Here is a 72,089-nt window from a genome sequence, read left to right on the forward strand (position 1 = left end):
TACGGACCCACGAAATGTGGACCTGAGTTGTACCAAAGGTGACCTAAGGCTGCCTTCGCGTGGTATGCCTGGGTTTTTGTTAGGAATAAATTCCCAGCTGGTTGAAATCGATTCGAATCACCGTCTCTCCCAGATAGTGAGAAACTTGGCTAGTCCCAACATCATAGTAACTGTGTTATGGAACATGATGGTTCGAATGAATATGGAAGTACAATACCTGCTATGGTTACTATTGTTTGCTTTTAAATGATATACCACATGTTTGGCATAGGATAGTTGCTAATCTAGAAATGGATAGTTATAATTAACTTGTTGAAGGAATCCAAATTGTACAACTAAGTTAATTGCCTTTATGCAAAATGTTGTTAAGCTATCTCCACTTATACAGCCTTGCATGATCCTTGGAGTCATTTATTTCTGGTTTATGATGGGTAAGTCTAGCTGAGTACCTTCTCATACTCAAGGTTTTATTTCCCATTGTTGCAGATGGCACTGTGTATCATGGTTATTGCAAGAGTTGCTTCTATCCCGCCGTGGATGAGGAGTAAGCCTTGGGCAGGCTTCTTTATTAATCCCTATCTTTGCTTTTGTGGACCGTGATCCTACTTGGCACTGTATCAAACTATGTTGGAAACTTTATTTTCGAACTTATTTGCTTCTGCTTTATCTATCAAACTCGGTTTGTAATAACTTTTATTCGTACTCTGATGACAAATTGTATCTATGAACTTTATGTAATATGTGGCATGTATGTTGAATCATGTACGATCTTGGTTGTTGTAAATCGTTTATCGAGGCCCGTCGTGGTACTCGACGGACTACCGGGTTTATATGGGTTCAAGTTTGACAGTGCGACCGCTTGCGGGCTGCCATCGTACTTGTACTCTTATAAATCGGTCGGTTCTGCGACACAAACCACGCACCTATCTTGCGTCAAGATTAGCACTATCTCCAAACTGACTAAAACGAGCTTTCACTTGAGCCTCATCACCTAGGAGTACCATCGGGTGTGACCAAAATGATTTCTGAGCCGATGGTACGTTTGGTGCAAACCGTGCACCTATCTTGCACAGACACTAACACTGTCTCCAAACGGAAAGAAGTGAGATTCCACATGACCCACATCACCTAGGAGTTCCATTGGGTGCTTCCAAAACAATTTATATGCCAATGTTTGGTTCAACGCAAATCATGCACCTATCTTGCGTCAAGATTTGCATTATCTCCAAACCGGCCGAAATGAGCTTCCACTTGATCCTCGTCACCTAGTGGTACCATCGGGTGCGTCCAAAATGATTTCTGAGCCTATGGTACATGTAGCACAAACCTTGCACCAATCTTGCACCGACGCTAACACTGTCTCCAAATGGAAAGAAGTGAGATTCCACATGACCCTTGTCACCTAGGAGTTCCATTGGGCGCGTCCAAAATGATTTCCAACCCTATGGTACGTTCAATGCAAACCGCGCACCTATCTTGCGTCAAGATTAGCACTATCTCCAAACTGACTAAAACGAGCTTTCACTTGAGCCTCATCACCGAGGAGTAGTATCGGGTGTGTCCAAAATGATTTTTGAGCCGATGGTATGTTTGGCGCAAACCGTGCACCTATCTTGCACCGACACTAACACTATCTCCAAAAAGAAAAAAGTGAGATTACACACGACCCTTGTCACCTAGGAGTTCCATTGGGTGCATCCAAAGCGATGTCCAAGCCTATGGTATGTTCGACGCAAACAGCGCACCTATCTTGCGTCAAGACTAGCACTATCTCTAAACGGACTGAAACGAGCTTTCACTTGAGCCTCATCACCTAGGACTACCAAAGGGTGCGTCCAAAATGATTTCTGAGCCAATGGTACGTTTGACGCAAACCATGCACCTATCTCGCACCAACACTAACACTATCTCCAAAGAGAAAGAAGTGAGATTCCACATGACCCACATCAACTAGGAGTTCCTTCGGGTGCGTCTAAAACAATTTCTGAGCCTATAGTACACTCGACGCAAATCGTGCACCTATCTTGCGTCAAGATGAGCACTATGTTCAAAAGGACCAAAATGAGCTTCCTATTGAGCCTCGTCACCTAGTGGAAGTATTGAGTGCGTCCAAAATGATTTCTGAGCTAAATGTATGTCTAGCGAAAACCATGCGTGTATCTTGCACCGACACTAACACTGTCTCCAAAGGGAAGGACGCAAGATTCCAAATGACCCAGATCACATAGGAGTTCCATTGGGTGTGTCAAAAATGATTTTTGAGCCTATGGTACGTTAGACGCAAATCGTGCACCTATCCCGCGTCATGTTTAACACTACCTCCAAATGGACTGAAACAAGCTTTCACTTGAGCCTCGTCACCTAGGAGTACCATCGGGTGCGACCAAAACGATTTCTGAGCCGGTGGTACGTTTGGCGCAAACCGTGCACCTATCTTGCACCGACACTAACACTGTCTGCAAATGGAAAGAAGTGAGATTCCACATGACCCACATCACCTAGGAGTTCCATTGGGTGCATCCAAAATGATTTCTAAGCCAATGTTTTGTTCAACGCAAATCGTGCACCTATCTTGTGTCAAGATTAGCATTATCTCCAAACCGACCGAAACGAGCTTCCACCTGATCCTCGTCACCAAGTCGTACCATCGGGTGCATCCCAAATGATTTCTAAGCCTATGGTACATCTAGCGCAAACCTTGCACCTATCTTGCACCGACGCTAACACTGTCTCCAAATGGAAAGAAGTGAGATTCCACATGACCCTTGTCACCTAGGAGTTCCATTGGGCGCGTCCAAAATGATTTCCAACCCTATGGTACATTCGATGCAAACCGCGCACCTATCTTGCGTCAAGATTAGCACTATCTACAAACTGACTAAAACGAGCTTTCAGTTGAGCCTCATCACCTAGGAGTACCATCGGGTGCGACCAAAACGATTTCTGAGCCGATGGTACGTTTGGCGCAAACTGTGCACCTATCTTGCACTGACACTAACACTGTCTCCAAACGGAAACAAGTGAGATTCCACATGACCCACATCACCTAGGAGTTCCATTGGGTGCATCCAAAATGATTTCGAAGCCAATGTTTTGTTCAATGCAAATCGTGCACCTATCTTGCGTCAAGATTAGCATTATCTCCAAACCGACTGAAACGAGCTTCCACTTGATCCTCGTCACCTAGTGGTACCATCAGGTGTGTCCAAAATGATTTCTGAGCCTATGGTACATATAGCGCAAACCTTGCACCTATCTTGCACCGACACTAACACTGTCTCCAAATGGAAAGAAGTGAGATTCCGCATGACCCTTGTCACCTAGGAGTTCCATTGGGCGCGCCCAAAATGATTTCCAACCCTATGGTACGTTCCATGCAAACTGCGCACCTATCTTGCGTCAAGATTAGCACTATCTTTAAGCTGACTAAAACGAGCTTTCACTTTAGCCTCATCACCTAGGAGTACCATCGGATGCGTCCAAAATGATTTTTGAGCCGATGGTACGTTTGGCGCAAACCGTGCACCTATCTTACACCGACACTAACACTGTCTCCAAACAGAAAAAAGTGAGATTACACATGACCCTTGTCACCTAGGAGTTCCATTGGGTGCGTCCAAAGCAATGTCCAAGCCTATGGTATGTTCGACGCAAACAGCGCACCTATCTTGCGTCAAGACTAGCACTATCTCTAAACGGACCGAAATGAGCTTTCACTTGAGCCTCGTCACCTAGGACTACCAAAGGGTGCGTCCAAAATGATTTCTGAGCCGATGGTATGTTTGGCACAAACCGTGCACCTATCTTGCACCGACACTATCACTATCTGCAAAGAGAAAGAAGTGAGATTCCACATGACCCACATCACCTAGGAGTTCCTTCGGGTGCGTCTAAAACAATTTTTGATCCTATCGTACACTCGACGCAAATCGTGCACCTATCTTGCATCAAGATTAGCACTATGTTCAAAAGGACCGAAATGAGCTTCCTGTTGAGCCTCGTCACCTAGTGGTACCATCGAGTGCGTCCAAAATGATTTCTGAGCTAATTGTATGTCTAGCGAAAACCATGCGCCTATCTTGCACCGACACTAACACTATCTCCAAAGGGAAGGACGCAAGATTCCAAATGACCCACATCACCTAGGAGTTCCATCAGGTGCGTCAAAAACGATTTCTGAGCCTATGGTACGTTGACGCAAACTGTGCACCTCTCTTGCACCAAGGTTAGCACAATCTCCAAACAAACTAAAACGAGCTTTCACTTGACCCTCGTCACCTAGGAGTACCATCGGGTGCGACCAAAACGATTTCTGAGCCAATGGTACGTTTGGCGCAAACCGTGCACCTATCTTGCACCGACACTAACACTGTCTCCAAATGGAAAGAAGCGAGATTCCACATGACCCACATCACCTAGGAGTTCCATTGGGTGCGTCCAAAATGATTTCTGAGCCAATGTTTTGTTCAACGCAAACCGTGTACCTATCTCTCGTCAAGATTAGCATTATCTCCAAACCGACCGAAACGAGCTTCCACTTGATCCTCGTCACCTAGTGGTATCATTGGGTGCGTCCAAATTGATTTCTGAGCCTATGGTACATCTAGCGCAAACCTTGCACCAATCTTGCATCGACGCTAACACTATCTCCAAATGGAAAGAAGTGAGATTCCACATGACCCTTGTCACCTAGGAGTTCCATTGGGCGCGTCCAAAATGATTTCCAACCCTATGGTATGTTTGATGCAAACTGCACACCTATATTGCGTCAAGATTAGCACTATCTCCAAACTGACTAAAACGAGCTTTCACTTGAGCCTAATCACCTAGGAGTACCATCGGGTGCGTCCAAAATGATTTTTGAGCTGATGGTACGTTTGGCGCAAACCGTGCACCTATATTGCACCGACACTAACACTGTCTCCAAACAGAAAAAGTGAGATTACACATGACCCTTGTCACCTAGGAGTTCCATTGGGTGCGTCCAAAGTGATGTCCAAGCCTATGGTATGTTCGATCAAACAGCGCACCTATCTTGCGTCAAGACTTGCACTCTCTAAACGGACCGAAACGAGCTTTCACTTGAGCCTCGTCACCTAGGACTACCAAAGGGTGCGTCTAAAATGATTTTCTGAGCCGATGGTACGTTTGGCGCAAACCGTGCATCTATCTCGCACCGACACTAACACTATCTCCAAATAGAAAGAAGTGAGATTCCACATGACCCACATCACCTAGGAGTTCCTTTGGGTGCGTCTAAAACAATTTCTGAGCCACTGGTACACTCGACACAAATCGTGCACCTATCTTGCATCAAGATTAGCACTATGTTCAAAAGGACCGAAATGAGCTTCCTGTTGAGCCTCGTCACCTAGAGGAACCATCGAGTGCGTCCAAAATGATTTATGAGCTAATTGTATGTCTAGGAAAAACCATGCGCCTCTCTTGCACCGACACTAACACTGTCTCCAAAGGGAAGGACGCACGATTCCAAATGACCCATATCACCTAGGAGTTCCATCGGGTGCGTCCAAAACAATTTCCGAGCCTATGGTACGTTCGATGCAAACTGTGCACCTATCTTGCACCAAGGTTAGCACAATCTCCAAACGAACTAAAATGAGCTTTCACTTAAGCCTCGTCACCTAGGAGTACCATCGGGTGCGACCAAAACGATTTCTGAGCCGATGGTACATTTGACGCAAACCGTGCACCTATCTTGCACCTACACTAACACTGTCTCCAAACAGAAAGAAGTGAGATTCCACATGACCCACATCACCTAGGAGTTCCATTGGGTGCATCCAAAATGATTTCTAAGCCAATGTTTTGTTCAACGCAAATCGTGCACCTATCTTGCATCAAGATTAGCATTATCTCCAAACCAACCGAAACGAGCTTCCACTTGATCCTCGTCACCTAGTGGTACCATCAGGTGCGTCCAAAATGATTTCTGAGCCTATGGTACATCTAGCACAAACCTTGCACCTATCTTGCACCGACGCTAACACTGTCTCCAAATGGAAAGAAGTGAGATTCCACATGACCCTTGTCACCTAGGAGTACCATTGGGCGCGTGCAAAATGATTTCCAACCCTATGGTACGTTCGATACAAACCACGCATCTATCTTGTGTCAAGATTAGCACTATCTCCAAACTGACTAAAACGACCTTTCACTTGAGCCTCATCACCTAGGAGTACCATCGGGTGCGACCAAAATGATTTCTGAGCCGATGGTACGTTTGGCGCAAACCGTGCACCTATCTTTCACTAACGCGAACACTGTCTCCAAACGGAAAGAAGTGAGATTCCACATGACCCACATCACCTAGGAGTTCCATTGGGTGCATCCAAAATGATTTCTAAGCCAATGTTTTGTTCAATGCAAATCGTGCACCTATCTTGCGTCAAGATTAGCATTATCTCCAAACCGACTGAAACGAGCTTCCACTTGATCCTCGTCACCTAGTGGTACCATCAGGTGTGTCCAAAATGATTTCTGAGCCTATGGTACATATAGCGCAAACCTTGCACCTATCTTGCACCGACACTAACACTGTCTCCAAATGGAAAGAAGTGAGATTCCGCATGACCCTTGTCACCTAGGAGTTCCATTGGGCGCGCCCAAAATGATTTCCAACCCTATGGTACGTTCCATGCAAACTGCGCACCTATCTTGCGTCAAGATTAGCACTATCTTTAAGCTGACTAAAACGAGCTTTCACTTTAGCCTCATCACCTAGGAGTACCATCGGATGCGTCCAAAATGATTTTTGAGCCGATGGTACGTTTGGCGCAAACCGTGCACCTATCTTACACCGACACTAACACTGTCTCCAAACAGAAAAAAGTGAGATTACACATGACCCTTGTCACCTAGGAGTTCCATTGGGTGCGTCCAAAGCAATGTCCAAGCCTATGGTATGTTCGACGCAAACAGCGCACCTATCTTGCGTCAAGACTAGCACTATCTCTAAACGGACCGAAATGAGCTTTCACTTGAGCCTCGTCACCTAGGACTACCAAAGGGTGCGTCCAAAATGATTTCTGAGCCGATGGTATGTTTGGCACAAACCGTGCACCTATCTTGCACCGACACTATCACTATCTGCAAAGAGAAAGAAGTGAGATTCCACATGACCCACATCACCTAGGAGTTCCTTCGGGTGCGTCTAAAACAATTTTTGATCCTATCGTACACTCGACGCAAATCGTGCACCTATCTTGCATCAAGATTAGCACTATGTTCAAAAGGACCGAAATGAGCTTCCTGTTGAGCCTCGTCACCTAGTGGTACCATCGAGTGCGTCCAAAATGATTTCTGAGCTAATTGTATGTCTAGCGAAAACCATGCGCCTATCTTGCACCGACACTAACACTATCTCCAAAGGGAAGGACGCAAGATTCCAAATGACCCACATCACCTAGGAGTTCCATCAGGTGCGTCAAAAACGATTTCTGAGCCTATGGTACGTTGACGCAAACTGTGCACCTCTCTTGCACCAAGGTTAGCACAATCTCCAAACAAACTAAAACGAGCTTTCACTTGACCCTCGTCACCTAGGAGTACCATCGGGTGCGACCAAAACGATTTCTGAGCCAATGGTACGTTTGGCGCAAACCGTGCACCTATCTTGCACCGACACTAACACTGTCTCCAAATGGAAAGAAGCGAGATTCCACATGACCCACATCACCTAGGAGTTCCATTGGGTGCGTCCAAAATGATTTCTGAGCCAATGTTTTGTTCAACGCAAACCGTGTACCTATCTCTCGTCAAGATTAGCATTATCTCCAAACCGACCGAAACGAGCTTCCACTTGATCCTCGTCACCTAGTGGTATCATTGGGTGCGTCCAAATTGATTTCTGAGCCTATGGTACATCTAGCGCAAACCTTGCACCAATCTTGCATCGACGCTAACACTATCTCCAAATGGAAAGAAGTGAGATTCCACATGACCCTTGTCACCTAGGAGTTCCATTGGGCGCGTCCAAAATGATTTCCAACCCTATGGTATGTTTGATGCAAACTGCACACCTATATTGCGTCAAGATTAGCACTATCTCCAAACTGACTAAAACGAGCTTTCACTTGAGCCTAATCACCTAGGAGTACCATCGGGTGCGTCCAAAATGATTTTTGAGCTGATGGTACGTTTGGCGCAAACCGTGCACCTATATTGCACCGACACTAACACTGTCTCCAAACAGAAAAAGTGAGATTACACATGACCCTTGTCACCTAGGAGTTCCATTGGGTGCGTCCAAAGTGATGTCCAAGCCTATGGTATGTTCGATCAAACAGCGCACCTATCTTGCGTCAAGACTTGCACTCTCTAAACGGACCGAAACGAGCTTTCACTTGAGCCTCGTCACCTAGGACTACCAAAGGGTGCGTCTAAAATGATTTTCTGAGCCGATGGTACGTTTGGCGCAAACCGTGCATCTATCTCGCACCGACACTAACACTATCTCCAAATAGAAAGAAGTGAGATTCCACATGACCCACATCACCTAGGAGTTCCTTTGGGTGCGTCTAAAACAATTTCTGAGCCACTGGTACACTCGACACAAATCGTGCACCTATCTTGCATCAAGATTAGCACTATGTTCAAAAGGACCGAAATGAGCTTCCTGTTGAGCCTCGTCACCTAGAGGAACCATCGAGTGCGTCCAAAATGATTTATGAGCTAATTGTATGTCTAGGAAAAACCATGCGCCTCTCTTGCACCGACACTAACACTGTCTCCAAAGGGAAGGACGCACGATTCCAAATGACCCATATCACCTAGGAGTTCCATCGGGTGCGTCCAAAACAATTTCCGAGCCTATGGTACGTTCGATGCAAACTGTGCACCTATCTTGCACCAAGGTTAGCACAATCTCCAAACGAACTAAAATGAGCTTTCACTTAAGCCTCGTCACCTAGGAGTACCATCGGGTGCGACCAAAACGATTTCTGAGCCGATGGTACATTTGACGCAAACCGTGCACCTATCTTGCACCTACACTAACACTGTCTCCAAACAGAAAGAAGTGAGATTCCACATGACCCACATCACCTAGGAGTTCCATTGGGTGCATCCAAAATGATTTCTAAGCCAATGTTTTGTTCAACGCAAATCGTGCACCTATCTTGCATCAAGATTAGCATTATCTCCAAACCAACCGAAACGAGCTTCCACTTGATCCTCGTCACCTAGTGGTACCATCAGGTGCGTCCAAAATGATTTCTGAGCCTATGGTACATCTAGCACAAACCTTGCACCTATCTTGCACCGACGCTAACACTGTCTCCAAATGGAAAGAAGTGAGATTCCACATGACCCTTGTCACCTAGGAGTACCATTGGGCGCGTGCAAAATGATTTCCAACCCTATGGTACGTTCGATACAAACCACGCATCTATCTTGTGTCAAGATTAGCACTATCTCCAAACTGACTAAAACGACCTTTCACTTGAGCCTCATCACCTAGGAGTACCATCGGGTGCGACCAAAATGATTTCTGAGCCGATGGTACGTTTGGCGCAAACCGTGCACCTATCTTTCACTAACGCGAACACTGTCTCCAAACGGAAAGAAGTGAGATTCCACATGACCCACATCACCTAGGAGTTCCATTGGGTGCATCCAAAATGATTTCTAAGCCAATGTTTTGTTCAACGTAAATCATGCACCTATCTTGCGTCAAGATTAGCATTATCTCCAAACCGACCGAAATGAGCTTCCACTTGATCCTCATCACCTAGTGGTACCATCAGGTGCGTCCAAAATGATTTCTGAGCCTCTGGTACATCTAGCGCAAACCTTGCACCTATCTTGCACCGACGCTAACATTGTCTCCAAATGGAAAGAAGTGAGATTCCACATGACCCTTGTCACCTAGGAGTTCCATTGGGCGCGTCCAAAATGATTTCCAACCCTATGGTACGTTCGATGCAAACTGCGCACCTATCTTGCGTCAAGATTAGCACTATCTCCAAACTGACTAAAACGAGCTTTCACTTGAGCCTCATCACCTAGGAGTACCATCAGGTGCGTCGAAAATGATTTCTGAGCCGATGGTACGTTTGGCGCAAACCGTGCACCTATCTTGCACCGACACTAACATGGTCTCTAAACAGAAAAAGTGAGATTACACACGACCCTTGTCACCTAGGAGTTCCATTGGGTGTGTCCAAAGCGATGTCCAAGCCTATGGTATGTTCGACGCAAACAGCGCACCTATCTTGCGTCAAGACTAGCACTATCTCTAAACGGACCGAAATGAGCTTTCACTTGAGCCTCGTCACCTAGGACTACCAAAGGGTGCGTCTGAAATGCTTTTCTGAGCCGATGGTACGTTTGGCGCAAACCATGCACCTATCTCACACCGACACTAACACTATCTCCAAATAGAAAGAAGTGAGATTCCACATGACCCTCATCACCTAGGAGTTCCTTCAGGTGCGTCTAAAACAAGTTCTGAGCCACTGGTACACTCGACGCAAATCGTGCACCTATCTTGCGTCAAGATTAGCACTATGTTCAAAAGGACCGAAATGAGCTTCCTGTTGAGCCTCGTCACCTAGAGGAACCATCGAGTGCGTCCAAAATGATTTATGAGCAAATTGTATGTCTAGCAAAAACCATGCGCCTATCTTGCACCGACACTAACACTGTCTCCAAAGGGAAGGACGTACGATTCCAAATGACCCACATCACCTAGGAGTTCCATCAGGTGCGTCCAAAACGATTTCCGAGCCTATGGTATGTTCGATGCAAACTGTGCACCTATCTTGCACCAAGGTTAGCATAGTCTCCAAACGAACTAAAATGAGCTTTCACTTGAGCCTCGTCACCTAGGAGTACCATCGGGTGCGACCAAAATGATTTCTGAGCTGATCGTACATTTGGCGCAAACCGTGCACCTATCTTGCACCGACACTAACACTGTCTCCAAACAGAAAGAAGTGAGATTCCACATGACCCACATCACCTAGGAGTTCCATTGGGTGCATCCAAAATGATTTCTAAGCCAATGTTTTGTTCAACACAAATCGTGCACCTATCTTGCGTCAAGATTAGCATTATCTCCAAACCAATCAAAACGAGCTTCCACTTGATCCTCGTCACCTAGTGGTACCATTAGGTGTGTCCAAAATAATTTCTGAGCCTATGGTACATCTAGCACAAACCTTGCACCTATCTTGCACCGACGCTAATAGTCTCCAAATGGAAAGAAGTCAGATTCCACATGACCCTTGTCACCTAGGAGTACCATTGGGCACGTCCAAAATGATTTCCAACCCTATGGTACGTTCGATACAAACCATGCATCTATCTTGTGTCAAGATTAGCACTATCTCCAAACTGACTAAAATGAGTTTTCACTTGAGCCTCATCACCTAGGAGTACCATCGGGTGCGACCAAAAGGATTTCTGAGCCGATGGTACGTTTGGCGCAAACCGTGCACCTATCTTGCACCGACACAAACACTGTCTCCAAACGGAAAGAGTGAGATTCCACATGACCCACATCACCTAGGAGTTCCATTGGGTGCATCCAAAATGATTTCTAAGCCAATGTTTTGTTCAACGCAAATCATGCACCTATCTTGCGTCAAGATTAGCATTATCTCCAAACCGACCAAAACGAGCTTCCACTAGATCCTCGTCACCTAGTGGTACCATCGGGTGCGTCCAAAATGATTTCTGAGCCTCTGGTACATCTAGTGCAAACCTTGCACCTATCTTGCACCGACGCTAACACTGTCTCCAAATGGAAAGAAGTGAGATTCCACATGACCCTTGTCACCTAGGAGTTCCATTGGGCGCGTCCAAAATGATTTCCGACCCTATGGTACGTTCGATGCAAACTACGCACCTATCTTGCGTCAAGATTAGCACTATCTCCAAACTGACTAAAACGAGCTTTCGCTTGAGCCTCATCACCTAGGAGTACCATCGGGTGCGTCCAAAATGATTTCTGAGCCGATGGTACGTTTGGCGCAAACCATGCATCTATCTTGCACCGACACTAACACGGTCTCCAAATAGAAAAAAGTGAGATTACACACGACCCTTGTCACCTAGGAGTTCCATTGGGTGCGTCCAAAGCGATGTCCAAGCCTATGGTATGTTCGACGCAAACAGCGCACATATCTTGCGTTAAGACTAGCACTATCTCTAAATGGACCGAAACGAGCTTTCACTTGAGCCTCGTCACCTAGGACTACCAAAGGGTGCGTCCAAAATGATTTCTGAGCCGATGGTACATTTGGCGCAAACCGTGCACCTATCTCGCACCGATGCTAACACTATCTCCAAAGAGAAAGAAGTGAGATTCCACATGACCCACGTCACCTAGGAGTTGCTTCGGGTGCATCTAAAACAATTTATGAGCCTATGGTACACTCGACGCATACTGTGCACCTATCTTGCATCAAGATTAGCACTATGTTCAAAAGGACCAAAACGAGCTTCCACTTGAGCCTCATCACCTAGTGGTACCATTGAGTGCGTCCAAAATGATTTCTGAGCCTATTGTATGTTTAGCACAAACCATGCACCTATTCTTGCACCGACACTAACACTGTCTCCAAAGGGAAGGAGGCAAGATTCCAAATGACCCACATCACCTAGGAGTTCCATCGGGTGCGTCGAAAACAATTTCCGAGCCTATGGTACGTTCGACGCAAATCGTGCACCTATCTTGCGTCAAGGTTAGCACTATCTGATGGGGACATCTCCTGCCCGGATACAACCACATTAGCAACTTTTGATTCACAGGTGAAACAATCCTTTACCATGATTATCATTTTTGGAAATACATACATGTGTCAAAAAGAGTGTTAAAGACACATGGAAGGCATGGAGGACCAAAGAAGTTGACTGGGGGCCAAGTACAAGTATTCCCAACATCCTCCACCAGGACACCACGTCACTTTTTGTCCAAGGAAAGAAAGAGATCAAATCCAACATGTTTTGGGGCTGGATTCGGACTCCAGGACAGCTCCAACTTGTGATGTACACCACGGTTGTATACGGACTCCATTTTGGGCGTTCAAGTACGCCATGGAATCCTTATGAAGTCTACTTTCATATGGATTTGGACTCAGGTCTATATCTTGTCTGAGGCGGCCGCAATGATCAAATTACTACCGAGAGGTTTTCTGTTAAAGGTGCTGCATTGCCTTATTTTGGCCCAATGGGCCGTGTATTAAGTCGGGTCCATTAGGGACATGTCCTAGGGTTGGAGCACGACCCCAATACCCTGGTGGTCATCCTTCCACCTTCATATACCCCTTAGCTGCCACCAAGAACAGTGGGGTTTTGTTTTGTTGAAAGTTTAGCCAATGCTACTTCTTTGTAGACGTGTGTGTTGACTAGACCATCCGTTCTACTTGATTTAGAACCCCAACTTTGTGAGTTCAGATTGGTTTTTCATCTCCATATTTGCAATTGAGTTGCTTGTTCTACTTGTTCTTGCTTGTTCCTTGATTGCTAGCAGGAATTACCCTAGTGGTTTGATTGATCGTGCTCCACAAGATCGCGACAGCCATTGGAGGTGGTGTATCGGTTGCTAAGGTGCAACAGCCTTGGATGGTTGTAGTCGGTCTATGAACGCCATCTCCATCCCCAAATCAAGTTATCCACCTTCTCTCATCGAAAGATTGGGACTCACCATAGCGGGTTCATATTAGTTGGTAATCAGAGCATGGTTTATCGGTGAGAGACTTTGAATCCTTCGCTGTTTTTAATTTTTCCTATAGTCCAGAAAAGCCAAAAAATAGTAGATTAGTTTACCCACAATCCTATAAACCTTTTGAGCTTAATACTATTATGCTTAGTTAGGGCTTATTGAATGAACGGTTGCATCGTCGTGTCGAGTTGCTGGTCTTAGCGTCTAGTCGTTTAGAGTTTCGAGTTCTAGTCACGTTTGTGTCACCTTCGTAGATTTGAGTTTATTTGTTTCTCTCCACGAATCAGAGTGGATTTCCAAATTCCTTTGTTTTGTTTACCACCGTTACCCTAGCCACATCCTTGGAGGTTTCATCCACGTCCATACTTCCATCTCCAAAAAGGAAATCCAACAAGTTCAAAATAGAATTTGATTCGGAGTCCTGTTTTATCCTGAAAAGAAAAGCACCATATTTCCTTTGTCAGGAGTCCGAATAAGGAGTTTAAATATAATCTAGAAACCATAATGTGTGCTCTTTCCAACGGATCTGACCTTGGTTCCAAATTCATTTTGAGTGCTTCATAATCGCCTTGGAGATTTGCGCATCTCCTGGTTTTGCAAAACAACCACTTGTTTGACTTTGCTACTGAAACACCCTTCCTAATGAAACATTTAATTGCTGTAAGTAGCTTGTTATCTCATGTTGCAAAATTTCAGCTTTGTGCTACTTGAAAGAAAAAGAAAGAAAAGAAAGATAGAAAGAAAGAAAAGAAAGAAAGAAAAGAAAGACTGGAAGAAAGAAAGAAAGAAAGAAAGAAAGAAAGAGAAAGAAGAAGAGAAGGATTTTTCTTTTGTTGTTATTCCTCTCCTTGGGATCCTTCTTTGTTGCAGCTCAGTGACTTCGCTTGTGTCTAGGCTCGCGTCTTTAGCACGTACTAGCCTAGGACTAGCACAATAACGTCGTTGAGCGTTTGTTCAATTTGCTTGCAACTAACATGGTTCTAGTACTTCCTTGCTTTAGCCCACCTACAGCTCCACATATTCGACTACAGCTTGACAATTTATTTTGTTGCTACGGCACCGATACACTTCACTCCACGGTTGTAGACTTGTTGGTTGCCGTCACCTCCTGTTTGGCTTGGTAAGAACTTGTAAGGGCTTGTTTTAACAAGTTGAGTTTGAGAGAATTACAACCGACACATCCTAGTAGTTGATAGGAGGATACATATTATTTTTGTGTTTCTTGTTTTCTACTAATCATGGCAAGTGATATGGAGATTTTTGAGCTGTTGAAACTAGACCCTCATATTCAGGATGTCATTCAACACTTGCCGTTATATGATGGTAAGTTTGATCCTCAAGCTTACATTGATTGGGAGTTAAAAGTAGACAATGAATTTGATGAGCATGACCTGTCCGAGAAACAAAAGATTTGTATTGCCTCTAATATTTTGATTGAATATGCTTTGCTAGAATGGAAACACATTTGTAGGCACAACAAAGTTCCAGAATCTTGGGAAGACTTCAAATTTCTTTTTAGAGATGCATTCGTTCCTGCATATTATGCTGATTATTTGCTTGCAAAATTAGACAACTTGAAGCAAGATAGTAGGACTGTAAAAGCATACTACCATGATTTTAAGATTTGCATCATGTTTGGTGGATTAGATGAATGCATGGAAGATGTTATGAGTAGGTTCATGAGAGGGCTCAATTCTGAAATTCAAACCGTGTTAATTAGCAATTCTTATAGCCATATTGGTCAATTGTTTTGTCTTGCTCTCAATTCTGAAAAGGAGATTCTATTATCTATGAATACTTGCAAGAATGATGTGACCGATAATATCCAAAATTTGTCTACTCTGCATGCTAATGAAGAGCAACAAATAGTGGAACCCACTGCTGATTTTCTTTTGTCACAAAATGAATTACTTGATGTTCCTTGTGATAAAGAGGACTTGTGTGCTGATGATCCTTTTACTCCTATGCCACAAGTAGGGAATAAGTGTGATAATTTTGGCTTCGAACCATACAAATGTGCTAAAGAAAAGATTTTTCATCCTATTACTTGTGCATAAGATGAACTGAATTTGTTGTCCTCTTTAAATACTTTGGGTTATATTGAATTTGATATTCTATGTAATCTAAATTGTCTAAAAGAGAAACTTAAATTTGATTCTAGTTTGCCAAGTTTTAATCATTGTTCGCTTCATGCAATTGGCAAATACGACAACAAAGGAGAATATTTGGTGCATAAAGTTTATATTTGCTCTAATCTGAAATATCCTTATGGCTACAATACCATGAACGAATAGGGGGCTGCACTAACACTAATAATGTCTTGCAAAGTTTTCCTAGTTTTTCCCATATGCAATAGGGTAATCCTAAAAAAAGGGAGCATTGCTGGTTGTGGCCGTGCATCATAGCCATCGCTCTGTGTTCCAACATCAAAGCAAGCACTTTTGCATGCCATTGGAGCAAGTCGAGGACGACTTGCAGCCAAGAAGGGGAGAATGATGAGGACATCTCCTGCCCAGATACAACCACATTAGCAACTTTTGATTCATAGGTGAAACAATCCTTTACCATGATTGTATTTGATACATTTGATGAATTGATGCAGCACCATGATGTGTGTTCATTGTCATTTTCAGAAATACATACATGGATCAAAAAGAGTGTTAAAGACACATGGAAGACATGGAGGACCAAAGAAGTTGATTGGGGGCCAAGTACAAGTATTCCCAATGTCCTCCACCAGGACACCACATCACTTTTGGTCCAAGGAAAGAAAGAGATCAAATCCAACACGTTTTGGGGCTGGATTCAGACTCCAGGACAGCTCCAACTTGTGATGTTCACCACGGTCGTATACGGACTCCGTTTTGGGCGTTCAAGTACTCCATGGAATACTTATGAAGTCTACTTTCATATGGATTTGGACTTAGGTCTATATCTTGTCTGAGGCGGCCGCAATGATCAAATTACTACCGAGAGGTTTTCTGTCAAAGGTGTTGCATCGCCTTATTTTGGCCCGATGGGCCGTGTATCAAGTCGGGTCCATTAGGGATGTGTCCTAGGGTTGGAGCACGACCCCAACACCCTAGTGGTCGTCCTTCCACCTTCATATACCCCTTAGCCGCCACCAAGAACAGTGGGGTTTTGTTTTGTTGAAAGTTTAGCCATTGCTACTTCTTTGTAGACGCGTGTGTTGACTAAACCATCCATTCTACTTGATTCAGAACCCCAACTATGTGAGTTCAGATTGGTTTTTCATCTCCATATTTGTAATTGAGTTGCTTGTTCTACTTGTTCTTGCTTGTTCCTCGATTGCTAGCAGGAATTACCCTAGTGGTTTGGTTGATCGTGCTCCACAAGATCGTAGCGGCCATTGGTGGTGGTGTATCGGTTGCTAAGGCGCAACATCCTTGGATGGTTGTAGTCGGACCATGAACGTCATCTCTATCCCCAAATCGAGTTATCCACCTTCTCTCATCGAAAGATCAGGATTCACCATAGCGGGTTCATATCCAAACAGACTGAAAAAAGCTTTCACTTGAGCCTCGTCACCTAGGAGTACCATCGGGTGCGACCAAAACGATTTCTGAGCCTATTGTATATCTAGCGCAAACCATGCACCTATCTTGCACCGACACAAACACTGTCTCCAAATGGAAGGATGCAAGATTCCAAATGACCCACATCACCTTGGAGTTCCATCCGGTGCATTGAAAATGATTTCCGAGCCTATGGTACGTTCGACACAAACCGTGCACCTATCTTGCGTCAAGATTAGCACTATCTCCAAAATGGACTAAAACGAGCTTTCTCTTGAGCCTCGTCACCTAGGAGTACCATTGGGTGCGACCAAAATGATTTCTGAGCCGATGGTACATTTGGCCCAAACTATGCACCTATCTTGCACCGACACTAATACTATCGCCAAACAGAAAGAAGTGAGATTCCACATGACCCACGTCGCCTAGGAGTTCCATTGGGTGTGTCCAAAATGATTTGCAATCCTATGTTATGTTCGACGCAAACCATTCACCTATCTTGCGTCAAGATTAGGATTATCTCCAAACCAACTAAAACGAGTTTCCACTTGATCCTCGTCACCTAGTGGTACCATCGGGTGCGTCCAAAATGATTTATGAGCCTATGGTACATCTAGCTCAAACCTTGCACCTATCTTGCACCGATGCTAACACTGTCTCCAAATGGAAAGAAGTAGATTCCACATGACCCATGTCACTTAGGAGTTCCATTGGGTGTGTCCAAAATGATTTCCAACCCTATGGTACGTTCGATGCAAACCGCGCACCTATCTTACGTCAAGATTAGCACTATCTCCAAATGGACTGAAATGAGCTTTCACTTGAGCCTCATCACCTAGGAGTACCATCAGGTGCGTCCAAAATGATTTCTGAGCCGATGGTACATTTGGCGCAAACCGTGCACCTATCTAGCACCGACACTAACACTGTCTCCAAACAGAAAAAAGTGAGATTACACACGACCCTTGTCACCTAGGAGTTCCATTGGGTGTGTTCAAAATGATGCCCGAGCCTATGGTATGTTCGACGCAAACAGCGCACCTATCTTGTGTCAAGACTAGCACAATGTCCAAACAAACCGAAACGAGCTTTCACTTGAGCCTCGTCACCTAGGACTACCAAAGGGTGCGTCCAAAATGATTTCTAAGCCGATGGTATGTTTGGCGCAAACCGCGCACCTATCTTGCGTCAAGATTAGCACTATCTTCAAACTGACTAAAATGAGCTTTCACTTTAGCCTCATCACCTAGGAGTACCATCGGGTCCGTCCAAAATGATTTTTGAGCCGATGGTACGTTTTGCGCAAACCGTGCACCTATCTTGCACCGACACTAACACTGTCTCCAAACAGAAAAAAGTGAGATTACACATGACCCTTGTCACCTAGGAGTTCCATTGGGTGCGTCCAAAGCGATGTCCAAGCCTATGGTATGTTCGACGTAAACAGTGCACCTATCTTGCGTCAAGACTAGCACTATCTCTAAACGGACCGAAATGAGCTTTCACTTGAGCCTCGTCACCTAGGACTACCAAAGGGTGCGTCCAAAATGATTTCTGAGCCAATGGTATGTTTGGCGCAAACCGTGCACCTATCTTGCACCGACACTAACACTATCTCCAAAGAGAAAGAAGTGAGATTCCACATGACCCACATCACCTAGGAGTTCCTTCGGGGGCGTCTAAAACAATTTCTGAGCCTATGGTACAGTCGATGCAAACCGTGCACCTATCTTGCGTCAATATTAGCACTATGTTCACAAGGACCAAAATGAGCTTCCACTTGAGCCTCATCACCTAGTGGTGCCATTGAGTGCGTCCAGAATGATTTCTGAGCCTATTGTATGTCTAGCACAAACCATGCACCTATGTTGCACTGACACTAACACCGTCTGCAAACGGAAGGAAGCAAGATTCCAAATGACCCACATCACCTAGGAGTTCCATCGGATGCGTCGAAAACGATTTACGAGCTTATGGTACATTCGACGCAAACTGTGCACCTATCTTGCGTCATGATTAGCACTATCTCCAAATGGACTGAAACAAGCTTTCACTTGAGCCTCGTCACCTAGGAGTACCATCGGGTGCGACCAAAACGATTTCTAAGCCGATGGTACGTTTGGCGCAAACCATGCACCTATCTTGCACGAAAACTAACATTGTATCCAAACAGAAAGAAGTGAGATTCCACATGACCCACGTCACCTAGGAGTTCCAATGGGTGCATCCAAAATGATTTCTGATCCTATGTTATGTTTGACACAAACCGTGCACCTATCTTGTGTCTAGATTAGCATTATCTCCAAACCGACCGAAACGAGCTTCCACTTGATCCTCGTCACCTAGTGGTACCATCGGGTGCGTCCAAAATGATTTCTGATCCTATGGCACATCTAGCGCAAACCTTGCACCTATCTTGCACCAACGCTAACACTGTCTCCTAATGGAAGGAAGTGAGATTCCACATGACCCACGTCACCTAGGGGTTCCATTGGGTGCGTCCAAAATGATTACCCAACCCTATGATATGTTCGCCGCAAACCGTGCACCTATCTTGCATCAAGATTAGCACTATCTCCAAACGGAAAGAAACAAGCTTTCACTTGAGCCTCATCACCTAGTGGTACCATCGAATGCATCCAAAATGATTTTTGAGCCGATGGTACGTTTGGCGCAAACCATGCACCTATCTTGCACCGACACTAACACTGTCTCCAAACAAAAAAAGTGAGATTACACACGACCCTTGTCACCTAGGAGTTCCATTGGGTGCGTCCAAAATGATGTCCGAACCTATGGTACGTTTGATGCAAACAGCGCACCTATCTTGCATCAAGACTAGCACTATCTCCAAATGGACCGAAATGAGCTTTCACTTGAGCCTCGTCACCGTGGAGTACCAAAGGGTGCGTCCAAAATGATTTCTTAGCTGATGGTACGTTTGGCGCAAACCATGCACCTGTCTCGCACCGACACTAACACTATCTCCAAATAGAAAGAAGTGAGATTCCACATGACCCTCATCACCTAGGAGTTCCTTCAGGTGCGTCTAAAACAAGTTCTGAGCCACTGGTACACTCGACACAAATCGTGCACCTATCTTGCATCAAGATTAGCACTATGTTCAAAAGGACCGAAATGAGCTTCCTGTTAAGCCTCGTCACCTAGAGGAACCATCGAGTGCGTCCAAAATGATTTATGAGCAAATTGTATGTCTAGCACAAACCATGCACCTATCTTGCACCGACACTAACACTGTCTCCAAAGGGAAGGAAGCAAGATTCCAAATGACCCACATCACCTAGGAGTTCCTTCAGGTGCGTCGAAAATTATTTCTGAGCCGATGGTATGTTAGACGCAAATCGTGCACCTATCCTGCGTCATGTTTAACACTACCTCCAAATGGACTGAAACAAGCTTTCACTTGAGCCTCGTCACCTAGGAGTACCATCGAGTGTGACCAAAATGATTTCTAAGCCGATGGTACATTTGGCGCAAACCGTGCACCTATCTTGCACCGACACTAACACTATCTCCCAATGGAAAGAAGTGAGATTCCACATGACCCACATCACCTAGGAGTTCCAATGGGTGCGTCCAAAATGAATTCTAATCCAATGTTATGTTCGACGCAAACCGTGCACCTATCTTGTGTCAAGATTAGCATTATCTCCAAACCGACCGAAACGAGCTTCCACTTGATCCTCGTCGCCTAGTGGTACCATCGGGTGCGTCCAAAATGATTTCTGAGCCTATGGCACATCTAGCGCAAACCTTGCACCTATCATGCACCAACGCTAACACTATCTCCAATTGGAAGGAAGTGAGATTCCACATGACCCACGTCACCTAGGGGTTCCATTGGGTGCGTCCAAAATGATTACCCAACCCTATGGTATGTTCGACGCAAACCATGCACCTATCTTGCATCAAGATTAGCACTATCTCCAAATGGACTGAAACGAGCTTTCACCTGAGCCTCGTCACCTAGTGGTACCATCGAATGCATCCAAAATGATATCTGAGCCGATGGTACGTTTGGCGCAAACCATGCACCTATCTTGCACCGACACTAACACTGTCTCCAAACAAAAAAAACGAGCTTCCACTTGATCCTCGTCACCCAGTGGTACCATCGGGTGTGTCCAAAATGATTTCTAAGACTATGGTACATCTAGCGCAAACCTTGCACCTATCTTGCACCGACGCTAACACTGTCTCCAAATGCAAAGAAGTAGATTCCACATGACCCATGTCACCTAGGAGGTCCATTGGGTGCATCCAAAATGATTTCCAACCCTATGGTACGTTCGACGCAAACCGCGCACCTATCTTGCGTCAAGATTAGCACTATCTCCAAACGGACTGAAACAAGCTTTCACTTGAGCCTCATCACCTAGGAGTACCATCGGGTATGTCCAAACTGATTTCTGGCCGATGGTATGTTTGGCGCAAACCGTGCACCTATCTTGCACCGACACTAACACAGTGTCCAAACAGAAAAAGTGAGAGTACACATGACCCTTGTCACCTAGGAGTTCCATTGGGTGCGTCCAAAATGATGTCCTAGCCTATGCTATGTTCGACGCAAACAGCGCACCTATCTTGTGTCAAGACTAGCACTATCTCCAAACAGACCGAAACGAGCTTTCACTTGAGCCTCGTAACCTAGGACTACCAAAGGGTGCGTCCAAAATGATTTCTGAGTCGATGGTACGTTTGGCGCAAACCGTGCACCTATCTCGCACCGACACTAACACTATCTCCAAAGAGAAAGAAGGGAGATTCCACATGACCCACGTCACCTAGGAGTTCCTTCGGGTGCATCTAAAACAATTTCTAAGCCTATGGTACACTCGACGCAAACTGTGCACCTATCTTGTGTCAAGATTAGCACTATGTTCAAAATGACCAAAACAAGCTTCCACTTGAGCCTCGTCACCTAGTGGTACCATTAAGTGCATCCAAAATGATTTCTAAGCCTATTGTATGTCTTGCGCAAACCATGCACCAATCTTACACCGACACTAACACTGTCTCCAAAGGGAAGGAAGCAAGATTCCAAATGACCCACATCACCTAGGAGTTTTATCGGGTGCGTCGAAAACGATTACCCAACCCTATGGTATGTTCGACGCAAACCATGCACCTATCTTGCATCAAGATTAGCACTATCTTCAAATGGACTGAAACGAGCTTTCACTTGAGCCTCATCACCTAGTGGTACCATCGAATGCATCCAAAATGATTTTTGAGCCGATGGTACGTTTGGCGCAAACCGTGCACCTATCTTGCACCGACACTAACACTGTCTCCAAACAAAAAAAGTGAGATTACACACGACCCTTGTCACCTAGGAGTTCCATTGGGTGCGTCCAAAATGATGTCCGAACCTATGGTACGTTTGACGCAAACAGCGCAACTATCTTGCGTCAAGACTAGCACTATCTCCAAATGGACCAAAATGAGCTTTCACTTGAGCCTCGTCACCATGGAGTACCAAAGGGTGCGTCCAAAATGATTTCTTAGCCAATGGTACATTTGGCGCAAACCATGCACTTATCTTCACCGACACTAACACCATCTCCAAACAGAAAGAAGTGAAATTCCACATGACCCACGTCACCTAAGAGTTCCGTCGGGTGCATCTAATACAATTTCTGAGCCTATGGTACACTCGACGCAAACTGTGCACTTATCTTGCGTCAAGATTAGCACTATGTTCAAAAGGACTGAAATGAGCTTCCACTTGAGCCTCGTCACCAAGTGGTACCATTGAGTGTGTCCAAAATGATTTCTGAGCCTATTGTATGTCTAGCGCAAACCATGCACCTATCTTGCACCGACACTAACACTGTCTCCAAAGGGAAGGAAGCAAGATTCCAAACGACCCACATCACCCAGGAGTTCCATCAGGTGCGTTGAAAATGATTTCCGAGTCGATGGTACGTTAGACGCAAATCGGGCACCTATCCCACGTCACGATTAACATTATCTCCAAATGGACTAAAACGAGCTTTCACTTGAGCCTCGTCACCTAGGAGTACCATCGGGTGTGACCAAAACGATTTCTAAGCCGATGGTACGTTTGGCGCAAACCGTGCACCTATCTTGCACAGACACTAACACTATCTCCCAATAGAAAGAACTGAGATTCCACATGACCCACGTCACCTAGGAGTTCCATTGGGTGCGTCCAAAATGATTTCTGAGCCTATGTTATGTTCAACGCAAACCGTGCACCTATCTTGCGTCAAGATTAGCATTATCTTCAAACTGACCGAAACGAGCTTCCACTTGATCCTCGTCACCCAGTGGTACCATCGGGTGTGTCCAAAATGATTTCTAAGACTATGGTACATCTAGCGCAAACCTTGCACCTATCTTGCACCGACGCTAACACTGTCTCCAAATGCAAAGAAGTAGATTCCACATGACCCATGTCACCTAGGAGGTCCATTGGGTGCATCCAAAATGATTTCCAACCCTATGGTACGTTCGACGCAAACCGCGCACCTATCTTGCGTCAAGATTAGCACTATCTCCAAACGGACTGAAACAAGCTTTCACTTGAGCCTCATCACCTAGGAGTACCATCGAGTACGTCCAAAATGATTTCTGAGTCGATGGTATGTTTGGCGCAAACCGTGCACCTATCTTGCACCGACACTAACACAGTGTCGAAACAGAAAAAGTGAGAGTACACATGACCCTTGTCACCTAGGAGTTCCATTGGGTGCGTCCAAAATGATTTTCTAGCCTATGCTATGTTCGATGCAAACAGCGCACCTATCTTGCATCAAGACTAGCACTATCTCCAAACAGACCAAAACGAGCTTTCACTTGAGCCTCGTAACCTATGACTACCAAAGGGTGCATCCAAAATGATTTCTGAGCCGATGGTACGTTTGGCGCAAACCGTGCACCTATCTCGCACCGACACTAACACTATCTCCAAAGAGAAAGAAGGGAGATTCCACATGACCCACGTCACCTAGGAGTTCCTTCGGGTGCATCTAAAACAATTTCTAAGCCTATGGTACACTCGACGCAAACTGTGCACCTATCTTGTGTCCAGATTAGCACTATGTTCAAAATGACCAAAACAAGCTTCCACTTGAGCCTCGTCACCTAGTGGTACCATTGAGTGCATCCAAAATGATTTCTAAGCCTATTGTATGTCTTGTGCAAACCATGCACCAATCTTACACCGACACTAACACTGTCTCCAAAGGGAAGGAAGCAAGATTCCAAATGATCCACATCACCTAGGAGTTTTATCGGGTGCGTCGAAAACGATTACCCAACCCTATGGTATGTTCGACGCAAACCATGCACCTATCTTGCATCAAGATTAGCACTATCTTCAAATGGACTGAAACGAGCTTTCACTTGAGCCTCATCAACTAGTGGTACCATCGAATGCATCCAAAATGATTTTTGAGCCGTTGGTACGTTTGGCGCAAACCGTGCACCTATCTTGCACCGACACTAACACTGTCTCCAAACAAAAAAAGTGAGATTACACACGACCCTTGTCACCTAGGAGTTCCATTGGGTGCGTCCAAAATGATGTTCAAACCTATGGTACGTTTGACGCAAACAGCGCACCTATCTTGCGTCAAGACTAGCACTGTCTCCAAAAGGACCGAAACGAGCTTTCACTTGAGCCTCGTCATCGTGGACTACCAAAGGGTGCGTCCAAAATGATTTCTTAGCCGATGGTACATTTGGCGCAAACCATGCACCTATCTTCACCGATGCTAACACCATCGCCAAACAGAAAGAAGTGAGATTCCACATGACCCATGTCACCTAAGAGTTCCGTCGGGTGCATTTAAAACAATTTATGAGCCTATGGTACACTCGACACAAACTGTGCACCTATCTTGCATCAAGATTAGCACTATGTTCAAAAGGACTGAAATGAGCTTCCACTTGAGCCTCGTCACCTAGTGGTACCATTGACTGCGTCCAAAATGATTTCTGAGCCTATTGTATGTCTAGCGCAAACCATGCACCTATCTTGCACCGACACTAACACTGTCTCCAAAGGGAAGGAAGCAAGATTCCAAACGACCCACATCACCTAGGAGTTCCATCAGGTGCGTCGAAAATGATTTCCGAGTCAATGGTACGTTAGATGCAAATCATGCACCTATCCCGCGTCACGATTAACACTATCTCCAAACAGACTGAAACAAGCTTGCACTTGAGCCTCATGACCTAGGAGTACCATCGGGTGTGACCAAAACGATTTCTAAGCCGATGGTATGTTTGGCGCAAACCGTGCACCTATCTTGCACCGACACTAACACTGTCTCCCAATGGAAAGAACTGAGATTCCACATGACCCACGTCACCTAGGAGTTCCATTGGGTGCGTCCAAAATGATTTCTGAGCCTATGTTATGTTCGACGTAAACCGTACACCTATCTTGCGTCAAGATTAGCATTATCTTCAAACCGACCGAAATGAGCTTCCACTTGATCCTCGTCACCCAGTGGTACCATCGGGTGTGTCCAAAATGATTTCTAAGCCTATGATACATCTAGCACAAACCTTGCACCTATCTTGCACCGACGCTAACACTGTCTCCAAATGCAAAGAAGTAGATTCCACATGACCCATGTCACCTAGGAGGTCCATTGGGTGCGTCCAAAATGATTTCCAACCCTATGGTATGTTCGACGCAAACCGCGCACCTATCTTGTGTCAAGATTAGCACTATCTCCAAATGGACTGAAACAAGCTTTCACTTGAGCCTCATCACCTAGGAGTACCATCGGGTGCGTCCAAAATGATTTCTGAGCCGATGGTACATTTGGCGCAAACCGTGCACCTATCTTGCACCGACACTAACACAGTGTCCAAACAGAAAAAAGTGAGAGTACACACGACCCTTGTCAACTAGGAGTTCCATTGGGTGCGTCCAAAATGATGTCCTAGCCTATGCTATGTTCGACACAAACAGCGCACCTATCTTGCGTCAAGACTAGCACTATCTCCAAATAGACTGAAACGAGCTTTCACTTGAGCCTCGTAACCTAGGACTACCAAAGGGTGCGTCCAAAATGATTTCTGAGCCGATGGTACATTTGGCGCAAACCGTGCACCTATCTTGTACCAACACTAACACTATCTCCAAAGAGAAAGAAGTGAGATTCCACATGACCCACATCACCTAGGAGTTCCTTCGGGTGCATCTAAAACAATTTCTAAGCCTATGGTACACTTGACGCAAACTGTGCACCTATCTTGCATCAAGATTAGCACTATGTTCAAAAGGACTGAAATGAGCTTCCACTTGAGCCTCATCACCTAGTGGTACCATTGACTGCGTCCAAAATGATTTCTGAGCCTATTGTATGTCTAGCGCAAACCATGCACCTATCTTGCACCGACACTAACACTGTCTCCAAAGGGAAGGAAGCAAGATTCCAAACGACCCACATAACCTAGGAGTTCCATCAGGTGCGTCGAAAATGATTTCCGAGTCGATGGTACGTTAGATGCAAATCATGCACCTATCCCGCATCACGATTAACACTATCTCCAAACGGACTGAAACAAGCTTTCACTTGAGCCTCATGACCTAGGAGTACCATCGGGTGTGACCAAAACGATTTCTAAGCCGATGGTATGTTTGGCGCAAACCGTGCACCTATCTTGCATCGACACTAACACTGTCTCCCAATGGAAAGAACTGAGATTCCACATGACCCATGTCACCTAGGAGTTCCATTGGGTGCGTCCAAAATGATTTCTGAGCCTATGTTATGTTCGACGTAAACCGTACACCTATCTTGCGTCAAGATTAGCATTATCTTCAAACCGACCGAAATGAGCTTCCACTTGATCCTCGTCACCCAGTGGTACCATTGGGTGTGTCCAAAATGATTTCTAAGACTATGGTACATCTAGCGCAAACCTTGCACCTATCTTGCACCGACGCTAACACTATCTCCAAATGCAAAGAAGTAGATTCCACATGACCCATGTCACCTAGGAGGTCCATTGGGTGCATCCAAAATGATTTCCAACCCTATGGTACGTTCGACGCAAACCGCGCACCTATCTTGCGTCAAGATTAGCACTATCTCCAAACGGACTGAAACAAGCTTTCACTTGAGCCTCATCACCTAGGAGTACCATCGAGTACGTCCAAAATGATTTCTGAGTCGATGGTATGTTTGGCGCAAACCGTGCACCTATCTTGCACCGACACTAACACAGTGTCGAAACAGAAAAAGTGAGAGTACACATGACCCTTGTCACCTAGGAGTTCCATTGGGTGCGTCCAAAATGATTTTCTAGCCTATGCTATGTTCGACGCAAACAGCGCACCTATCTTGCGTCAAGACTAGCACTATCTCCAAACAGACCGAAACGAGCTTTCACTTGAGCCTCGTAACCTATGACTACCAAAGGGTGCGTCCAAAATGATTTCTGAGCCGATGGTACGTTTTGCGCAAACCATGCACCTATCTCGCACCGACACTAACACTATCTCCAAAGAGAAAGAAGGGAGATTCCACATGACCCACGTCACCTAGGAGTTCCTTCGGGTGCATCTAAAACAATTTCTAAGCCTATGGTACACTCGACGCAAACTGTGCACCTATCTTGTGTCAAGATTAGCACTATGTTCAAAATGACCAAAACAAGCTTCCACTTGAGCCTCGTCACCTAGTGGTACCATTGAGTGCATCCAAAATGATTTCTAAGCCTATTGTATGTCTTGTGCAAACCATGCACCAATCTTACACCGACACTAACACTGTCTCCAAAGGGAAGGAAGCAAGATTCCAAATGATCCACATCACCTAGGAGTTTTATCGGGTGCGTCGAAAACGATTACCCAACCCTATGGTATGTTCGACGCAAACCATGCACCTATCTTGCATCAAGATTACCACTATCTTCAAATGGACTGAAACGAGCTTTCACTTGAGCCTCATCACCTAGTGGTACCATCGAATGCATCCAAAATGATTTTTGAGCCGATGGTACGTTTGGCGCAAACCGTGCACCTATCTTGCACCGACACTAACACTGTCTCCAAACAAAAAAAGTGAGATTACACACAACCCTTGTCACCTAGGAGTTCCATTGGGTGCGTCCAAAATGATGTTCAAACCTATGGTACGTTTGACGCAAATAGCGCACCTATCTTGCGTCAAGACTAGCACTGTCTCCAAATGGACCGAAACGAGCTTTCACTTGAGCCTCGTCACCGTGGACTACCAAAGGGTGTGTCCAAAATGATTTCTTAGCCGATGGTACATTTGGCGCAAACCATGCACCTATCTTCACCGATGCTAACACCATCGCCAAACAGAAAGAAGTGAGATTCCACATGACCCATGTCACCTAAGAGTTCCGTTGGGTGCATTTAAAACAATTTATGAGCCTATGGTACACTCGACACAAACTATGCACCTATCTTGCATCAAGATTAGCACTATGTTCAAAAGGACTGAAATGAGCTTCCACTTGAGCCTCGTCACCTAGTGGTACCATTGACTGCGTCCAAAATGATTTCTGAGCCTATTGTATGTCTAGCGCAAACCATGCACCTATCTTGCACCGACACTAACACTGTCTCCAAAGGGAAGGAAGCAAGATTCCAAACGACCCACATCACCTAGGAGTTCCATCAGGTGCGTCGAAAATGATTTCCGAGTCGATGGTACGTTAGATGCAAATCATGCACCTATCCCGCGTCACGATTAACACTATCTCCAAACAGACTGAAACAAGCTTTCACTTGAGCCTCATGACCTAGGAGTACCATCGGGTGTGACCAAAACGATTTCTAAGCCGATGGTATGTTTGGCGCAAACCGTGCACCTATCTTGCACCGACACTAACACTGTCTCCCAATGGAAAGAACTGAGATTCCACATGACCCACGTCACCTAGGAGTTCCATTGGGTGCGTCCAAAATGATTTCTGAGCCTATGTTATGTTCGACGTAAACCGTACACCTATCTTGCGTCAAGATTAGCATTATCTTCAAACCGACCGAAATGAGCTTCCACTTGATCCTCGTCACCCAGTGGTACCATCGGGTGTGTCCAAAATGATTTCTAAGCCTATGATACATCTAGCGCAAACCTTGCACCTATCTTGCACCGACGCTAACACTGTCTCCAAATGCAAAGAAGTAGATTCCACATGACCCATGTCACCTAGGAGGTCCATTGGGTGCGTCCAAAATGATTTCCAACCCTATGGTACGTTCGACGCAAACCGCGCACCTATCTTGTGTCAAGATTAGCACTATCTCCAAATGGACTGAAACAAGCTTTCACTTGAGCCTCATCACCTAGGAGTACCATCGGGTGCGTCCAAAATGATTTCTGAGCCGATGGTACATTTGGCGCAAACCGTGCACCTATCTTGCACCGACACTAACACAGTGTCCAAACAGAAAAAAGTGAGAGTACACACGACCCTTGTCAACTAGGAGTTCCATTGGGTGCGTCCAAAATGATGTCCTAGCCTATGCTATGTTCGACACAAACAGTGCACCTATCTTGCGTCAAGACTAGCACTATCTCCAAATAGACTAAAACGAGCTTTCACTTGAGCCTCGTAACCTAGGACTACCAAAGGGTGCGTCCAAAATGATTTCTGAGCCGATGGTACATTTGGCGCAAACCGTGCACCTATCTTGTACCAACACTAACACTATCTCCAAAGAGAAAGAAGTGAGATTCCACATGACCCACATCACCTAGGAGTTCCTTCGGGTGCATCTAAAACAATTTCTAAGCCTATGGTACACTCGACGCAAACTGTGCACCTATCTTGCGTCAAGATTAGCACTATGTTCAAAAGGACTGAAATGAGCTTCCACTTGAGCCTCGTCACCTAGTGGTACCATTGACTGCGTCCAAAATGATTTCTGAGCCTATTGTATGTCTAGCGCAAACCATGCACCTATCTTGCACCGACACTAACACTGTCTCCAAAGGGAAGGAAGCAAGATTCCAAATGACCCACATAACCTAGGAGTTCCATCAGGTGCGTCGAAAATGATTTCCGAGTCGATGGTACGTTAGATGCAAATCATGCACCTATCCCGCGTCACGATTAACACTATCTCCAAACGGACTGAAACAAGCTTTCACTTGAGCCTCATGACCTAGGAGTACCATCGGGTGTGACCAAAATGATTTCTAAGCCGATGGTATGTTTGGCGCAAACCGTGCACCTATCTTGCATCGACACTAACACTGTCTCCCAATGGAAAGAACTGAGATTCCACATGACCCATGTCACCTAGGAGTTCCATTGGGTGCGTCCAAAATGATTTCTGAGCCTATGTTATGTTCGACGTAAACCGTACACCTATCTTGCGTCAAGATTAGCATTATCTTCAAACCGACCGAAATGAGCTTCTACTTGATCCTCGTCACCCAGTGGTACCATCGGGTGTGTCCAAAATGATTTCTAAGCCTATGGTACATCTAGCGCAAACCTTGCACCTATCTTGCACCGACGCTAACACTATCTCCAAATGCAAAGAAGTAGATTCCACATGACCCATGTCACCTAGGAGGTCCATTGGGTGCGTCCAAAATGATTTCCAACCCTATGGTACGTTCGACGCAAACCGCGCACCTATCTTGCGTCAAGATTAGCACTATCTCCAAACGGACTGAAACAAGCTTTCACTTGAGCCTCATCACCTAGGAGTACCATCGGGTGCGTCCAAAATGATTTCTGAGCCGATGGTACGTTTGGCGCAAACCGTGCACCTATCTTGCACCGACACTAACATAGTGTCCAAACAGAAAAAAGTGAGAGTACACACGACCCTTGTCAACTAGGAGTTCCATTAGGTGCGTCCAAAATGATGTCCTAGCCTATGGTATGTTCGACACAAACAGCGCACCTATCTTGCGTCAAGACTAGCACTATCTCCAAATGGACCGAAACGAGCTTTCACTTGAGCCTCGTAACCTAGGACTACCAAAGGGTGCGTCCAAAATGATTTCTGAGCTGATGGTACATTTGGCGCAAACCATGCACCTATCTTGTACCAACACTAACACTATCTCCAAAGAGAAAGAAGTGAGATTCCACATGATCCACATCACCTAGGAGTTCCTTCGGGTGCATCTAAAACAATTTCTAAGCCTATGGTACACTCGACGCAAATTGTGCACCTATCTTGCGTCAAGATTAGCACTATGTTCAAAAGGACTGAAATGAGCTTCCACTTGAGCCTCGTCACCTAGTGGTACCATTGACTGCGTCCAAAATGATTTCTAAGCCTATTGTATGTCTAGCGCAAACCATGCACCTATCTTGCACCGACACTAACACTGTCTCCAAAGGGAAGGAAGCAAGATTCCAAACGAACCACATCACCTAGGAGTTCCATCAGGTGCGTCAAAAATGATTTCCGAGTCGATGGTACGTTAGATGCAAATCATGCACCTATCCTGCGTCACGATTAACACTATCTCCAAACAGACTGAAACAAGCTTTCACTTGAGCCTCATGACCTAGGAGTACCATCGGGTGTGACCAAAACGATTTCTAAGCCGATGGTATGTTTGGCGCAAACCATGCACCTATCTTGCACCGACACTAACACTGTCTCCCAATGGAAAGAACTGAGATTCCACATGACCCACGTCACCTAGGAGTTCCATTGGGTGCGTCCAAAATGATTTCTGAGCCTAGGTTATGTTCGATGTAAACCGTACACCTATCTTGCGTCAAGATTAGCATTATCTTCAAACCGACCGAAATGAGCTTCCACTTAATCCTCGTCACCTAGTGGTACCATCGAGTGTGTCCAAAATGATTTCTAAGCCTATGGTACATCTAGCGCAAACCTTGCACCTATCTTGCACCGACGCTAACACTGTCTCCAAATGCAAAGAAGTAGATTCCACATGACCCATGTCACCTAGGAGGTCCATTGGGTGCGTCCAAAATGATTTCCAACCCTATGGTATGTTCGACGCAAATCGCGCACCTATCTTGCGTCAAGATTAGCACTATCTCCAAACGGACTGAAACAAGCTTTCACTTGAGCCTCATCACCTTGGAGTACCATCGGGTGCGTCCAAAATGATTTCTGAGCCGATGGTACGTTTGGCGCAAACCGTGCACCTATCTTGCACCGACACTAACACAGTGTCCAAACAGAAAAAAGTGAGAGTACACACGACCCTTGTCAACTAGGAGTTCCATTGGGTGCGTTCAAAATGATGTCCTAGCCTATGCTATGTTCGACACAAACAGCGCACCTATCTTGCATCAAGACTAGCACTATCTGCAAACGGACCGAAACGAGCTTTCACTTGTGCCTCGTAACCTAGGACTACCAAAGGGTGTGTCCAAAATGATTTCTGAGCCGATGGTACATTTGGCGCAAACTATGCACCTATCTTGTACCAACACTACCACTATCTCCAAAGAGAAAGAAGTGAGATTCCACATGACCCACATCACCTAGGAGTTCCTTCGGGTGCATCTAAAACAATTTCTAAGCCTATGGTACACTCGACGCAAAGTATGCACCTATCTTGTGTCAAGATTAGCACTATGTTCAAAATGACCGAAACAAGCTTCCACTTGAGCCTCGTCACCTAGTGGTACCATTGAGTGCATCCAAAATGATTTCTAAGCCTATTGTATGTCTTGCGCAAACCATGCACCTATCTTACACCGACACTAACACTATCTCCAAAGGGAAGGAAGCAAGATTCCAAATGACCCACATCACCTAGGAGTTCTATCGGGTGCGTCGAAAATGATTTCTGAGCCTATGGTACGTTTGACACAAACCATGCACCTATCTTGCGTCAAGATTAGCACTATCTCCAAACGGACAAAAACAAGCTTTCACTTGAGCCTCGTCACCTAGGAGTACCATCGGGTGCGACCAAAACGATTTCTGAGCCGATGGTACGTTTGGCGCAAACCGTGCACCTATCTTGCACGGAAACTAACACTATCTCCAAATGGAAAGAAGTGAGATTCCACATGACCCACATCACCTAGGAGTTCCAATGTGTGTGTCCAAAATGATTTTTGATCCTATGTTATGTTTGACGCAAACCGTGCACCTATCTTGTGTCAAGATTAGCATTATCTCCAAACCGACCGAAATGAGCTTCCACTTGATCCTCGTCACCTAGTGGTACCATCAGGTGCGTCCAAAATGATTTCTGAGCCTATAGCACATCTAGCGCAAACCTTGCACCTATCTTGCACCAACGCTAACACTGTCTCCAAATGGAAGGAAGTGAGATTCCACATGACCCACGTCACCTAAGGGTTCCATTGGGTGCGTCCAAAACGATTACCCAACCCTATGGTATGTTCGACGCAAACCGTGCACCTATCTTGCATCAAGATTAGCACTATCTCCAAACGGACTGAAATGAGCTTTCACTTGAGCCTTGTCACTTAGTGGTACCATCGAATGCATCCAAAATAATTTCTGAGCCGATGGTACGTTTGGCGCAAACCGTGCACCTATCTTGCATCGACACTAACACTATCTCCAAACAAAAAAAAGTGAGATTACACTCGACCCTTGTCACCTAGGAGTTCCATTGGGTGCGTCCAAAATGATGTCCAAACCTATGGTACGTTTGACGCAAACAGCGCACCTATCTTGCGTCAAGACTAGCACTATCTCCAAACAGACCGAAACAAGCTTTCACTTTAGCCTCGTCACCTAGGAGTACCATCGGGTTCGACCAAAATGATTTCAGAGCCAATGGTACGTTTGGCGCAAACTGTGCACCTATCTTGCACCGACACTAACACTGTCTCCAAACAAAAAAAAGTGAGATTACACACGACCCTTGTCACCTAGGAGTTCCATTGGGTGCGTCCAAAATGATGTCCGAACCTATGGTACGTTTGACGCAAACAGCGCACCTATCCCACGTCACGATTAACACTATCTCCAAACGGACTGAAACAAGCTTTCACTTTAGCCTCGTCGCCTAGGAGTACCATCGGGTATGACCAAAACGATTTCAGAGCCGATGGTACGTTTGGCGCAAACCGTGCACCTATCTTGCACCGACACTAACACTGTCTCCAAACGGAAAGAAGTGAAATTCCACATGACCCATGTCACCTAGGAGTTCCATTGGGTGCGTCCAAAAAGATTTCCGAGCCTATGTTATGTTTGACACAATCCGTTCACCTATATTGCGTCAAGATCAGCATTATCACCAAACCGACCGAAACGAGCTTCCACTTGATCCTCATCACCTAGTGGTACCATCAATTGCGTCCAAAATGATTTCTGAGCCTAGGTACATCTAGCGCAAACCTTGCACCTATCTTGCACCGACGCTAACACTGTCTACAAATGGAAAGAAGTAGATTCCACATGACCCATGTCACCTAGGAGTTCCATTGGGTGCGTCCAAAATGAATTCCAACCCTATGGTACGTTCAACGCAAACCGCGTATGTATCTTGCATGAGGATTAGCACTATCTCCAAATAGACTGAAACAAGCTTTCACTTGAGCCTCGTCACCTAGTGGTACCATCGAATGCATCCAAAATGATTTCTGAGCTGATGGTACGTTTGGCGCAAACCATGCACCTATCTTGCACTGACACTAACACTATCTCCAAACATAAAAAAGTGAGATTACACATGACCCTTATCACCTTGGAGTTCCATTGGGTGCGTCCAAAACGATGTCCGAGCCTATGATACGTTCGACACAAACAACACACACATCTTGCATCAAGACTAGCAGTATCACCAAACCGACCGAAACGAGCTTTCACTTGAGCCTCGTCCCCTAGGAGTACCAAATGGTGCATCCAAAATGATTTCTGAGCTAATGGTACGTTTGGCGCAAACCGTGCACCTATCTTGCACCAACACTAACACTATCTTCAAAGAGAAAGAAGTGAGATTCCACATGACCCATGTAACCTAGGAGTCCTTTGGGTGCATCTAAAACAATTTTTGGGCCTATGGTACACTCGACGCAAACCGTGCACCTATCTTGCGTCAAGATTAGCACTATGTTCAAAAGGACCAAAACGAGCTTCCACTTGAGCCCCGTCACCTAGTGGTACCACTGAGTGCATCCAAAATGATTTCTAAGCCTATTGTATGTCTAGCAAAAACCATGCACCTATCTTGCACCGACACTAACACTGTCTCCAATGGGAAGGAAGCAAGATTCCAAATGACCCACATCACCTAGGAGTTCCATCGGGTGCGTCAAAAATGATATCCGAGCCTATAGTACATTGGACGCAAACCATGCACCTATCTTGCGTCAAGATTAGCACTATCTCCAAACAGACTGAAATAAGCTTTCACTTGAGCCTCGTCACCTAGGAGTACCATCGGGTGCGACCAAAACAATTTCTGAGCCGATGGTACGTTTGGCGCAAACCATACACCTATCTTGCACTGACACTAACACTGTCTCCAAACAGAAAGAAGTGAGATTCCACGTGACCCACGTCACCTAGGAGTTCCATTGGGTGCGTCCAAAATGATTTCTGAGCCTATGTTATGTTCGACGCAAACCGTACACCTATCTTGCGTCAAGATTAGCATTATCTCCAAACCGACCAAAACAATCTTCCACTTGATCCTTGTCACCTCGTGGTACCATTAGGTGTGCCCAAAATGATTTCTAAGCCTATGGTACATCTAGCGCAAACCTTGCACCTATCTTGCATCGACCCTAACACTGTCTCCAAATGAAAAGAAGTGAGATTCCACCTGACCCACATCACCTAGAAGTTCCATTGGGTGCGTCCAAAATGATTTCCAACCCTATGGTACGTTCGATGCAAACAGCGTACCCATCTTGCGTCCAAATTAGCACTATCTCCAAATGGATCAAAACGAGCTTCTACTTGAGCCTCGTCACCTAGGTACCATTGAATGCGTCCAAAACGATTTCTGAGCCTATGGTACGTCTAGCGCAAACCATGCACCAATCTTGCATCGACGCTAACACTGTCTCCAAATGGAAAGAAGTGAGATTCCACATGACCCACTTCACCTAGGAGTTCCATCGGGTGCGTCCAAAATGATTTCCAACCCTACGGTATGTTCGAAGCAAACCGCGCACCTATCTTGCGTCAAGATTAACACTATCTCCAAATGGACCAAAATAAGCTTTCATTTGAGCCTCGTCACTGTAACACCCTAGGTGTTAGCCTTGCATAACTTGACTTGCATAGCATGAGCATGATCATAAAGCATTCATATATAAGCTTTGACACTTGAAACATTTGATTGAAACATATGCAACATTCTTATTATTTCATGTTTCCATATGTATATGCATATGATCATGAATGTAAACATGTAGATGATTGTGTGACCTTGCAAATAGCTTAAACATGTTTAGAATATCATCATGAACAACTTTGGTATTTATGGCTAGGGCTAAGTAGGTCATTATGTCATAGTTCAAGTATGTACCATCTTTTAAATGTAGCATGTTTGACCAAGTTTGAACCATGTGCTAGAGACTATGCATGTATGTGATCACTAAACCAAAGTTGTAGTATTTGTCATGGGGAACAACTTTTATCTTTGGGTCATGAACTAATAATGTGCATAGCTTATTCTTTTGGAGCTCACAAAAATAATCAAGTCAACAATTTTCAACACTTAGCCAATTCTGCTAAGTCTTGTACCCTAACCGTGCTGACAGCCGATCTTTGGGAAGACCTAACTTGAGATTGGTTAAGAGTTTGGGCGTGAGTTCTAAACAAGAATTGGAGATGGTACTTAGGGCTACAATTTTCGTTTAAGAGTCATTCACTGAATCACGTTGTATCGATGGCTATTTCAACTCAAAGTCACGTCGTCAGGCTCGGTTTGCGTCATTAACGAAATGAACGGGAGCTTCAGTGGCCGACCGCCATCAGGCGCTGGCCGCCGCGTGGTGCGGGAATTGGCCGCGCGTCGCTGGCGTTCTGCCCTGTGCGGTAGAGATGAGCCAGAGCCGGCCATTATCACGCCCAGCGCCCTCCCGATCCATCCCGCGCCTCATTCCCAAATTTCTACTCCTCCTTCGCTGTCCGCAGCACCCGCAAGCATAGCCGCTGAGCTCCCGCAGTGCCGCCGTCGCCTCGCGTGCGCTACGTCGCACCACCACCGCCTCCATCTCGCCCATAGCTACACCACACCTCCCTCTACCCCCTCGTCTTGATTGTAGCGGCTATCACGCTTCGGTGAGGGCGTATTCGCCGTTTTCTTTCTCGCCGAAGTTCTCGGTCGCCATGGCCGCCTCCACGGCAAGCTTGCCATTGCTCGGCTCATCTGCGATTTTCTTCCGATTGATGGTGTTAGAGCTTGGTTAGGACGAGTATTAGCCGGTGCTATGATGTTACCTCCGTGAGTGGTCCCACCGGCGTGGAACGCGACAACCCGCGCCGCCACGCTCTAACCTCCGCACCACCGCGCCGTGGCCATGCGTCGTCGGAGCTTTACGTGAAGCTTGTACTGTTTAAATAGAGTCACTAGGTCACCGTGGTACTATTGCGTGCCTCGCCTAGCATTCCCATGGCCGGAGATGGCTGGCACCGCGTTGAGCAGCACCGCCGTGCCACCATGGCTGGCGACGAGCATGCTACGCCGCACCTGCACGGTCACCACCTAGACCATCCGACGCGTCTTGAGTAGTAGGTCACGATGTTGCCCGTGGTTTCGCCGGAGAACTCACCGGCGATGAGCTCTGGCCACACCAGCGATGTGCAGCACCGCTGCCCTGTTTCGAGTCACTGACGCGTGGGGTCCCCTGACCAGTGGGTCCCACCGGTCAGTGACTCTGTAGTTGAAAGCTAGGTCATTTGATTCCAGTTTTTGAATTGTTTTGTTATTTTTATATCTTCAGTTTGGTAGCTTCAAAAATTACGCAATAAATTGTGTAGTGTTCCTTAGGAAGTGTAGTATTTAGGAAAAATATATTCCTAACATTTACAGTAGAAATTTTGGGAGATTTAAATAGAGATTTGAAATGTGTTTTTGAATGCATGCAAATTTGTTTATTTTATATCTAGAGTTCCTTTGCTCCAAAAATTATGAAATTTTTGTGGTAAGCTAGTCTTAACATATATGAACTCTGGTAAAAATCTGAGGATCAGTGCATGTGTAGATTTGTAGTTATAGATTTTTCTTTTATAAATAGTAAATCCTTGTATGAATTTTTATAAATTAGTTATGAATCCAAAATTCATGAAATTTGTTGGGGGTAATCCTAGTACCATAAGGATGCTAAGAAAAATAGGAAATCTGTTGCTTGACATTTTCACTAGGGCTTTCTATTTATGCTACTTTAAGCCTTTCTGTCTTGTCATTTTTGTATACAGTGTTTTATTGAATGAAATGGCATGAAACTTTTACAGTAGTCCTTTGATAGCATTAGTAAGACACTGTAAATTTTTAAGAATTTTTGATACATATTTGATATATTTTTATTATTTAACCTAAATATCTAAATAAAATAATAAAGGCATTTAAATAAATAGTTTGGTCTTCACCATTATATTGTCTTGAATGTATTTGGCATGCTTAAATTGTTGGTAGGCTTTATGTTGTCAAATTTTGAGTGATTACATGAAGTAGAAGTATTGTTGCTTTAAAATGCAAATTTAAAAGGATTCCGGACAGATTCTGTAGTTTGACAAGTTGCATGATAGGGATGATGTTTGCTGCAAAAATGGTTAATAACAATGTTGTAGAGAATTTGATAAGCTTTCCAGAAAGTTTAGGATCACTGCATTTAGATTAGTAGAACTCTAGTTATGAGTGAAACAAGTAGCTGTTGTTTTGTGATATAGTAGATGCATTGTGGAAGTAGTTAATTAAATAATCGAGAAGAGATATGCACCTACTCAATAAACATGACGCACTTGTTAACATATATGCATTCGTAATACTTATGCCATATTCATGCATCTAGGATCGGAGGAAGAAATAACGTTGCTGGAATTCGAAGAAGCAGAGGAAGGGGACCAGCAGGAGAATCCTCAAACCGTAGCTCCCGAAGGCGTGGTGCAGAATCCTGAAGAGCTTTCGGAGTGTCCTGACCACCACCCCACTTCCTTTCTGCAAGGCAAGCCCTGGAGCATTCTAACTCTCCCAGTATTTTACAAATGTTTACTTAAGTACTTATGATTGATGCATTAAGTTATAAGAGTTGAATGGAACCACTTGGTGCATATACATTCCTTGTCCAGATATTACACCTTTAATCGGTATAGGTCCAGGATCGAATATATGCTTAGCCATGCTTAGACCGGTAGAAGTTGGGTGATGTCCTGTCACCTGCGAGATATAGGTGGATGCCGGAGCACAGTTGGCTATATTTGCTATCATGGAACAGAACCATGGGGTAAAAGAAAATCGAGACCGGGCGGGATGTCGATAGAGAAGCAACAAGACATGGAGGTCTTGGGTGTGGATCTATCCTCATCTGTGTCAGTTAAGGACCGTACCATTGTTGGTGCTTCTGACAAGATTGAACGCATGCCTCTCACTTAGCTGGTCGGATAACTCGTTCCGACCGCGAAGCCGAGTAATTCAACTCAGACCAGGACCCGTTCTGTTGTGCGCTCCTTCTGAGGAACGATCAGACTGAGCCCAAGGGCAGGCTAGGCCTAAACATCCTAGCATCTGGTGTTCCAGATTGTGTGGCGTGGTACGGACCCGCGAAATGTAGACCTAAGTTGTACCAAAGGTGACCTAAGGCTATCGTGGCTGGTAGACCTGGGTTTGTGTTAGGAATAAATTCCCAGCTGGTTGAAATCGATTCGAATCGCCGTCTCTCCCGGGTAGTGAGAAACTTGGCTAGTCCCAACATCGTAGTAACTGTGTTATGAAACATGATGGTTTGGATGAATATGGAATTACAATACCTGCTATGGTTACTATTGTATGCTTTTAAATTGATATACCACATGTTTGGCACAGGATAGTTGCTAATCTAGAAATGGATAGTTATAATTAACTTGGTAAAGGAATCATAATAATACAATGAGTCAATTGCCTTTATGCAAAATGTTGTCAAGTTACGTCCACCTATACAGCCTTGCATAATCCTTGGAGTCATTTTATTTCTGGTTCATGACGGGTAAGTCTAGCTGAGTACCTTCTCGTACTCAGGGTTTTATTTCCCATTGTTGCAGATGGCACTGTGTATCATGGTTATTGCAAGAGTTGCTTCTATCCCACCGTGGATGAAGAGTAAGCCTTGGGCAGGCTTCTTTATTAATCCCTATCTTTGCTTTTGTGGACCGTGATCCTACTTGGCACTGTATCAAACTATGTTGGAAACTTTATTTTCGAACATAATTGCTTCCGCTTTATCTATCAAAACTCGGTTTGTAATAACTTTTATTCGTACTCTGATGGATAAATGTATCTGTGAACTTTATGTAATATGTGGCATGTATATTGAATCATGTACGATCTTGGTTGTTGTAAATCGTTTATCGAGACCCGTCGTGGTACTCGACGGACTATCGGGTTTATATGGGTTCAAGTATGACAGTGCGACCGCTTGCGGGCTGCCATTGTACTTGTACTCTTATAAATTGGTCGGTTCTGCGACAGCTGGTATCAAAGCAAAGTTCAACGTTAATTGTCACATGTGTATTTAAAACAAAAGTTTTTGTTTTCCAAAAACCCTTCTCTAGCAACTAATAGTTATATAATAGGTATTTGAAATCTAAAGTGTGCCAATGATCACTTTCCTTATGCCCAAATTAAGGACTATTAGGTGGTTATTTAAGTACTAACATGGGGGTTTTTACTTCGTCGTCCATACGGCGTGCTATTGTATGGATGCCATTCACTTGAGTGGTAATGTATGGATCAAATGCCTCTATGCCAAGGTAAGATGATGAGTGTATGACCGCAAGATGTGAGCGTGCGGTCGGGGAGAGTAGCTTTGGTACGACTATGTATGCATGCTTGCATGTGTATATGGTACGCATTTAATTGTGGGTTTAAATTATTCTTGGGTAGATTGATACGGAAGTATATGTATGGGTATACATATATGGAAGTATTTACAATTACATTCTGCATATTTCATTATGGGTTTAGGGCTGAAATGAAATTTTTATGAAGGTACACTAACAACGAAACGTGTAGCTCGACTAGTTATGCTATATATGAGAGAACGAATGTATGCCACCGTGTCTACCGTTAGAAACAAATTTTTCCTAAGTTTGTGAGGATGTACGGAATGAGCATGCATCATGATAATTACCATTCACATAGTTACATTGTTCCTCCCCTTATAAAATTCTTACTCGGTTATGTAACTCTTATCCATTATGGCATTGTCTCACCAAGTGGTACATGTTAATGGTGCAGATGGCACGCACAAAGTAGACCGCTCGCAAGTCCACCGAAGGCAGAGCTCCCAGCCGTCAGCTTGCTCCACGTACCGGTCAACGTCACACATTTCTTGGAGATTTTGGGATGCCTACACTCTTGTGGAGAGTGCTCAGCTATGTAGGCTATCTTGATGGAATGGAACCCCGCTACTTCTGGGCGAATGAGAAGTTGGGAGAAGGTCTCTTGGTTACTGTGGAGGCCGTTGTTCATCCCCGAGGTGACGATTCTGAGTGGACAGGTTGGTGTTATGAGTCAACTAGCAGGACTGCTGAGGAAGCAGCTGGTAGGGCAGCCTTTGGGATCCTAAGGGATATCATGGATCGTTTTCCTTAGGAGCTGGCAGCCGCTTTGGTTGGAGTCTTTCCGAGGGGCAACCCCTCCACTGACTCATGGCAGCAGGCAAGAGGAAGATCCTTAGAGATTGGTGCAGCAGAAGGGCAGAACAGTGATAACTCTGCCATGAGCGCCATGTTCGCAGTGATGAAGGTGTTAGATGGAGTAGAAGGTAGCCTCAGACGTGTGTCTGGTGCTCTTGGTCATGCCCGCGAGGACCGACGTCAGCTTCAGAGGGAGCACGATGCCGAGATTGAGAGGCTCAATGTAGAGATGGCTCAGTTAACTCACCAGAGGAATGCAGCCTGGTCTAGGGAAGATATTCTGAGAGCTCGATAGTTTGAGCTGGAGCAGCAGCTGGCCAATACGGAAGAATACAACGACAACCTACATGAGGAGGTTCATCTGCTGAATAACTAGCTCCACCCTTATGTTCTGCCTGGAGCCGCAGAGATGGATCCAGAGGAGGACGAGGAAGAGGAAGAAGTGGGGCCTGAGGAAGGAGATGATCCTATGTCTGACCTCGATAGTGATCATGATGAGGATTAGATCGCTTAGTACTTAGTGGAAGGGCTAATGTATCACCTTTATTCATGTAATGGACCTATAGTTCGAATTTGGCGTTAGTAATCCAACTATCATGTAATATCATTAATCGCACGACTATCGCACGTTTGGTTGAACATCAATGCAATTCCAGTCCTTTGTTGGTAATCACGATTTAAATTTGCATGCGTTATGAGCGCGATAAGTGGTCAAATTGGGGATGCCATGTTGCGAGAATGAATTGTTATGCCTCAATTTTTATTGTGAATTTGAGAATTTTCTCCAGTAATTTTAGTTTGGCATGATTACAATTCATCTGCAATCTCTTGACATCAGCCAATAATCGCTTATTGTTGCAACTTCGCAGATGATGTGCACCCGTGCTGGAGCTGGTGGCAGCCAGGATGGCAACCATGATGACTTGCCACCCCCACCGCCACCGTCCGCTCAGGAGTTCTTTACCTAGTTCCTAGGGAGCCAGACAATAATGGAGGAAGCTTTGCGCCTCATCGCGCAAAACACCGCTTGTGGCCACCCACATCAACTAGGGGCCGAGCCAAATCAGCACAGTACATTGAAGGAGTTTCTAGATACGAAGCCTCCAATCTTCAAGGTGGCTGAGGAACCACTACAGGCTGATGAGTGGCTAAATACCATTGAGCAGAAATTTCATCTGCTGAGGGTCACGGAGCATCTAAAAGCTGAGTATGCTTCTCATCAACTGCAAGGACCAGCAGGGATCTGGTGGACACATTTCCTGTCGTCTTTGCCTGCTAACGCGCGAGTGACCTGGGAATAGTTCAAGCTGGCTTTTAGGGGACATCATATTCCCCCGGGCCTGATGCGCATGAAAGCCGCCGAATTTATGAGGCTCACTCAAGGAACAAAGACTCTCATAGAATATATGCACGCATTCTACAACCGGTCCAGATATGCTCCAGGTTTTGTGGATACTGAAGAGAAAAAGATAGAGAGTTTCAAGCGAGGTCTGGGTACCAAACTGATGAAGACCATGGCCAATTCTAGGTGTGCCACATACAATGAGTTTATTAGTGATGCCTTGACCCAAGAAAACCTCAACAACATGCATGCCATTGCTAAGGGTCACAAGAGGGCATATGCGGCAGGTGCCTCAGGATCTTCCTAGTCGAAAGCGCCTATCACAGCTAGGCCACAATTCCATCCACCTGCACCCAAGTTTAGGCCTCCACCACCTAAAGCTCAGAATAACAGGCCACAGAAACCATTTCGTAAGGCATTCACTATTGCCTTAGCAAAAGGAACTGGCAGTCAGGGAAGCTCCACCGGACCGAGGAATAATCAACCATGTTTCAATTGCAACCAAATGGGTCATTGGGCCAAGGAATGCCCCCACCCCAAGATGAATGGCAACCCAAATCAGAACAATCAGAGGCAGGCAAACGCAAGGGCATGTCCGGGATACGTGCATTATACCGCTGTTGAGGAAGTGCCCGCTGGAGAAGTTGTCACGGCTGGTATGTTTCTCGTCAACAAGCATCCTGCTGTTGTTTTATTTGATTCGGGAGCTTCTCATTCATTTATGAGTCAAGCATTTGCGTCTAGACATGATCAAGAAATAATTGAAGAAAAGGGGGTTATAACATAAGTTCAGCAGGGGGTACTGTTACTACCAAAAAGATAGTCAAAAATGTACTCATCTCTATACACGGGAGGGAGTACACCACGGATTTGATAATATTGCCCGGGTTATCAATAAGTGTAATCTTAGGCATGAATTGGATGAAGGATCATGGTGCTCTTATTGACACTAGCACCCGCACTATTATGTTGAGGGAACCCATGGGAGGGAATGCTTTTCTAGTACCACTCTCCCGCAATTTTGAACTCCAACATTTAGCTTGTGCTATCCAAACCACCACACTTTGTGATATCCCAGTGGTTTGTGAGTTTTCGGATATATTTCCAGAGGAATTACCAGGTCTACCACCGGATAGGGACGTGGAATTTAAGATCGAGTTAGTGCTAGGTACGGCACCTATATCAAGAAGGCCCTATAGAATGCCACCCAATGAGTTAGCGGAACTTAAGGTTCAATTGCAAGATCTATTGGACAAGGGTCTTATCCAACCTAGCTCATCTCCATGGGGATGTCCAGCCTTGTATGTGAAAAAGAAGGACAAGTCACTAAGAATGTGTGTAGATTACAGACCACTTAATGCGGTGACCATCAAGAACAAATATCCATGGCCCCGCATCGACATCTTGTTCGATCAGCTAGCAAAGGCAAAGGTATTCTCCAAAATTAACTTGAGATCGGGCTACCATCAGATAAAGATTAGACCGGAGGATATACCTAAAACTGTTTCTCTACTAGGTATGGCTTATACGAGTATTTGGTTATGTCTTTCGGACTAACAAATGCTCCAGCCTACTTCATGTACCTGATGAACTCGGTATTCATGCCCGAACTCGACAAGTTCGTGGTCGTGTTTATCGATGATATATTGATTTATTCACAAAATGAGTCAGATCATGAAGAGCATCTAAGGATTGTTTTATCCAGATTGAGGGAGCATAAGCTATATGCGAAGTTTAGCAAATGTGAATTTTGGTTGAGCAAAGTACCGTTCTTAGGTCACATCTTATCAAGAGATGGAATCTCTATAGACCCATCAAAAGTACAAGAGGTCATGGATTGAAAAGCCCCAACTTCGGTTCATGAAGTTCAGAGTTTTCTTGGGTTAGCAGGATATTATCGTCGTTTTATTCCAGATTTTTCAAAGATAGCTAAGCCTATGACCAGACTACTTCAGAAAGATGAGAAGTACAAATGGACACCAGAATGTGAAGCAGCTTTTCACACCCTCAGAACTTTGTTGACTACAGCACCTGTGCTGGCACAACCAGACATTGAAAAGCCTTTTGATGAATTTTGTGATGCCTCGAGAATAGGTTTGGGATGTGTGCTTATGCAAGAAGGAAGAGTTATTGCATATGCTTCTCGGCAATTGAGAAAACATGAAGTCAACTACCCTACACATGATTTAGAACTTGCAGCAGTTGTTCATGCATTAAAGATATGGAGACATTATTTGTTGGGCAATGTATGTCATATATATACTGACCACAAAAGTCTCAAGTATATCTTTACCCAGCCAGAACTAAACATGAGACAACGAAGATGGCTAGAATTGATTAAGGACTACAATTTAGAAGTGCATTACCATCTGGGTAAAGCTAATGTAGTAGCAGATGCACTCAGTCGAAAGTCTCATTGCAACACTATAGGAGCATTATTGGAAGATGGATTCAACTTGTTACATCCTGCTGTACTACACAATATCACGATCAGTTGTTCACCTGAGAGCAAAATCATAGAGCTACAACAGACAGATGTAAGAATAAGTCACATCAAGAGAAAAATGCAAGAGCAAGAAACCAAACATTTTAGGTTAGACGAAAGAGGTGTATTATGGTTTGAGGACCGACTAGTGGTACCAAAAGACCGTGAGCTAAGGAATCAAATTTTAGATGAAGCTCACTCGTCCAAATTGTCCATCCATCCGGGTAGTAGTAAGATGTATCAAGATTTGAAAACCCGTTTTTGGTGGACTAAGATGAAGAAAGAGATCGCAGCCTATGTTGCTAGGTGTGATAACTGTAGTAGAGTAAAAGCTGTCCATATGAAATCTGCCGGACTACTTCAGCCATTGCCTATTCCAGGATGGAAATGGGAGGAAATTAGCATGGACTTTATCACAGGCCTTCCAATGATGCCACAAGGTCATGATTCAATATGGGTTATTGTTGATCGTCTCACCAAGTCAGCACACTTTATACCCGTGAACACACGGTATATAGTTGGAAAATACACTGAGATATATGTTTCCCAGATCGTGAGACTGCATGGAGTACCCAGGACTATAATCTTAGATCGAGGACCACAGTTCATAGCTCGTTTCTAGGAGCACTTACACCAGGCTTTGGGAACCAAGCTAATCAGAAGTTTGGCATACCATCCGCAAACTTTAGGACAGACAGAGTGAGTGAACCAAATCCTAGAAGATTTACTTAGAGCTTGTGTTATATCTTCAAAGGGTTCATGGGAGAAATGGTTACCTTTAGCTGAATTCTCCTATAACAATAGTTATCAAGCGAGTATCAAGATGGCTCCATTTGAAGCCTTGTATGGCAGAAAATGTAGAACTCCATTGAACTATATTGAGCCCGGTGAAAGGAGATACTTTGGTATTGACTTTGTCAATGAAGCCGAAGAGCAAGTGCGTATCATCCAACAACATATGAAGGCAGCTCAAGCAAGACAAAAGAGTTATGCCAATAGAAGAAGAAGACCACTGACTTTTGAAGTGGGTGACTATGTATACTTGAGAGTATCACCCATGAAAGGTGTGAAAAGATTTGGGATGAAAAAGAAGCTTTCACCAAGATATGTAGGGCCATACCAATTTTGGAACAAAAAGGAAATGTTGCGTATAAGTTACAACTTCCACCAGAGATGAGTGCAATATTTGATGTGTTCCATGTTTCTCAGTTGAAGAAATGTCTTCGAGTACCTGAAGAAGCTATTGCACCCACCAACGTGCAGCTTCAATCAGATTTGACCTATGAAGAAAAGCCAATTCGAGTATTAGAGGAGATGGAGAGAGTGACATGGAGTAAGATTATTAAGTTCTATAAGGTGGTGTGGAACAATCATAGTGAACAAGATGCTATGTGGGAAAGAGAAGATTATTTACGAGAAGTTTATCCCGCCTTTTTCCAAGAATGGTAGGTCTTGCAAATCTCGGGACAAGATTTTTATAAGGGGGAGGGGCTGTAACACCCTAGTTGTTAGCCTTGCATAACTTGACTTGCATAGCATGAGCATGATCATAAAGCATTCATATATAAGCTTTGACACTTGAAACATTTGATTGAAACATATGCAACATTCTTATTATTTCATGTTTCCATATGTATATGCATATGATCATGAGTGTAAACATGTAGATGATTGTGTGACCATGCAAATAGCTTAAACATGTTTAGAATATCATCATGAACAACTTTGGTATTTATGGCTAGGGCTAATTAGGTCATTATGTCATAGTTCAAGTATGTACCATCTTTTGAATGTAGCATGTTTGACCAAGTTTGAACTATGCGCTAGAGACTATGCATGTATGTGATCACTAAAACAAAGTTGTAGTATTTGTCATGGGGAACAACTTTTATCTTTGGGTCATGAACTAATAATGTGCATAGCTTATTCTTTTGGAGCTCACAAAAATCATGAAGTCAATAATTTTCAACACTTAGCCAATTCTGCTAAGTCTTGTACCCTAACTGTGCTGACAGCCGATCTTTGGGAAGACCTAACTCGAGATTGGTTGAGAGTTTGGGTGTGAGTTCTAAACAAGAATTGGAGATGGTACTTAGGGCTACAATTTTCGTTTAAGAGTCATTCACTGAATCACCTTGTATCGACGGCTATTTCAACTCGAAGTCATGTCGTCAGGCTCGGTTTGCGTCATTGATGAAATGAACGGGAGCTTCAGTGGCCGACCGCCATCAGGCGCTGGCCACCGCGTGGCGTGGGAATTGGCCGCGTGTCACTGGCGTTCTGCCCCACACGGCAGAGATGAGCCAGAGCCAGCCATTATCACCCCCAGCGCCCTCCCGATCCATCCCACGCCTCATTCCCAAATTTCTGCTCCTCCTTCACCGTCCGCAGCACCCGCAAGCGCAGCCGCCGAGCTCCCGCAGCGCCGCCGTCGCCTCGTGTGCGCTACATCGCACCACCACCACCTCCATCTCGCCCATAGCTACGCCACACCTCCGTCTACCCCCTCGTCTTGATTGCAGCGGTTGTCACGCTTCGGTGAGGGTGTATTCACCGTTTTCTTTCTCGCCAAAGTTCTCGGTCGCCATGGCCGCCTCCACAGCAAGCTTGCCATTGCTCGGCTCATCTACGATTTTCTTCCGATTGATGGCGTTAGAGCTTGGTTAGGACGAGTATTAGCCGGTGCTATGATGTTACCTCCGTGAGTGGTCCTGTCGGCGTGGAACGCGACAACCCGCGCCGCCACGCTCTAACCTCCGCACCACCGCGCCGTGGCCTTGCGTCGTCGGAGCTTTGCGTGAAGCTTGTACTATTTAAATAGAGTCACTAGGTCACCGTGGTACTATTGCATGCCTCGCCTAGCATTCCCATGGCCGGAGATGGCCGGCACCGCGTTGAGCAGCACCGCCGTGCCGCCATGGCCGGCGACGAGCATGCTCCGCCGCACCTGCACGGTCACCACCTAGACCATCCGTCGCGTCTTGAGTAGTAGGTCACGATGTTGCCTGTGGTTTCGCCGGACAACTCACCGGCGATGAGCTCTGGCCGCACCGTTGCCCTGTTTTGAGTCACTGACGCGTGGGGTCCCTTGACCAGCGGGTCCCACCGGTCAGTGACTCTATAGTTGAAAGCTAGGTCATTTGATTCTAGTTTTTGAATTGTTTTGTGATTTTTATATCTTCAGTTTAGTAGCTTCAAAAATTGTGCAATAAATTGTGTAGTGTTCCTTAGGAAGTGTAGTATTTAGGAAAAATATATTCCTGACATTTACAGTAGAAATTTTGGGAGATTTAAATAGAGATTTGAAATGTGTTTTTGAATGCATGCAAATTTGTTTATTTTATATCTAGAGTTCCTGTGCTCCAAAAATTATGTAATTTTTGTGCTAAGCTAGTCTTAACATATATGAACTCTGGTAAAAATATGAGGATCAGTGCATGTGTATATTTGTAGTTATAGATTTTTCTTTTATAAATAGTAAATCCTTGTATGAATTTTTATAAATTAGTTATGAATCCAAAATTCATGAAATTTGTTGGGGGTAATCCTAGTACCATAAGGATGCTAAGAAAAATAGGAAATCTGTTGCTTGACACTTTTCACTAGGGTTTTCTATTTATGCTACTTTAAGCCTTTCTGTCTTGTCATTTTTGTATAGAGTGTTTTATTGAATGAACTGGCATGAAACTTTTACAGTAGTCCTTTGATAGCATTAGTAAGGCACTATAAATTTTTAAGAATGTTTGATGCATATTTGATATATGTTTATTATTTAACCTAAATATCTAAATAAAATAATAAAGTCATTTAAATAAATAGTTTGGGCTTCACCATTATATTGTCTTGAATGTATTTGGCATGCTTAAATTGTTGGTAGGCTTTATGTTGTCAAATTTTGAGTGATTACATGAAGTAGAAGTATTGTTGCTTTAAAATGCAAATTTAAAAGGATTCCGGACAGATTCTGTAGTTTGACAAGTTGCATGATAGGGATGATGTTTGCTGTAAAAATGGTTAATAACAATGTTGTAGAGAATTTGATAAGCTTTCCAGAAAGTCTAGGATCACTACATTTGGATTAGTAGAACTCCAGTTATGAGTGAAACAAGTAGCTGCTATTTTGTGATATAGTAGATGCATTGTGGAAGTAGTTAATTAAATAATCGAGAAGAGATATGCACCTACTCAATAAACATGACGCACTTGTTAACATATATGCATTCGGAATACTTATGCCATATTCATGCATCTAGGATCGGAGGAAGAAATAACGTTGCTGGAATTCGAAGAAGCAGAGGAAGGGGACTAGGAGGAGAATCCTCAAACCACAGCTCCCGAAGGCATGGAGCAGAATCCTGAAGAGCTTCCGGAGTGTCCTGACCACTGCCCCACTTCCTTTCTACGAGGCAAGCCCCGGAGCATTCTAAGTCTCCCAGTATTTTACAAATGTTTACTTAAGTACTTATGATTGATTCATTAGGTTATAAGAGTTGATTGGAACCACTTGGTGCATATACATTCCGGTATAGGTCCAGGATCGAATATATGCTTAGCCATGCTTAGATTGGTAGAAGTCGGGTGATGTCCTATCATCTGCGAGATATAGGTGGATGCCGGAGCACGGTTGGCTATATTTGCTATCATGGAACAGAACCATGGGGTAAAAGAAAATCGAGACCGGGCGGGATGTCGATAGAGAAGCAACAAGACATGGAGGTCTTGGGTGTGGATCTATCACCGTCTGTGTCGGTTAAGGACCGTACCATTATTGGCACTTCTGACAAGATTGAACGCATGCCTCTCACTTAGCTGGCCGGATAACTCATTCCGACCACAAAGCCGAGTAATTCAACTCAGGCCGGGACCCGTTCTGTTGTGCGCTCCTTCCGGGGAACGATCAGACTGAGCCCAAGGGCAGGCTAGGCCTGAATGTCCTGGCATCTGGTGTTCCAGATTGTGTGGCGCGGTACGGACCCGTGAAATATAGACCTGAGTTTTACCAAAGGTGACCTAAGGCTATCATGGCTGGTAGACCTAGGTTTGTGTTAGGAATAAATTCCCAGCTGGTTGAAATCGATTCAAATTGCCATCTCTCTTAGATAGTGAGAAACTTGGCTAGTCCCAACATCGTAGTAACTGTGTTATGAAACATGATGGTTCGGATGAATATGGAATTACAATACCTGCTATGGTTACTATTGTATGCTTTTAAATTGATATACCACATGTTTGGCACAGGATAGTTGCTAATCTAGAAATGGATAGTTATAATTAACTTGATAAAGGAATCGTAATAATACAATGAGTCAATTGCCTTTATGCAAAATGTTGTCGAGTTACGTCCACCTATATAGCCTTGCATAATCCTTGGAGTCATTTTATTTCTGGTTCATGATGGGTAAGTCTAGCTTAGTACCTTCTCATACTCAGGGTTTTATTTCCCATTGTTGCAGATGGCACTGTGTATCATGGTTATTGCAAGAGTTGCTTCTATCCCACCGTGGATGAAGAGTAAGCCTTGGGCAGGCTTCTTTATTAATCCCTATCTTTGCTTTTGTGGACCGTGATCCTACTTGGCACTGTATCAAACTATGTTGGAAACTTTATTTTCAAACTTAATTGGTTCCGCTTTATCTATCAAAACTCGGTTTGTAATAACTTTTATTCATACTCTGATGGATAAATGTATCTATTTACTTTATGTAATATGTGGCATGTATGTTGAATCATGTACGATCTTGGTTGTTGTAAATCGTTTATCGAGACCCGTCGTGGTACTCGACGGACTACCGGGTTTATATGGGTTCAAGTATGACAGTGCGACCGCTTGCGGGCTGCCATTGTACTTGTACTCTTATAAATTGGTCGGTTCTGCGACAGCTGGTATCAAAGCCAGGTTCAACGTTAATTGTCACATGTGTATTTAAAACAAAAGTTTTTGTTTTCCAAAAACCCTTCTCTAGCAACTAATAGCTATATAATAGGTATTTGAAATCTAAAGTGTGCCAATGATCACTTTCCTTATGCCCAAATTAAGGACTATTAGGTGGCTATTTAAGTACTAACATGGGGGTTTTTACTTCGTCGTCCATACGGCGTGCTATTGTATGGATGCCATTCACTTGAGTGGTAATGTATGGATCAAATGCCTCTACGCCAAGGTAAGATGATGAGTGTATGACCGCAAGATGTGAGCGTGCGGTCGGGGAGAGTAGCTTTGGTACGACTATGTATGCATGCTTGCATGTGTATATGGTACGTATTTAATTGTGGGTTTAAATTATTCTCGGGTAGATTGATATGGAAGTATATGTATGGGTATACATATATGGAAGTATTTACAATTACATTCTGCATATTTCATTATGGGTTTAGGGCTGAAATGAAATTTTTATGAAGGTGCACTAACAACGAAACGTGTAGCTCGACTAGTTACGCTATATATGAGAGAACGAATGTATGCCACCGTGTCTACCGTTAGAAACAAATTTTTCCTAAGTTTTTGAGGATGTACGGAACGAGCATGCATCATGATAATTACCATTCACATAGTTACATTGTTCCTCCCCTTATAAAATTCTTACTCGGTTATGTAACTCTTATCCATTATGGCATTGTCTCATCAAGTGGTACATGTTAATGGTGCAGATGGCACGCACAAAGCAGACCGCTCGCAAGTCCACCGAAGGCAGAGCTCCCAGCCGTCAGCTTTCTCCACGTACCTGTCAACGTCACACATTTCTCGGAGAGTTTGGGATGCCTACACTCTTGTGGAGAGTGCTCAGCTTTGTAGGCTATCCTGATGGAATGGAACCCCGCTACTTCTGGATGAATGAGCAGTTGGGAGAAGGTCTCTTGGTTACTGTGGAGGCCGTTGTTCGTCCCCGAGGTGACGATTCTGAGTGGGCATGTTGGTGTTATGAGTCAACTGGCAGGACTGCTGAAGAAGCAGCTGGTAGGGCAGCCTTTGGGATCCTAAGGGATATCATGGATCATTTTCCTCAGGAGCTGGCAGCCGCTTTGGTTGGAGTCTTTCTGAGGGGCAACCCCTCCACTGACTCGTGGCAGCAGGCAAGAGGAAGGTCCTTGGAGATTGGTGCAGTAGAAGGGCAGAATAGTGATAACTCTGCCATGAGCGCCATGTTTGCAGTGATGAAGGTGTTAGATGGAGTAGAAGGTAGCCTCAGACGTGTGTCTGGTGCTCTTGGTCATGCCCGCGAGGACCGATGTTAGCTTCAGAGGGAGCACGACGTCTACATTGAGAGGCTCAATGTAGAGATGGCTCGGTTAACTCACTAGAGGAATGCAGCCTGGTCTAGGGAAGATGTTCTGAGAGCTCGACAGTTTGAGCTGGAGCAGCAGCTGGCCAATACGAAAGAATACAATGACAACCTACATGAAGAGGTTCATCTACTAAATAACCAGCTCCACCCTTATGTTCCGCCTGGAGCCACAGAGATGGATCCAGAGGAGGACGAGGAAGAGGAAGAAGTGGGGCCTGAGGAAGGAGATGATCCTATGTCTGACCTCGATAGTGATCATGATGAGGATTAGATCGCTTAGTACTTAGTGGAAGGGCTAATGTATCACCTTTATTCATGTAATGGACCTATAGTTCGAATTTGGCATTAGTAATCCAACTATCATGTAATATCATTAATCGCACGACTATCGCACGTTTGGTTGAACATCAATGCAATTCCAGTCCTTTGTTGGTAATCACGATTTAAATTTGCATGCGTTATGAGCATGATAAGTGGTCAAATTGGGGATGCCATGTTGAGAGAATGAATTGTTATGCCTCTATTTTTATTGTGAATTTGAGAATTTTCTCCAGTAATTTTAGTTTGGCATGATTATAATTCATCTGCAATCTCTTGACATCAGCCAATAATCGCTTATTGTTGCAACTTCGCAGATGATGCGCACCCATGCTGGAGCTGGTGGCAGCCAGGATGGCAACCATGATGACTTGCCACCCCCACCGCCGCCGTCTGCTTAGGAGGTCTTTACCCAGTTCCTGGGGAGCCAGAGGACAATGGAGGAAGCTTTGCGCCTCATCGCGCAAAACACCGCTCGTGGCCACCCACATCAACTAGGGGCCGAGCCAAATCAGCACAGTACATTCAAGGAGTTTCTGGATACGAAGCCTCCAATCTTCAAGGTGGCTGAGGAACCACTATAGGCTGACGAGTGGCTAAATACCATTGAGCAGAAATTTCGTCTGCTGAGGGTCACAGAGCATCTGAAAGCTGAGTATGCTTCTCATCAGCTGCAAGGACCAGCAGGGATCTGGTGGACACATTTCCTGTCGTCTTTGCCTGCTAACGCGCGAGTGACCTGGGAACAATTCAAGCTGGCTTTTAGGGGACATCATATTCCCCTAGGCCTGATGCGCATGAAAGCCGCCGAATTTATGAGGCTCACTCAAGGAATAAAGACTCTCACAGAATATATGCACGCATTCAACAACCTATCCAGATATGCTCCAGGTTTTGTGGATACTGAAGAGAAAAAGATAGAGAGTTTCAAGCGAGGTCTGGGTACCAAACTAATGAAGACCATGGCCAATTCTAGGTGTGCCATGTACAATGAGTTTATTAGTGATGCCTTGACCCAAGAAAACCACAACAACATGCATGCCGTTGCTAAGGGTCGCAAGAGGGCATATGAGGCAGGTGCCTCAGGATCTTCCCAGTCGAAAGTGCCTATCATAGCTAGGCCACAATTCCGTCCACCTGCACCCAAGTTTAGGCCTCCACCACCTAAAGCTCAGAATAATAGGCCACAGAAACCATTTCGTAAGGCATTCACTATTGCCTTACCAAAAGGAACTGGCAGTCAGGGAAGCTCCACCGGACCGAGGAATAATCAGCCATGTTTCAACTGCAACCAAATGGGTCATTGGGCCAAGGAATGCCCCCACCCCAAGAAGAATGGCAACCCAAATCAGAACAATCAGAGGCAGGCAAATGCAAGGGCATGTCCGGGATACGTGCATTATACCGCTATTGAGGAAGTGCCCACTGGAGAAGTTGTCACGGCTGGTATGTTTCTCATCAACAAGCATCCCGCTATTGTTTTATTTGATTCGGGAGCTTCTCATTCATTTATGAGTCAAGCATTTGCATCTAGACATGATCAAGAAATAATTGAAGTAAGAATAGGGGGTTATAACATAAGTTCAGTAGGGGGTACTATTACTACCAAAAAGATAGTCAAAAATGTACTCATCTCTATACACGGGAGGGAGTACACCACGGATTTGATAATATTGCCCGGGTTATCAATAAGTGTAATCTTAGGCATGAATTAGATGAAGGATCATGGTGCTCTTATTGACACTAGCACCCGCACTATTATGTTGAGGGAACCCATGGGAGGGAATGCTTTTCTAGTACCACTCTCCCGCAATTTTGAACTCCAACATTTAGCTTGTGCTATCCAAACCACCACACTTTTGTGATATCCCAGTGGTTTGTGAGTTTTCGGATGTATTTCCAGAGGAATTACTAGGTCTACCACCGGATAGGGACGTGGAATTTAAGATCGAGTTAGTGCCAGGTACGGCACCTATATCAAGAAGGCCCTATAGAATGCCACCCAATGAGTTAGCGAAACTTAAGGTTCAATTGCAAGATCTATTGGACAAGGGTCTTATCCAACCTAGCTCATATCCGTGGGGATGTCCAGCCTTGTTTGTGAAAAAGAAGGACAAGTCATTAAGAATGTGTGTAGATTACAGACCACTCAATGCGGTGACCATCAAGAACAAATATCCATTGCCCTGCATCGACATCTTGTTCGATTAGCTAGCAAAGGCAAAGGTATTCTCCAAAATTGACTTGAGATCGGACTACCATCAGATAAAGATCAGACCGGAGGATATACCTAAAACTACTTTCTCTACTAGGTACAGCTTATACGAGTATTTGGTTATGTCTTTCGGACTAACAAATGCTCCAGCCTACTTCATGTACCTAATGAACTCGGTATTCATGCCCGAACTCAACAAGTTCGTGGTCGTGTTTGTCGATGATATATTGATTTATTCACAAAATGAGTTAGATCATGAAGAGCATCTAAGGATTGTTTTATCCAGATTGAGGGAGCATAAGCTATATGCGAAGTTTAGCAAATGTGAATTTTGGTTGAGCAAAGTACCTTTCTTAGGTCACATCTTATCTAGAGATGGAATCTCTATAGACCCATCAAAAGTATAAGAGGTCATGGATTGAAAAGCCCCAACTTCGGTTCATGAAGTTCGGAGTTTTCTCGGGTTAGCAGGATATTATCGTCGTTTTATTCTAGATTTTTCAAAGATAGCTAAGCCTATGACCAGACTACTATAGAAAGATGAGAAGTACAAATGGACACCATAATGTGAAGCAGCTTTTCACACCCTCAGAACTTTGTTGACTACAGCACCTGTGATGGCACAACCGACATTGAAAAGCCTTTTGATGTATTTTGTGATGCCTCGGGAATAGGTTTGGGATGTGTGCTTATGCAAGAAGGAAGAGTTATTGCATATGCTTCTCGGAAATTGAGAAAACATGAAGTCAACTACCCTACACATGATTTAGAACTTGCAGCAGTTGTTCATGCATTAAAGATATGGAGACATTATTTGTTGGGCAATGTATGTCATATATATACTGACCACAAAAGTCTCAAGTATATCTTTACCCAGCCAGAACTAAACATGAGACAATGAAGATGGTTAGAATTGATTAAGGACTACAATTTAGAAGTGCATTACCATCCGGGTAAAGCTAATGTTGTAGCAGATGCACTTAGTCGAAAGTCTCATTGCAACACTATAGGAGCATTATTGGAAGATAGATTCAACTTGTTACATCCTGCTGTACTACACAATATCACGATCAGTTGTTCACTTGAGAGCAAAATCATAGAGCTACAGCAGACAGATGTAAGAATAAGTCACATCAAGAGAAAAATGCAAGAGCAAGAAACCAAACATTTTAGGTTGGACGAAAGAGGTGTATTATGGTTTGAGGACCAACTAGTGGTACCAAAAGACCGTGAGCTAAGGAATCAAATTTTAGATGAAGCTCACTCGTCCAAATTGTCCGTCCATCCGGGTAGTAGTAAGATGTATCAAGATTTGAAAACCCGTTTTTGGTGGACTAAGATGAAGAAAGAGAACGCAGCCTATGTTGCTAGGTGTGATAACTGTAGTAGAGTAAAAGCAGTCCATATGAAATCTGCCGGACTACTTCAGCCACTGCCTATTCCAGGATGGAAATGGGTGGAAATCAGCATGGACTTTATCATAGGCCTTCCAATGATGCCACAAGGTCACGATTCAATATGGGTTATTGTTGATCGTCTCACCAAGTCAGCACACTTTATACCCGTGAACACACGGTATATAGTTGGAAAATACGCTGAGATATATGTTTCCCAGATCGTGAGACTGCATGGAGTACCCAGGACTATAATCTCAGATCGAGGACCATAGTTCATAGCTCATTTCTGGGAGCACTTACACCAGGCTTTGGGAACCAAGCTAATCAAAAGTTTGGCATACCATCCGCAAACTTCAGGACAGACAGAGCGAGTGAACCAAATCCTAGAAGATTTACTTAGAGCTTGTGTTATATCTTCAAAGGGTTCATGGGAGAAATGGTTACCTTTAGCTGAATTCTCCTATAACAACAGTTATCAAGCGAGTATCAAGATGGCTCCATTTGAAGCCTTGTATGGCAGAAAATGTAGAACTCCATTGAACTGGATTGAGCCCGGTGAAAGGAGATACTTTGGTATTGACTTTGTCAATGAAGCCGAAGAGCAAGTATGTATCATCCAACAACATATGAAGGCAGCTCAAGCAAGACAAAAGAGTTATGCCAACAGAAGAAGAAGACCACTAACTTTTGAAGTGGGTGACTATATATACTTGAGAGTATCACCCATGAAAGGTGTGAAAAGATTTGGGATGAAAAAGAAGCTTTCACCAAGATATGTAGGGCCATACAAAATTTTGGAACGAAAAGGAAATGTTGCATATAAGTTACAACTTCCACCAGAGATGAGTGCAATATTTGATGTGTTCCATGTTTCTCAGTTGAAGAAATGTCTTCGAGTACCTGAAGAAGCTATTGCACCCACCAACGTGCAGCTTCAATCGGATTTGACCTATGAAGAAAAGCCAATTCGAGTATTAGAGGAGATGGAGAGAGTGACACGGAGTAAGATTATTAAGTTCTATAAGGTGGTGTGGAACAATCATAGTGAACAAGATGCTACGTGGGAAAGAGAAGATTATTTACGAGAAGTTTATCCCGCCTTTTTCCAAGAATGGTAGGTCTTGCAAATCTCGGGACAAGATTTTTATAAGGGGGAGGGGTTGTAACACCCTAGTTGTTAGCCTTGCATAACTTGACTGGCATAGCATGAGCATGATCATAAAGCATTCATATATAAGCTTTGGCACTTGAAACATTTGATTGAAACATATGCAACATTCTTATTATTTCATGTTTCCATATGTATATGCATATGATCATGAGTGTAAACATGTAGATGATTGTGTGACCATGCAAATAGCTGAAACATGTTTAGAATATCATCATGAACAACTTTGGTATTTATGGCTAGGGCTAATTAGGTCATTATGTCATAGTTCAAGTATGTACCATCTTTTGAATGTAGCATGTTTGAGCAAGTTTGAACTATGTGCTAGAGACTATGCATGTATGTGATCACTAAAACAAAGTTGTAGTATTTGATATGGGGAATAACTTTTATCTTTGGGTCATGAACTAATAATGTGCATAGCTTATTCTTTTGGAGCTCACAAAAATAATCAAGTCAACAATTTTCAACACAGCCAATTCTGCTAAGTCTTGTACCCTAACCGTGCTGACAGCCGATCTTTGGGAAGACCTAACTCGAGATTGGTTGAGAATTTGGGTGTGAGTTCTAAACAAGAATTGGAGATGGTACTTAGGGCTACAATTTTCGTTTAAGAGTCATTCACTGAATCACCTTGTATCGACGACTATTTCAACTCAAAGTCACGTCGTCAGGCTCGGTTTGCGTCATTGACGAAATGAACGGGAGCTTCAGTGGCCGACCGCCATCAGGTGCTGGCCGCCGCATGGCATGGGAATTGGCCGCGCGTCGCTAGCGTTCTGCCCCGTGCGGTAGAGATGAGCCCGAGCCGGCCATTATCACGCCCAACGCCCTCCCGATCCATCCCGCGCCTCATTCCCAAATTTCTGCTCCTCCTTCGCCGTCCGCAGCACCCGCAAGCGTAGCCACTGAGCTCCCGCAGCGCCGCCGTCGCCTCGCGTGCGCTACATCGCACTACCACCGCCTCCATCTCGCCCATAGCTATGCCACACCTCCCTCTACCCCCTTGTCTTGATTGCAGCGGCTATCACGCTTCGGTGAGGGCGTATTCGCCGTTTTCTTTCTCACCGAAGTTCTCGGTCGCCATGGCCACCTCCACGGCAAGCTTGCCATTGCTCGACTCATCTGCGATTTTCTTCCGATTGATGGTGTTAGAGCTTGGTTAGGACGAGTATTAGCCGGTGCTATGATGTTACCTCCATGAGTGGTCCCATCGGCGTGGAATGCGACAACCCGCGCCGCCACGCTCTAACCTCCGCACCACCGCGCCGTGGCCATGCGTCGTCGGAGCTTTGCGTGAAGCTTGTACTATTTAAATAGAGTCACTAGGTCACCGTGGTACTATTGCGTGCCTCGCCTAGCATTCCCATGGCCGGAGATGGCTGGCACCGCGTTGAGCAGCACCGCCGTGCCACCATGGCCGGCGACGAGCATGCTACGCCGCACCTGCACGGTCACCACCTAGACCATCCGACGCGTCTTGAGTAGTAGGTCACGATGTTGCCCGTGGTTTCACCGGAGAACTCACCGGCGATGAGCTCTGGCCACACCAGCGATGTGCAGCACCGCTGCCCTGTTTCGAGTCACTGACGCGTGGGGTCCCCTGACCAGCGGGTCCCACCGGTCAGCGACTCTGTAGTTGAAAGCTAGGTCATTTGATTCCAGTTTTTGAATTGTTTTGTGATTTTTATATCTTCAGTTTGGTAGCTTCAAAAATTGTGCAATAAATTGTGTAGTGTTCCTTAGGAAGTGTAGTATTTAGGAAAAATATATTCCTAACATTTACAGAAGAAATTTTGGGAGATTTAAATAGAGATTTGAAATGTGTTTTTGAATGCATGCAAATTTGTTTATTTTATATCTTTTATATCTAGAGTTCCTTTGCTCCAAAAATTATGAAATTTTTTTGGTAAGCTAGTCTTAACATATATGAACTCTGGTAAAAATCTGAGGATCAGTGCATGTGCAGATTTGTAGTTATAGATTTTTCTTTTATAAATAGTAAATCCTTGTATGAATTTTTATAAATTAGTTATGATTCCAAAATTCATGAAATTTGTTGGGGGTAATCCTAGTACCATAATGATGCTAAGAAAAATAGGAAATCTATTGCTTGACACTTTTCACTAGGGTTTTCTATTTATGCTACTTTAAGCCTTTCTGTCTCATCATTTTTGTATATAGTGTTTTATTGAATGAAATGGCCTGAAACTTTTATAGTAGTCCTTTGATAGCATTAGTAAGACACTGTAAATTTTTAAGAATTTTTTATGCATATTTGATATATTTTTATTATTTAACCTAAATATCTAAATAAAATAATAAAGGCATTTAAATAAATAGTTTGGGCTTCACCATTATATTGTCTTGAATGTATTTGGCATGCTTAAATTGTTGGTAGGCTTTATGTTGTCAAATTTTGAGTGATTACATGAAGTAGAAGTATTGTTGCTTTAAAATGCAAATTTAAAAGGATTCCGGATAGATTCTGTAGTTTGACAAGTTGCATGATAGGGATGATGTTTGCTGTAAAAATGGTTAATAACAATGTTGTAGAGAATTTGATAAGCTTTTCAGAAAGTCTAGGATCACTGCATTTGGATTAGTAGAACTACAGTTATGAGTGAAACAAGTAGCTGTTGTTTTGTGATATAGTAGATGCATTGTGGAAGTAGTTAATTAAATAATCGAGAAGAGATATGCACCTACTCAATAAACATGACGCACTTGTTAACATATATGCATTCGTAATACTTATGCCATATTCATGCATCTAGGATCGGAGGAAGAAATAACGTTGCTGGAATTCGAAGAAGCAGAGGAAGGGGACCAGCAGGAGAATCCTCAAACCGCAGCTCCCGAAGGCGTGGAGCAGAATCCTGAAGAGCTTCCGGAGTGTCCTGACCACCGCCCCACTTCCTTTCTGCGAGGCAAGCCCCGGAGCATTCTAAGTCTCCTAGTATTTTACAAATGTTTACTTAAGTACTTATGATTGATGCATTAAGTTATAAGAGTTGAATGGAACCACTTGGTGCATATACATTCCTTGTCCAGATATTACACCTTTAACCGGTATAGGTCCAGGATCGAATATATGCTTAGCCATGCTTAGACCGGTAGAAGTTGGGTGATGTCCTGTCACCTACGAGATATAGGTGGATGCCAGAGCATGGTTGGCTATATTTGCTATCATGGAACAGAACCATGGGGTAAAAGAAAATCGAGACCGGGCGGGATGTCGATAGAGAAGCAACAAGACATGGAGGTCTTGGGTGTGGATCTATCCTCGTCTGTGTCGGTTAAGGACCGTACCATTGTTGGCGCTTCTGACAAGATTGAACGCATGCCTCTCACTTAGCTGGCCGGATAACTCATTCCGACCGCGAAGCCGAGTAATTCAACTCAGACCAGGACCCGTTCTGTTGTGCGCTCCTTCTGAGGAACGATCAGACTGAGCCCAAGGGCAGGCTAGGCCTGAACATCCTAGCATCTGGTGTTCCAGATTGTGTGGCATGGTACGGACCCACGAAATGTAGACCTGAGTTGTACCAAAGGTGACCTAAGGCTATCGTGGCTGGTAGACCTGGGTTTGTGTTAGGAATAAATTCCCAGCTGGTTGAAATCGATTCGAATCGCCGTCTCTCCTGGGTAGTGAGAAACTTGGCTAGTCCCAACATCGTAGTAACTATGTTATGAAACATGATGGTTTGGATGAATATGGAATTACAATACCTGCTATGGTTACTATTGTATGCTTTTAAATTGATATACCACATGTTTGGCACAGGATAGTTGCTAATCTAGAAATGGATAGTTATAATTAACTTGATAAAGGAATCATAATAATACAATGAGTAAATTGCCTTTATGCAAAATGTTGTCAAGTTACGTCCACCTATACAGCCTTGCATAATCCTTGGAGTCATTTTATTTCTGGTTCATGACGGGTAAGTCAAGCTGAGTACCTTCTCGTACTCAGGGTTTTATTTCCCATTGTTGCAGATGGCACTGTGTATCATGGTTATTGCAAGAGTTGCTTCTATCCCACCGTGGATGAAGAGTAAGCCTTGGGTAGGCTTCTTTATTAATCCCTATCTTTGCTTTTGTGGACCGTGATCCTACTTGGCACTGTATCAAACTATGTTGGAAACTTTATTTTTGAACTTAATTGCTTCCGCTTTATCTATCAAACTCGGTTTGTAATAACTTTTATTCGTACTCTGATGGATAAATGTATCTGTGAACTTTATGTAATATGTGGCATGTATGTTGAATCATGTACGATCTTGGTTGTTGTAAATCATTTATCGAGACCCGTCGTGGTACTCGATGGACTACCGGGTTTATATGGGTTCAAGTATGACAGTGCGACCGCTTGTGGGCTGCCATTGTACTTGTACTCTTATAAATTGGTCGGTTCTGCGATAGTCACCTAGGAGTACTAAAGGGTGCATCCAAAATGATTTCTGAACCGATGGTACGTTTGGCTCAAACTGTGCACCTATCTTGCACCAACTCTAACACTATCTCCAAAGAGAAAGAAGTGAAATTCCACATGACTCATGTCACCTTGGAGTTACTTCGGGTGTGTACAAAACAATTTCTGAGCCTATGTTACACTCGACACAAAACGTACACCTATCTTGCATCAAAATTAGCACTATGTCCGAAAGGATCAAAACGAGCTTCCATTTGAGCCTCGTCACCGAGTGGTACCATCGAATGCGTCCAAAACAATTGCTGAGCCTATGGTACATCTAGCGCAAACCATGCACCGATCTTGCACTGATGCTAACACTGTCTACAAATGGAAAGAAGTGAGATTCCACATGACCCAAGTCACCTATGAGTTCTATCGGGTGCGTCCAAAATGATTTCCAACCCTACGGAACGTTCAACGCAAAGCGCGCACCTATCTTGCATCAAGATTAACACTATCTCCAAATGGACCGAAACAAGCTTTCACTTGAGCCTCATCACCTTGGTGTACCAAAGGGTGCATCCAAAATGATTTCTAAACTGATGGTACATTTGGCTCAAACCGTGCACCTATCTTGCACCGACACCAACACTATCTCCAAACAGAAAGAAGTGAGATTCCACATGACCCACGTCACCTAGGAGTTACTTCGGGTGCGTCCAAAATAGTTTCTGAACCTATGGTACACTCGATGCAAAACGTGCACCTATCGTGCGTCAAGATAAGCACTATGTCCGAAAGGATCGAAATGATAATACAGTTGAGCCTCGTCACCTAGTGGTACATTCGAATGCATCCAAAATGATTTCTGAGCCTATGGTACATCTAGCGCAAACCATGCACCTATCTTGCACCAACACTAACACTGTCTCCAAATGGAAAGAAGTGAGATTCCACTTGACCCATGTCACCTTGGAGTTCCATTGGGTGCGTCCAAAATGATTTCTGAGCCTATGTTATGTTCGACGCAAACCATGCACCTATCTTGCGTCAAGATTAGCATTATCTCCAAACTGACCGAAATGAGCTTCCACTTGATCCTCATCACCTAGTGGTACCATCGGGTGCATCCAAAATGATTTCTAAGCCTATGGTACATCTAGCGCAAACCTTGCACCTATCTTGCACCGATGCTAACACTGTCTCCAAATGGAAAGAAGTGAGATTCCACATGACCCACGTCACCTAGGAGTTCCATTGGGTGCGTACAAAATGATTTCCGAGCCTATGTTATGTTCGACACAAACCATGCACCTATCTTGCGTCAAGATTAGCATTATCTCCAAACCGTCCGAAATGAGCTTCCACTTGATCCTCGTCCCCTAGTGGTACCATCGAATGCGTCTAAAACAATTTCTAAGCCTATGGTACGTCTAGCGCAAACCATGCACCTATCTTGCACCGATGCTAACACTGTCTACAAATGGAAACAAGTGAGATTCGACATGACCCATGTCACCTAGGGGTTCCATCGGGTGCGTCCAAAATGATTTTCAACCCTATGGTACGTTCGACGCAAACCGCGCACCTATCTTGCGTCAAGATTAACACTATCTCCAAATGGACCAAAACAAGCTTTCACTTGAGCCTCGTCACCTAGGAGTACCAAAGGGTGCATCCAAAATGATTTCTGAGTCGATGGTACATTTGGTACAAACCGTGCACCTATCTTGCACCGACACTAACACTATCTCCAAAGAGAAAGAAGTGAGATTCCACATGACCCACGTCACCTAGGAGTCCTTTGGGTGCCTCTAAAACAATTTCTGGGCCTATGGCACACTCGACGCAAACCGTGCACCTATCTTGTATCAAGATTAGCACTATGTTCAAAAGGACCGAAACAAGCTTCCTCTTGAGCCTCATCACCTAGTGGTACCATTGAGTGCGTCCAAAACGATTTCTGAGCCTATTGTATGTCTAGCGCAAACCATGCACCTATCTTGCACTGATACTAACACTGTCTCTAAAGGGAAGGAAGCAAGATTACAAATAACCCACATCACCTAGGAGTTCCATTGGGTGCGTCGAAAATGATATCCGAGCCCATGGTATATTGGACGCAAACCATGCACCTATCTTACGTCAAGATTAGCACTATCTCCAAACAGACTGAAACAAGCTTTCACTTGAGCCTTGTCACCGAGGAGTACCATCGGATGCGACCAAAACAATTTCTTAGTTGATGGTATGTTTGGCGCAAACCGTGCACCTATCTTGCACCGACACTAACACTGTCTCCAAACAGAAAGAAGTGAGATTCCACATGACCCACGTCACCTAGGAGTTCCATTGGGTGCGTCCAAAATGATTTCTGAGCCTTTGTTATGTTCGACGCAAACTGTACACCTATATTGCGTCAAGATTAGCATTATCTCCAAACCGAACGAAACGAGCTTCCACTTGAGCCTTGTCACCTAGTGGTACCATCGGGTGCATCCAAAATGATTTATGAGCCTATTGTATGTCTAGCGCAAACCATGCACCTATCTTGCACTAACACTAACACTGTCTCCAAACAGAAGGAAGCAAGATTCCAAATGACCCCACATCACCTAGGAGTTCCATCGGGTGCGTCGAACACAATTTCTGAGCCTATGGTACGTTCGACGCAAACCGTGCACCCATCTTGCATCAAGATTAGCACTATCTCCAAAATGGACTAAAACAAGCTTTCACTTGACCCTCGTCACCTAGGAGTACCAACAGGTGTGACCAAAATGATTTCTGAGCTGATGGTACGTTTAGCACAAACCATGCACCTATCTTGCACCGACACTAACACTGTCTCCAAACGGAAAGAAGTGAGATTCCACAAGACCCACGTCACCTTGGAGTTCCATTGGGTGCATCCAAAATGATTTATGAGCCTATGTTATGTTCGACGCAAACTGTGCACCTATCTTGCGTCAAGATTAGCAATATCTCCAAACCGACCGAAACGAGCTTCCACTTGATCCTCGTCACCTAGTGGTACCATCAGGTGCGTCCAAAATGATTTCTGAGCCTATGGTACAACTAGCGCAAACCTTGCACCTATCTTGCATCAACGCTAACACTATCTCCAAATGGAAAGAAGTGAGATTCCACCTGACCACGTCACCTAGGAGTTCCATTGGGTGCGTCCAAAATGATTTCCAACCCTACGGTACGTTCGATGCGAACCACGCACCCATCTTGCATCAAGATTAGCACTATCTCCAAACGGATCGAAATGAGCTTCCACATGAGCCTCGTCACCTAGTGGTACCATCGAATGCGTCCAAAACGATTTTTGAGCCTATGGTACGTCAAGCGCAAACCATGCACCTATCTTGCACCGACGCTAACACTGTCTCCAAATGGAAAGAAGTGAGATTACACATGACCCATGTCACCTAAGAGTTCCATCGGGTGTGTCCAAAATAATTTCCAACCCTACGGTACGTTCGACGCAAACCGCGCACCTATCTTGCGTCAAGATTAACACTATCTCCAAATGGACCGAAACGAGCTTTCACTTGAGCCTCATCACCTAGAAGTACCAAAGGGTGCGTCGAAAATGATTTCTGAACCGATGGTACGTTTGGCTCAAACCGTGCACCTATCTTGCACCGACTCTAACACTATCTTCAAACAGAAAGAAGTGAAATTCCACATGACCCACGTCACCTAGGAGTTACTTTGGGTGCATACAAAACAATTTTTGATCCTATGGTACACTCAACGCTAAAATGTGCACCTATCTTGCATCAAGATTAGCACTATGTGCGAAAGGATCGAAACGAACTTCCATTTGAGCCTCGTCACCTAGTGGTACCATCGAATGTGTCCAAAACGATTTCTGATCCTATGGTACATCTAGCGCAAACCAGGCACGTATCTTGCACCGACGCTAACACTATCTCCAAATGGAAAGAAGTGAGATTCCACATGACCCATGTCACCTATGAGTTCCATCGGGTGCATCCAAAATGATTTCCAACCCTATGGAACGTTCGAAGCAAACTGCGCACCTATCTTGCGTCAAGATTAACACTATCTCCAAACGGACCAAAACGAGCTTTCACTAGAGCCTCGTCACCTAGGAGTACCAAAGGGTGCCTCGAAAATGATTTCTGAACCGATGGTACGTTTGGCTCAAACCGTGCACCTATCTTGCACCGACACTTACACTATCTCCAAAGAGAAAGAAGTGAGATTCCACATGACCCACGTCACCTATGAGTTACTTTGGGTGCATCCAAAATAGTTTCCGAGCCGATGGTACACTCGACGCAAAACATGCACCTATCTTGCGTCAAGATTAGCACTATGTCCGAAAGGATCGAAACGATCTTACAGTTGTGCCTCGTCACCTAGTGGTACATTCGAATGCGTCCAAAATAATTTATGAGCCTTTGGTACATCTAGTGCAAACCATGCACCTATCTTACACCGACATTAACACTGTCTCCAAATGGAAAGAAGTGAGATTCCACATGACCCACATCACCATGGAGTGCCATTGGGTGCGTCCAAAATAGTTTCCGAGCCTATGGTACACTCAACGCAAAACATGCACCTATCTTGCGTCAAGATTAGCACTATGTCCGAAAGGATCAAAACGATCTTACAGTTGAGCCTCGTCACCTAGTGGTACATTCGAATGCGTCCAAAACAATTTCTGAGCCTATGGTACATCTAGCGCAAACCTTGCACCTATCTTTCACCGACGCTAACACTGTCTCCAAATGGAAAGAAGTGAGATTCGACACGACCCACGTCATCTAGGGGTTCCATCGGGTGCGTCCAAAATGATTTCCAACCCTACGGTACGTTCGACGCAAACCACGCACCTATCTTGCGTCAAGATGAACACTATCTCCAAACAGACCGAAATGAGCTTTCACTTGAGCCTCGCCACCTAGGAGTACCAAAGGGTGTGTCCAAAATGATTTCTGATTCCACATGACCCACGTTACCTAGGAGTCCTTTGGGTGTGTCTAAAACAATTTCTAGGCCTATGGTACACTTGACGCAAACCGTGCACATATCTTGCGTCAAGATTAGCACTATGTTCAAAAGGACTGAAACGAGCTTCCACTTGAGCCTCGTCACCTAGTGGTACCATTGAATGCGTCCAAAATGATTTCTAAGCCTATTGTATGTCTAGCGCAAACCATGCACCTATCTTGCACCAACGCGAACACTATCTCCAAACAGAAGGAAGCAAGATTCCAAATGACCGACATCACCTAGGAGTTCCATCGGGTGCGTCAAAAACAATTTCTGAGCCTATGGTACGTTTGATGCAAATCGTGTACCTATCTTGCGTCAAGATTAACACTATCTCCAAAATGCACTGAAATGAGCTTTCACTTGACCCTCGTCACCCAGGAGTACCATCGAATGCGACCAAAATGATTTCTGAGCCGATGGTACGTTTGGCGCAAATCGTGCACCTATCTTGCACCGACACTAACAATGTCTCAAAACAAAAACAAGTGAGATTCCACATGACCCACGTCACCTAGGAGTTCCATCGAATGCATCTAAAATGATTTCTGAGCCGATGGTATGTCTAGCACAAACCATGCACCTATCTTGCACCGACGCAAACACTATCTCCAAATGGAAAGAAGTGAGATTCCACATGACCCACGTCGCCTAGGGGTTTCATTGGGTGGATCCAAAATGATTTCCAACCCTATGGTACGTTCGACGCAAACCGCGCACCTATCTTGTGTCAAGACTAACACTATCTCCAAACGGACCAAAATGAGCTTTCACTTGAGCCTCATCACCTATATGTACCAAAGGGTGCGTCAAAAATGATGTCTGAACCGATGGTACGTTTGGCTCAAACCGTGCACCTATCCTGCACCGACACTAACACTATCTCGAAAGAGAAAGAAGTGAGATTCCACATGACCCACGTCACCTAGGAGTTACTTTGGGTGCATCCAAATCAATTTCTGAGCCTATAGTACACTCGATGCAAAACATGCACCTATCTTGCGTCAACATTAGCACTATGTCCGAAAGGATCGAAATGAGCTTCCATTTGAGCCTCGTCACCCAGTGGTACCATCGAATGCGTGCAAAACGATTTCTGAGCCTATGGTACATCTACCACAAACCATGCACCTATTTTGCACCGACGCTAACACTGTCTCCAAATGGAAAGAAGTGAGATTCCACATGACCCATGTCACCTAGGAGTTCCATCGGGTGCGTCCAAAATGATTTCCAATCCTATGGAACGTTCGACACAAACCGCGCACCTATCTTACGTCACGATTGACACTATCTCCAAACGGACCGAAATGAGCTTTCACTTAAGCCTCGTCAACTAGGAGTACCAAAGGGTGCGTCCAAAATGATTTCTGAACTGACGGTATGTTTGGCTCAAACCATGCAACTATCTTGCACCAACACTAACACTATCTCCAAAGAGAAAGAAGTGAGATTCCACAGGACCCACATCACCTAGGAGTTACTTCATAGGTGTCCAAAATACTTTCCGAGCCTATGGTACACTCAACACAAAACGTGCACCTATCCTGCGTCAAGATTAGCACTATGTCCGAAAGGATCGAAACGATCTTACAGTTGAGCCTCATCACCTAGTGGTACATGCGAATGCGTCCAAAACCATTTCTGAGCCTATGGTACATCTAGCGCAAACCTTGCACCTATCTTGCACCGACGCTAACATTGTATCCAAATGGAAAGAAGTGAGATTCGACACAACCCACGTCACCTAGGGGTTCCATCGGGTGCGTCCAAAATGATTTCCAACCCTACGGTACGTTCAACGCAAACCACGCACCTATCTTGCGTCAAGATGAACACTATCTCCAAACGGACCGAAATGAGCTTTCACTTGAGCCTCATCACCTAGGAGTACCAAAGGGTGTGTCCAAAATGATTTCTGATTTCACATGACCCACGTCACCTAGGAGTCCTTTAGGTGTGTCTAAAACAATTTCTGGGCCTATGGTACACTCGACGCAAACCGTGCACATATCTTGCATCAAGATTAGCACTATGTTCAAAAGGACCGAAACGAGCTTCCACTTGAGCCTCGTCACCTAGTGGTACCATTGAATGCGTCCAAAATGATTTCTAAGCCTATTGTATGTCTAGCGCAAACCATTCACCTATCTTGCACCAACACGAACACTGTCTCCAAACGGAAGAAAGCAAGATTCCAAATGACCGACATCACCTAGGAGTTCCATCGGGTGCGTCGAAAACAATTTCTGAGCCTATGGTATGTTTGACACAAATCATGTACCTATCTTGCGTCAAGATTAACACTATCTCCAAAATGGACAGAAACAAGCTTTCACTTGACCCTCATCACCCAGGAGTACCATCAGGTGCGACCAAAATGATTTCTGAGCCGATGGTACGTTTGGCGCAAACCGTGCACCTATCTTGCACCGACACTAACAATGTCTCGAAACGAAAAGAAGTGAGATTCCACATGACCCACGTCACCTAGGAGTTCCATCGAATGCATCTAAAATGATTTCTGAGCCTATGGTATGTCTAGCACAAACCATGCACCTATCTTGCACCGACGCTAACACTATCTCCAAATGGAAAGAAGTGAGATTCCACATGACCCATGTCGCCTAGGGGTTCCATCGGGTGGATCCAAAATGATTTCCAACCCTTTGGTACGTTCAACGCAAACCACGCACCTATCTTGTGTCAAGACTAACACTATCTCCAAATGGACCAAAATGAGCTTTCACTTGAGCCTCATCACCTATATGTACCAAAGGGTGCGTCAAAAATAATTTCTGAACCGATGGTACGTTTGGCTCAAACCGTGCACCTATCCTGCACCAACACTAACACTATCTCCAAAGAGAAAGAAGTGAGATTCCACATGACCCACGTCACCTAGGAGTTACTTCGGGTGCATCCAAATCAATTTCTGAGCCTATAGTACACTCAACGCAAAACGTGCACCTATCTTGCGTCAACATTAGCACTATGTCCGAAAGGATCGAAATGAGCTTCCATTTGAGCCTCGTCACCTAGTGGTACCATCGAATGCGTGCAAAATGATTTCTGAGCATTTGGTACATCTACCACAAACCATGCACCTATCTTGCACCGATGCTAACACTGTCTCCAAATGGAAAGAAGTGAGATTCCACATGACCCATGTCACCTAGGAGTTCCATCGGGTGCGTCCAAAATGATTTCCAACCCTATGGAACGTTCGACACAAACCGCACACCTATCTTGCGTCAAGATTGACACTATCTCCAAACGGACCGAAATGAGCTTTCACTTGAGCCTCGTCAACTAGGAGTACCAAAGGGTGCGTCCAAAATGATTTCTGAACTGATGGTACGTTTGGCTCAAACTGTGCAACTATCTTGCACCAACACTAACACTATCTCCAAAGAGAAAGAAGTGAGATTCCACAGGACCCACATCACCTAGGAGTTACTTCGTAGGTGTCCAAAATAGTTTCCGAGCCTATGGTACACTCAACGCAAAACATGCACCTATCTTGCGTCAAGATTAGCACTATGTCCCAAAGGATCGAAACGATCTTATAGTTGAGCCTCGTCACCTAGTGGTACATTCGAATGCGTTCAAAACAATTTCTGAGCCTATGGTACATCTAGCTCAAACCTTGCACCAATCTTGCACCGACGCTAACACTGTCTCCAAATGGAAAGAAGTGAGATTCGACATGACCCACGTCACCTAGGGGTTCCATCGGGTGCGTCCAAAATGATTTCCAACCATACGGTACGTTCGACGCAAACCGCGCACCTATCTTGCGTCAAGATGAACACTATCTCCAAATGGACCGAAATGAGCTTTCACTTGAGCCTCATCACCTAGGAGTACCAAAAGGTGTGTCCAAAATGATTTCTGATTCCACATGACCCACATCACCTAGGAGTCCTTTGGGTGTGTCTAAAACAATTTCTGGGCCTATGGTACACTCGACGCAAACCGTGCACATATCTTGCGTCAAGATTAGCACTATGTTCAAAAGGACCGAAATGAGCTTCCACTTGAGCCTCGTCACCTAGTGGTACCATTGAATACGTCCAAAATGATTTCTAAGCCTATTGTATGTCTAGCGCAAACCATGCACCTATCTTGCACCAACACGAACACTGTCTCCAAATGGAAGGAAGCAAGATTCCAAATTACCGACATCACCTAGGAGTTCCATCGGGTGCGTCGAAAACAATTTCTGAGCCTATGGTATGTTTGACGCAAATCGTGTACCTATCTTGCGTCAAGATTAACACTATCTCCAAAATGGACTAAAACATGCTTTCACTTGACCCTCGTCACCCAGGAGTACCATCGGGTGCGACCAAAATGATTTCTGAGCCGATGGTACGTTTGGCGCAAACCGTGCACCTATCTTGCACCGACACTAACAATGTCT

This window comes from Miscanthus floridulus, chromosome 7 (assembly GCF_019320115.1).
Source record: "Miscanthus floridulus cultivar M001 chromosome 7, ASM1932011v1, whole genome shotgun sequence".
NCBI classification, from domain to species: domain Eukaryota; kingdom Viridiplantae; phylum Streptophyta; class Magnoliopsida; order Poales; family Poaceae; genus Miscanthus; species Miscanthus floridulus.